The following is a 72,089-nucleotide window of genomic DNA, read 5'->3' as shown; positions in this document are numbered from 1 at the left end:
TAAATTCTAGCTCTCCAGTTGATCTGACCACCACAAGAGAACAGCAAGGACTTGCTGATGGTGACTTTTTGCCTGATGAGGACATTAAACCAGAAAAGCAAACTGAAGATCTGTCTGATGAGACAGATGCTTCTCAGGAAAGCGAGAGGAGTCAAAATTTAAGCCCTGTATTACCTCGCAGATCTCAGAGCAGTAATAAAGGCGTTCCTCCATCACGTTTTCAGGCTGAAACAGTAAAGGCTTTTCACATATTCACAGAACCTGAGTCTTTAGAACAAGTGAATGCTTTACCACCTGAGATTGCACAAAATTGGCATCCTTGAAAGAAAATAAAACATGGAAACTGGTAAATCTACCTCCCAATGAACGCTGTCTGGGTTGTAGGTGGGTTTTCAAACTGAAAAGGGATGCTGATGGCAAAATCCAAAAATATAAAGCAAGGTTGGTTGCAAAAGGGTTCATTCAAAGGAAAGATTTAGACTTTGACAAGACTTTTGCACCAGTTACTAAAGGTGAATCAATTAGATTACTGTTAAAAATTGCTGCACTCAAAGGAATGTCAGTTCACCACTATGACATTCAAACTGCATTTCTCTATGGTGATTTAGACCACAGATTATACATGCAGCAACCCCCTGGCTATGAAAAAGGGGAGAATCTAGTCTGTGAACTGCAGAAGTCAATCTATGGGTTAAAACAAGCTGCTAGATCCTGGAACCAAAAAGTAGATGAAAAACTGCAGAATTTTGGTTTTGAAAAAGGAAAAGCAGATCCCTGTGTATATATGAAGAAGGACAAACAAGGCTGTATGTATCTGTGCATTTATGTTGATGTTTTGCTGCTGTTCACATCAACAGAAAAACAAAGGCTTGATTTTGAAGCCTGCATGAAAAGCCATTTCACATTAAAAAGCCTTGGAATTATAACAAATAACCTAGGTTTGGAAAAACACAGGGAGGAGGATGGTAGCTTTCTGTCAAACCAAAAGGGAGATAATGTTAAAATAATGTGAATGGAAAGACATACAGAGTTGTCAAAGAAGATTGGTTGGCATCTTAATCTGTAGTATAAAAAGAGGAGTGTTAATGTTTCCTACTGCAGATTAAGGTTGCTATAGTAACTAATCATTTTGGCCGGGTGAAGAGGTTGAATTTGATTGTCTCCTTTTCACGTGTTAAATGGTTGCATCACACCTGGGGGGGAGGAACTCGCCTGAACTTCTTGTTAGTTCCTCTTTCCTTTTGAGCAGGCATGTAGTAAGCCAGGCTGCTCTCATTGAGAGCCAAGTCCTTTAAATATGTTTTGCTTTCGTTTTGCTTTCTGTAAATAAATTATTTTTATAGAAATGCCTGGTGTGTGACTTTTCTGATCTCTCCTGGGCCAAAGGCTTTCCCAGCAATCTGCCAACAAAGATTACTGCAGATGCTGACTGCAGTCAGGAAATCAGAAGATGTTTACTCCTTGGGAGAAGAGCAATGACAAATCTCGATAAAATAGTTAAGAGCAGAGACATGACACTGACAACAAAGGTCCACATTGTTAAAGCAATCGTTTTCCCAGTAGTAACATATGGCTGTGAGAGCTGGACCATAAGAAAGGCTGAGAGAAGGAAGATCGATGCTTGTGAACTGTGGTGTTGGAGGAAAATTCTGAGAGTGCCTTGGACTGCAAGAAGATCAAACCAGTCCATCCTCCAGGAAATCAAGCCAGACTGCTCCCTTGAGGGAATGATATTAAAGGCAAAACTGAAATACTCTGGCCACATAATGAGAAGACAGGACACCCTGGAGAAGATGCTGATGCTAGGGAGAGTGGAGGGCAAAAGGAAGAGGGGCCGACCAAGGGCAAGGTGGATGGATGATATTCTAGAGGTGACGGACTCGTCCCTGGGGGAGCTGGGGGTGTTGACGCCCAACAGGAAGCTCTGGAGTGGGCTGGTCCATGAAGTCACGAAGAGTCGGAAGCGACTAAACGAATAAACAACTATATATATATATATACACACACATACACACACACACACACACAGACACATACATATATACATGAGAAGTGAGATTCTTGTAGCCTAGCTTAGGAAGTTTCAGTTCTTCCTCTGGAGACAAGAGATGACAACATTCAACAAGTAGGGGATGAAAACAGTTAACTTAGCATAGCCACCTACTGAGATGTTGCAAAGTTTGAGCAAAAAAGACTTTGTGGGCAAAGAGTAGGAAATAAAATATTTGGGGAGAATCAGGTAATACATGGGGAAGAATGCTTTTAGGGAAGAGGAAGAGAGAAGCTGCAGAAGGGCATGAAGAGAGATTGAATACAGAAGAAAAAAGAGAGAAACTAGAAAGCAAGAATTGAAAAGAGGTAAGAGAGATAACAAGGGAAAGCAGCTGGAGAAAAACAAGGAGAGGTGAAAAAGAGAATGTGAGAGAAAGGTATGAGATGACACACAGAGAGGAGAATCTGAAATAAATCAAGAAGGTAGAAACTTCTGAGATGATGGACTTGAGAGCAAGCTGAGCCAGAGGAGAGTGGAAAAAAAGCTGTGGAAAGAGTGACAGGAGAGGAGATGAGAGGGCAAGGTGGGATGGCAAGAGAAGACAATGAGAGGAGTATAGCAAGAGTTGGTCAGAGGAGAAGTTCAAATGAGACAGACAGGAGGCAGCAAGAGATCAACCAGAGCTGTCAAAGGGGGGAAAGCAGTTCCTGTGGCCAAGCTGAAAGAGTGAATTAGAACAGTCCAGGAGAAGACTTAGCAGTGTAGAAGCATGGAAGTTTAGTTGGTGAGGTGAAGAACCATACTGGTATTCAAATATGAGAGGCCTGGAAACCAGACTCAATGTTTAACACACATGCTCTTCCCTTGGTAAGGGATCCTCTACCCTAATTCCTCAAACAGCTGAAAAAGGTTTACAACAGGGCAAATCTATTGTAAGAAGAGTTTGTTGAGGCCATCATAAAGTTCCATTACTTAAAAATTTGATTTTTGTAAAGTAACTAGAAAAAAATATTAGCAGCAAACCAGTTTTTGTTCGCAACCAACTGGTAGCTTTCTTGCATTGTGTTTGAGTTTCCCAAGGAGGGATTAGCAGGGATTGACCATTCCTTTGCCAAGTCCTGATCCTGACCGAGGCAGTCATGACACCAATTTTATTTAAAGAAATTGATAGGAGTTGGAAAAGGCTCAATGGAAGCCTTGGGGTAGACCAGTTCTTAAACCCAGGAGACCCCAGGAACCCAGCAGGGCTATAGATATTCCATAGCTTCCATCTGAATAACCTGCTGATTGTTTTTAGCAACAACAAAAGACACTGGAAATATGTCCTTGCATCTCTGATACCTTAGCCCAGTGACAGCAGGGCATGGTCTCTCACTGTGTGGGATAGGACCAGAGTCTTAACTATAGGATGCAGTTACAAATGCACACTCTTTCTCTCTCATACACTCACATACTGTACATACTACTGTGTATATATGTAGTTACATAGAGTTTTAATAATACTATGGAAAATAACAAGCAATTTGAGCCTGCATGTATGTACAATGCTTCTTGAGATCTCTTATTTAAGACATGGAAAAATAAAAGCAAATTTACTGCTAGGCAGTCTGGTGTTCCACATATGCTTGGATTAAAATGTTCTGATCAGAAACGCAAAGAACATTTTAACAATAAAAAGATAACTAACCTTTCAAGTTGTTCTCAGAAATGGCTGCTCTGTGTTCTCAATTACTCAGGTTAACAATGCAGGTGAAGAAGGACCCCTGGCTGGGAAGTAATTGGAATGAAATTGAGGTCAATGACAATCAGAAGAAGCATCTTTGGATATGTGGAAATTCTGCATATGGGTAAAAGAAGGAAAAATCCACAAAGATCAACAAGCATGCTAGAACAGAAATGATGTTTCCATAGTCTCACCTAAGGGTGTGTGAATCTGCCATTCTCATGTTTCCAACCTTAAGTTTGTTCTTTCCCAACCCCACAACACTTTGGTTTTCTCTTTTAAGAAATGTGCTGTTTGTGCACCCTTATGTGCACTCCATCCATTTGAACAAACTTCTCCCAATATACACATTTTACAAACAATTTTCTGTTTCCAGTTCATTTCTGTTGCACACATTTCCTTTCATGAAAGCATCTTTACACACTTCTTAAAATTGGGAATGGGATCACTACATTCAGAAATGTTCAGATGTTACATGACTGTGTCCTGGTTCTCATAAAGGTTAGAAAAGTTTGAACTGAGTTAATAAGCTACTGATTGTATATCATTACATTATTAAAATGTGAACCAAATGATTTTCTCCTTCCCATGATATCTTTTATCTTCCATATCAGTAAACAAAAACGGATGGATATGAAATTTTTTCTCCTCTTTTTTCTTCTCTGAGCTCTGGAAGTTTTGGAATGATTACTGAAGCCAGCAAAGTAAATTGAAGAAGCAGAAAATGTTGCTGGTTGTTTGTTTGTTTGCCCCATGCACTTGTGACCCTCCTCCCTGATAAACCAGTCTGTTCTTTGGTTCCTTCTGATTCTTTTTTCACATTAAATCGATTGAGTTTCATGTTCTTGTCAAAGATCTTTCCTTTTAATGCTATTATTTCAAATGGCTTACAGAGAAACAATTTGAAAACAGAGGAGGGGGAAGCAATTGGGGAGAAAATAAGATATTCTTCATGTTCATTTGGCTGCTTTTTAAATTAGAAAGGGGTCCCAATAGGCAAAGAAGAAATATGTTTGTGTAATTGAGGCAGAAGGCTCAGCATGTCCAAGCAGACACTCAGCAGGCGTCTAGACATTAAAAAAAAGTTTTTGACATGGGAGCCCTCTAAAGAATGTATTGCAGGAAAATGTTAGGATCAAGACCTGCTTTAGATTTCATACACACTTTCAGAAGGGCCTTAGTTTAGTTTTTTTGGGGAAGGTTCCCTACTGATTTCTAATCTACCTTCCCTACAAGGACTACAAGTTGTTTTTACATGCTGTCTCCATTTTGTCTTTCAAAGGATCTTATGCAGGATAGGTCAAGAAATAGTGGCTAGTACCAAGTCATGCTAAGATGGCCTTCATAATACTCCATGGAAGGAGAACAGTGATAAGGAGGGATTTTTTTTTTTTTTTGAATGACTTAATGCACCTGCAGCTAAAATTGTACAAACCCAATTACAATAAAGGATGTTAGATTCAGCAGTGCCTTTGGGGAGGGGTTTTTAAAAAAAGTCAAGACTGAACCCTCCACTCTTTTGCATCTGCATTGAAGTTATATCCATCTACAAAGGGCTTTGATCATCTGCTGCAACCACCATCCTGACTTTTTCACACACACACACACCCCACTCCCCATGGATACTGCAGGTTAGATCTGTACTCACCAAACCATTACAGTTTCTCCCCACTCGCTCTCTCTGGCACATACATTTTTACCCTCACATATATATGACTTAATTTCTCTCCCATTTTTATCTTACTCATCCACACATGCAGATGGGATTGTTTTTTTAAAAAAAATTGGGAGATGACAGCAGTAGGAGCTATCCTGGTAGTAAACTTTTTAAAGTTGCCTGGCAACTACCAAGAGAAAGACAATTTTGCCTAAATTGTTCTGCTTTACCACCACAAAGGTTCCTTGGAGGCCAGCCAAATCAATCTTGTGCCTCTAAGCCTCAAAGTCTTCACCAGTAAGATGTCAGGAAAGGAGGTCTACCTTATTTGGACTGCAAAAAACCTTGCAACCACTAAGTGGCAGGAAATACAGAAATCTTTAACTCTTTGTTGCCATCTTGTGGCTGTCCAAAGTTTTGCACAGCAGATCTGGTAATCCTACAGAAGTGCAAAGTGAACAAAAAAGGGGGACAAAAGATGAATCTGCCAAGGGGTGGAAGTGGACTGAGGGCAAACTTTAGAACATCTGGACTGGCCAGCATAATGGAACCCAAATGTTTCTAGTCCTAGCTAGGGCACCATTCTAATAACTCTACTGTGTCAGTAGAATTAGTCAATAAGTGGCATATATGCATCAAAACACTCTAGAAGCAACATCCAGTATGGATAGTATCAAAGACAAATGCAGGTCTCCCTGCCTTGAACCATTCAGGAATACCAGCAGCTAGGATTTGTTAATCAGTAACCTGTAATTTATCACCATCAGAAAGAATACAAACAACCTTGAAAGAAAGTGCTGTGAAATCAGCTGATGGACATTTTACATCTTTGTATTCAGTGTATTTCGGTGCATGGTCAATACAAGAAGAATGGGTCAGTGGAGTTGTCTTCTGGGTGGGAAAGCGGCTGGAATTCTCAGGGCCGCAACTAGGGGGGCAAGCTGGGCATGTGCTCCAGGCCCTGCGCTGGGGGGGGGGCACCAAAATGGGTGCATAATCCATGTTTGCCCCCGGTGACACAGACCCTAGTTGCAGCCCTGGGAATTCTAGCCTGGATAAAGGGGGGCATTAGAACTGTGTGGATGTATATCAGGGGTGCATAGTATATAGCAGGTGCACATGCAGCCCCCAAAGCTGGGTGCCTTCTCAGAGTTCTTCCAAAAGTTGTCACCAAGCTGTAATATTTAATGTGATAGAAAAGGAGAAGAAGAAAAAAAACACACATTGGGCAAAATAATCATTTCACTTATTTAATTTTCTTTCATTTTAATTAGGTGTTAATGTAAATTCGGGGATGTAGTAATGACTTTTCCATCATACCTCTGGTCAGGTTGAATTATTATGTCTGGCAGGACTTGCTCAGGGATGAAGAGCAGCATTCAAATGCTGTAGGGCTAAGATAGGTTTTCCAGGATTCACAAATCCTGTCCTTTGCTTCACAGCTCTGAAATGTGCAGGGGTTACCATCTTGTTAAAAACATCTCCATCAATTGCTTTGGCTCAGTTTTGCCCAGATAGGACAGAGAGAGGATGACATACCTCAAGTATCTAGAAAATCTCAGTCAGGCTTTATTATTATTTTTTTAACTTGCTATTCAGTCTAACTGAAGGGTGAATGTTATGGCAGAGCTGCAAGAGGCCTGGACTTCCAAAATCATTCTTCGTCATAAATCTGCTTTAGATAATTAAATGTAAACCCCATGACCTGTTTAGCTGAACCCATGGAAGAGCAGAGTCACCATTCAAAGCAAAGATTGAAGGAAAAAAATACTACTGTTCTGCTGGGAAGCTTATTATTAGAGAGTGGTATAACAATTATGACTCTTACCACCTTGAGGAGGGCAAATTGAAGTGATAGATGTGCATGGAGAATTTGTAAGGGAGTGGGGAATCAATTTCTCTGTATCCCTGGTGTGAGTTTTATTTGCATTGTGAATTGAAGGGCAATGACTTCAGGCTGCAAATACTAACTTACCAATTGCTATTATTGTCCTGTTGCCCGGAACTGAGTTGCCTGCCGAGGAGTAATTGAAGCATTCAGCCTCTTGAGAGACCAGAACAGCATTTGCATTGGCTGACTATAAAGTTGAAAGCAAAAGCTGCATACAGTATCTTTCTTTTGGTAAAGACAGACTTTGAATTTGCACTGTTTGGGTTAATTTAGGCTTGTGTGTTTAACTCTGTGGTTTGTTGAATTATTTACATACCATGATCCTTTTCTGAAGCTAAATCTGTACAAGTTTCATTCCAATCTAGTTCCACGGGAACCACATGGGCAGAGGTTACATAAGCCAATTCTTACTTAGCACATCATTACCTACACAATGTTCCATAAACCATGTAACAGAAACAACACTTCCTTCTGATAGGGAAACTCCAAGTAAATGTTCCCAGAAGGCTACCAGAGAGCTGAAGAAAACATCTCTTTCATCCTTCCCTCCAGACAGAGGTAAGGCTAAGTTACTTTGAGTAGAAACCAGAAAAGTGTTTTTTGCATTGGAAGACAAATTGGGAGAGGTATGAAGAGAGGCCAGACACGTCTGCATAATCCAACAAGTTCATCAATATGTTGGAAGCTGCATTGCACCATTGTGTTACAAGCTCTGCCCCTTTCAGACATGCATGTGATGTCATAATGCATGTACAAAAGGGCTGGAGCTTGTAGTGTGATGGTATGATACAGCATTCATCATTTCCCCCCTTAATATTCTCCCTACAGATTTCTCTAAGAAAGGCATTCAGGAAAATCAGTCTGTAAAATAACTGCATGCGGAGTTCTGGTGTCTCAGTCTGGACATCTGACTTAAAAATCTCCAACATTGTGAGATCTGTCAATTTTTTCCTACACTAACCTGCTTTCTCCTGTTTTTCTGATTCAGAAAAGGGGTTCTTTTCATTTCCTATGTCTGCTAAATTTATTCTAAAGTCCTTGATTAAAAAACAAACAAACCCAGAAACATATTACAAATCCAAAGATATGGAGGCTAATGAATACCTCCTAGTTACAGACGTTTTGGACTGTTAAATCACTCAAAATTTTTGGTGAAGAAGGATCTATGCTTACTTTTCTTAGGAAGACTTGATCTTCTATATGCTAAATAATTATTTTATTATACTTTCCAGATTGACTCTTTAGGGCAGGGAAGGCAGGGGAAGGTAAGAAGTAATACCTATTAGTCTATCTGCTGCATGATATCATCACCTATGACAGAGGATAAGGTCAAAAACTCTACTCACTGTTGACACTGCGGAAGACACTGATGAACAAGGTTATTGTGTTCTACTAATTCATCTGGGATATTTATCAGGATCCATTTGATATAAAATAAGTTTTTGCTTTCAGAACTGTTCAAAGAACTGCCCTGAAACCAGAATAATCAGGCCATAATTGACTGCCAAGTTTACTGTGCAGTCTGTGGCCCCATACCACTGGCTAATTTCAATACATCCTTACCAAAATATTTCCTATTCAGAAATATTTTCTTTTGAATAGATATATAAGAGAAACAGGAGGCTAAAACATAAACCGGAAGATGTGATTCTTTTTTTAATTTTTATACAATGCTACAGAAAAAACAACAACAATGGGCCATATGTTAAATCTGATTTTCATGACAGTTTATAAGACTGTCAGTTTTAAGAGGATCTGGGGAACATGCTTTATTTTGCTGATGTGATCGCTTATGTTGGTTTTTTATTGTCAATACCGATTTGTTCTGTGGCATTGCAAGGGACTGGACTCTTTCTCTTATTTTCATAGCAGAACTAATGCCAAACCCTGCAGTGAGCCAAATCCCCTTTTTCCTTGGGAGTACTAGATAGGATTATCTAAATACAAGCTTTACTTTGGATGAAAATGAGAGAGCAAAGAACTGTCTCTTTTGAACACATACCTTGGAAGACAGGACCCACTACAGTGAACCAATGAATACTAAAACTTTCCTTAGAAATATCGATGTGGATATTCTTGTACAAGATTTTTTTTCTTTACATTTTATATCAATGCCAAGCTGAGAAATTTTCCTGCACTTTTGGAATTTCTCATTTGAGTTGTAGGAAATAATTTGTTTTAGAAATTCTCCCAAAGAAGATGAAAATTTAGGGAAAATTCTTTTGACTGGAGTTAGATGTTCTTTCATTTATTTACTTATAAAATAACTTGCTTTTTGTGGCACAATTACTTCTCCAGTGATTTGAAATGCCCCTGATTGTTCATGCTTTAGTTAAATCACAAGATATGATGTGAAAATGGAACTTTTTCCTCCCCTTGGGAAATTGCTGGAGAATTTCTCCATCCTCTGAAAAAATCGAGAGAAATTATCCATCAAATCACCTTTTTGCTGTCTTTCTGCTGATTTATAGGTCAAATCTAGTACCAGTTACATTTTAAGATAGGCACACTGTCGTTTTAGTAAAGACATTACTATTGACAGCAGAGATAGTTAATTACAGAATGATAGAGCAAGTAGGCCATAAGGCAACTTGCTGTATTCCTTCCTCTTTTGAAGGCAGAAACTGGAGAGGCAATCTGAGAGAACTGTAGTTATTTTTGTATGCTTTAGCTGAATTCCACTTGCGTAATTATCTGACTGAAAAAGTAAACTTTTCAAAATAGCTGAAGTTTTCCTACCCTTGTTACCTTAAGAATAAATGAAAAGGTAAATGACGTTCTAATAAAGTCCTCGAGTGCTGTGTTTTATCTGATCAGTCCTGAGAACTCACAATTATGAAAGATGGGTTTTTTTTTCATTAAAAATATTTTTGGCAAAATATTATATTCAAATCCAGATTGGTTAAAAATTCTTCCACTAGCTATCCCAAACAATCCTTACAGCTGTGAAGGAGAGCTAAGATTAGCCTGTCATGGGTAGAAAGACAGAATTTTCTGCTAGGTATTACAACATTCGTAATTCTCTGGATTTCCATATAGCAGGGGAATCTTACCATTTAAGGAAATCTCTGTTTTAATGGCAATTTGGACATTTCCAGTGAACACATCTTTTCAGCTTAAAGATTTTATACAGGTTAGGGAACATCAGTGAACTCTTTCTTAGAGGCATGTATCTATCTAGGCTTCCCTAACGCAACACCCTTCCAATACATTAGACTAAAACAACCAGGTTTTCTCCCAGACCATGCTGGTATATCTGTTGATCATCAGATTGGAGAAAGTCCAGTCTAACTTGCTTCATCCAGATGTTTGTTTATAATGAAGAACTCACCAAAAGAACCACAGGCTTCTATGAGAAGATCTGAACATTTTTGGTATGTCTTCTGTTTCTTCTAGCTTTGGTGATGGATTTGTCCTGGGGGAGCTGGGGGTGTTGATGACCGACAGGAAGCTCTGGCGTGGGCTGGTCCATGAAGTCACAAAGAGTCAGAAGCGACTAAATGAATAAACAACAAAATCTTGAAGACATTCTAGAGTTCTGGAAGAAGTAGTTCTTTCCATTTCCTAATCTGTTAAGTCACTCTCAACAGTCACTCTCCAACAAATGTACTGACTCAGGAGTAACAGCATAAAAGTTAATGTACTGTAGTGCATTCAGCTCCTTTAAACAATTGCTATTTCGGTTCCACTGAAACAACAGAAAAGATCAAAAGGTTATTTCATCCAGACTGTCTGTGTACTTGTTTCAATGCTATAGGCAATTTTTTTTAAAGCTTTTCTAGGGCTGAATACAGTGGAGAAGCTGTACAAACATATTAAGAATGCTGCTGAATTAGATAATCTCCATTCCCCAAGTGGCCAGCTAGATGCCAGTGGGAAGCCTTAACAAGTGACAAGCTGGATTTAGTCACGTAACTACTCACATTTGCAACAGTTGATACATTTTTGTACACATCATTTTGCCCATGAAATAATCTCATTTGTAGCAGGTAGAGAGATAGTTTATCATTATTTCCTCCTTCCATGGTGTCTCTCTGTGTCCCTCAGGAAAAGAATGTTTTTGATGTCTTCCAGAAAAAAACCGCTGTGTTCTAATCACAGAATCCTCTGGAACGGTGTGCCAGAAGAAACTAGGTCTTCCAAAGGAAAAAGGTAATCCGTAACAACTGCCCTTTTGCTCCCCTGCCCAATGTTTATTTTATTCTTGTTTCAGTTTATTTTATTTATTTAATTTGTCCCCGCCCATTTCCTCCCATCAGGGGACTCTGGGAGGTTTACAATAATTGATTAAAACAACCACCATACAATAAAAATAGAATATATAATAGAAAAATAGAAAAATAGAATATACAAATGGAAAACAGAAAAATAGAATATACAAATAGAATAATAATAAAAAAAATAATAAATAATAAAAAATGTAGTTTATTTCTGCTCTTCATTCAGAGAGATCAGGATGACACAAGTAGGGGAGTCCCTGTATCTTAATATATGTTATTCTTATTCAACATCTTTGAAATTCAGTGAGATTCAAGTTGTGGCTGCTTTGTTTTGCGTTTTTGATGATGCAAACAAAGACAACCTGATTTCTCAGGAGAAAGAAATATCTGATAAAAAATAATATTCCCTGAGGAAATTTGGTCTGGCAGAGAAGCAAGAGGTGATGCTTAACACTTATTTGAACACTTATTTAACTCTGCTCCCTAAAATCTATGTACAGGAATATGCTTATCCAAGATATATTAATGTAAGCTATAGTTATGATTTGGTGGGGAGTGTACCTTCAAGTCAGTGTTGAGTCCTAGTGACTGCCTGGACTGGTCCCTGCAGTTTTCTTGGCAAGATTTTCAGAAGTGGTTTGCCGTTGCCTGCTTCCTAGGGCTGAGAGAAAGTGTCTGGCCCAAGGTCACCCAGCTGGCTTTGTGCCTAAGGCAGGACTAGAACTCATGGTCTCTGGCTGTCTATGTAATATTACCCATCTTAATTTTGTAATATTATCCCCCTCTATGGATAGGGATGAGAGAGCATGTAGTTGAATTTTCGGTTTTTTGTTTTTTTTTTGTAAGACCATACCAGTTTTTCATTTTGTGTATCAATACATAATTTGTAACATATTATCTTCTGATATTCTGCATCAGAATGTTGCAATTTACTTCTTTGAACAAAAAAATGACACAAAACATAAGTATTAGGAAATACGCATGCAAAATGCATACTGTATTTTATTGGGACAAACACAAAACAACTATTTTAAAAAAATAAGATAAAATTATGTAGAAAAATGCAAAATGAGCAACACACATGTACATCTCTCTCTCTCTCTCTCTCTCTGTGTGTGTGTGTGTGTGTGTGTACACAAGGCAGGATTAGTTACATTTTTGAAAAAGCATATCACCTCATACTTCGAAATGAAATCTCTCCCAAAAATGTCCATCTCAACAAGTTGAACATTTTAAATAATATTCCAGTATTTTACTTGGTTTCTCATCTGGCCTTTTCCAATTAGTACAGTGCTTATCAAGAAAATTTCATTTATTTTTGCATTCAGTATATTGCTGCTATTAAAACATGTTCATATGTCAGGACACTGGCTTTAAAACATAATCTTTGGGCAATGGTTGCTTGTATGTATCTACTCAGAAAATAATCTCAGTAGATTCAATGAGGCATATGCCCAAACGGGCAAAAGGCTTTCCATGTTGACTTCTGTGCATCCAATATAATTTCCTTCCTGTGATTGCTATTAAGCAGTGGAATTATTATGCAGGAAGCCTGCATCCTGAACTCATGGGCTCTCCATCACTGAAGCTTTTCAAGAAAAGATTGGACAGCTATTTGTCTGGGATAGTATGAGGATTCCTGCTCTGGGCAAGGTTGTGGATTAAGAAACCTCCAAGGTCCCTTTCAATTTGATGATTCTGTGATTCTGTGAATCTTTTGGATATGGAGTTTTATGTGTGTGGCGGGGGCAGGGGGTCTAAGAAGCACATTGTTTTACTGGCCTGTGATAAATGATCAAACTAGCACTTAAAATTGGACACTGAAGCGAATTGGCATCTAATGTAATTACTTAAAATGGGCCAGATTTAGAAAATATAGAAAGAAAAAAAATATTCTGATTTTTTTTAAGAGAGGAAGAGGAGGGGTGATCACTAAGGATCAGATGGGGATGCTGCTTGCCCACCCATACCAACATCTAAATTACAATGCCATGTCTCTACTATTGCAGCAGTACCCACGTCTGTGGAACACCTAATAACAGATGTTCTGGATCACAAACTCTTATCTGAGAATCTAGAAGTGAAGGAGCTTTAGAAGTGCCTGTTTAAAGCAGGCATACAATTCCATTTAATCCCCCGTATTTATTATTTGGCTTGATTTTTTTTTTCTTTTTCACCCTTGTAAGCTTTCTAAGGAATCCCAGGTTGTCTTGGAACATAATTCGTAAAACATTTAACTAGGTAATAATGAAGACATTTAAAGAATCCCCGTTGTGCTAGAAAAAAGAAGAGAGTCAACCTAAGTAGACTGCTTTGAGTGGAAGAAGAAAATCAGCCTAAGCAGTCAGTTTTTAATGGATTGACAAAGATTGTGCTTAAAAACAATCTTTCCTAGGGACTGATCTGAGCTGGCCATAATACCAGCAGTTTGAGGCTGATATAAAATTATTTGAAATACGCAATACAAGCAAATTATAGAACAATTCTGGGGTGCGTCTTGGAAAAGACGAGCTGGTCATACTTCCATGCAATCTAAGTTCTAAACGAACTATTATTTCTTAGAGAAAGAAATTCCACCCTAACCAAATGGAACCTTTAAGGTAGATATTTTACCAGTTTCCAGCATCTGTTGTTGCAATTAAGTTTTACTCTTTACAATAATAAATGTCCCAAAGTGACATTGGGACTGTGAGTACTGATATAGAAAGCATTTGAGTAACATCTTTATTACTCAACTCAACTCAACTCAACTGCTCACCAGCAGGGCTCCAGCTTTCCTAAATTGTGGGAAAAAAATAAGATGTCCTGAAACATACTTTGGGTTGGCAGAGAAGCACGGGATGTCTTCATTTGTCCAGAGTCATGCAATGTTGTGTTTGGACACATATGCACAAATGTATCATGTGCTCACAGCAAGGTCAGAGGGGAATGAAATACAAAACAGATCTACTGAACTTTGGCTTCATCCCAGGTGCTTAACTGTCACTAGAATTTGATTGACATTATTGACTCTAGATTCTGGCTAGAGTGTTTTTATGCCCTAATGTTACATTTGTATTATTTGCATTATTATCTTTGACCATAATATATGAATCAGAGGGATTAAAAAAAAGACCAAGAATCATTGTGAAGAGCTATTTATTACTGTTTCAATCAAGAAAAATAAAGTTATATTTCCGTGACTCCCATAAAGTTGTATTAGCTTCCATAGTAAAGAAAAAAATAGATTATTGAAGCTCTTGGGGTGGGGGTTGAAATGGAAGCCTTCTCATGCAGATGAAGCAAAGCCACAAAATGCAGATTAAAAAACAATTAGTATCCTTGCCAGATTAATCTAGAATCCAAGTATCAAACTGTGAATCCAAAAGCTGAATTCCAATTTGGCAGGTTGAAGTCATTCAGCTACCAATTCCAGGCTGTTTACTTGCATTTGTGTTTCTGATATTTGGACTTACTCCAGATCTTACACATAGAGAGGCTTCATGTGAGAAGAACATTCTTTGCCCATGCACAGAAATATCCCAGCTTGAAATTGGTAAGTGCTGGTCACAAATTGTATTATTGATTGATTAACATGTTATAATTTAGTTAAAAAGAATCCTTCCAATGGAGCTATATGAATGTTTTCCTCTTTTTATTGTTGAAATTATCTTCTTTTTTTCCTCCTGCCACTGGGTGCCACTGTAATATTGTAACTGATGGCAGAGAATAAGGCTTAATTGATGGACAAAGAGTGGGTCCTAGAAAGTATTCCTTCCTTCCTATGATATCTATGGTTAAACAGAATCAGACTTCTTATTTTCATGGGAAGAGACTGCATTTCTTATCACCTACACTCTTACCTACTTACCAGTGAGGTGACCCTGTTCGGTTGCTGTAAGTATGCAAATAACAGATCTTCACATATTGGATAAATGTGGCTCTCTTCTATCACATTGTTTCCAAACCACAGGAGTGTTGGTATACAATATGCAGGAATATTTGTGGGAGCCACCATTTTGCACTTCCATAGATGTCAAGTGCCCCACCACGCCACCTCCTGTGCTGAGGTGGATCTGAGGACTAATTTCATATATTCATGCATGTATGCTAGAGACAGAGAGAGAGAGAGAGCGCAAAATGACTACAAATACAACTGTAATATGTGTGAGAGGAAAAACATTACAGTGCTAGGCATATTCATGCCACATGCATTTTAAAAACAAAAGAATATGTATCTGGATTCATCAATATATCTCATACGTAACCAGAAATTAGATTTCATGTGCAAAAAGATTAAAGGAATCTCTATCTGACTTGGATTGTATTAAAAAAAAAAAAAAGATGTCCCAGCCAATAGGGAATTACTATTGGTCTGCATATTATTATAATTAATCAATTAATTAAATAAATTTGTACACTGCCTGACTCGCAACAACTCTGGGTAGTTCACAAGTAAACAACATTAAAAGAAATAAAAAAATAAAAAATATATAAACAAGAACAAGGAATAAAAGATAACAATCTGATGTTCCTTGATGCGGGCACCAAAATGTTTTTATGGCCCCAAATGTCCTGAGATGGCCACATATGTAAAGTGTTTGACATTGTTCCATGAAATCTTGCCAGATTTTGGCACTGTGGGAGATTTAGTGATCTCATGAGATTTCAGATTTTTAAAATATAATAATAATAATAATAATAATAATAATAATAATAATAATAATAATAATAGTTTAATTTTAAGGCCCCACCTACGCCACCTGAAGGGAATAAAATATGTCACAGTGCTCATAGGCACTGCACTGTTGACCCCTGTATAATATGGTCTTCTATAGCTTTCAGTAAGAAAGTGGTCCTCATAAAGGAAAAGGCTGAGGCTCACTGGTATAAACCATGCTCCTAGGTTATTTTTTATTTTTATTATTATTTATTAAATTTATATCACCGCCCATCTCCCCCAATGGGGGACTCTGGGCAGTTTACAATAAAATAACACTAAAAACATAGCCACCTAAAATTACCATTAAATATAAATTAAAAAAACAAATGTAAAATCCAAGTGGAGATGGAACACAACCACTAAGAGGTGCTATGGGGCCAACCATCCCCAGTTGGAGCTGTCACTCTCCCGCTCCCAAGCAAGGTGGCAGAACCAGGTCTTCAGTTTCTTCTGGAAGTCCGAGAGCGAGGAGACCCGTCTCAGCTCCAGGGGAAAGATGTTCCAAAGGGCGGGCGCCACTGCAGAGAAGGCTTGCCTCCTGGACCCCGCTAGATGAAATTCCTTTACTGATGGGGACCGTAGCATGCCCTCCCTGCCTGACCGGGTGGGATGGGTTGATGTTATGGGGAAGAGGTGGTCCCTCAGGTACCCTGGTCCCATGCCATGTAGGGCTTTAAAGGTAATAACCAATACCTTGAATTGGACCCGGAAGCAAACTGGTACCCAATGCAGCTCGCGTAACAGTAATGTCACTTGGGCTGATTTTACAGCCCTGATAACTGTCTGCGCAGCCGCATTCTGGACCATCTGAAGCTTCTGGATGCTCTTCAAGGGTAGCCCCATGTAGAGCTCATTGCAGTAGTCTATATGGGAGATGACAAGGGCATGAGTAACTGTTCGGAGGGCATCTCAGTCCAGGAATGGGCATAGCTGGTGCACCACCCAAAGATGTGCAAAGGCCCTCCTGGCTGCGACTGCCACCTGCTCTGCCACCTATTCCACAAGACATAAAAAGTTAGCTTTTATGTCTTGTGCAATACGAATAGGAGTAGGAGGAGGGAACCTGTGCTCTTCTGCAAATTAATGAACTACAACTCCCAGCAATCCTACACAATTTTGTTGTTGTTTATTCGTTTAGTCGCTTCCGACTCTTCGTGACTTCATGGACCAGCCCACGCCAGAGCTTCCTGTCGGTCGTCAACACCCCCAGCTCCCTCAGGGACGATTCCGTCACCTCTAGAATATCATCCATCCACCTTGCCCTTGGTCGGCGCCTCCTCCTTTTGCCTTCCACTCTCCCTAGCATCAGCATCTTCTCCAGGGTGTCCTGTCTTCTCATTATGTGGCCAAAGTATTTCAGTTTGGCCTTTAATATCATTCCCTCAAGTGAGCAGTCTGGCTTTATTTCCTGGAGGATGGACTGGTTGGATCTTCTTGCAGTCCAAGGCACTCTCAGAATTTTCCTCCAACACCACAGTTCAAAAGCATCGATCTTCCTTCGCTCAGCCTTCCTTATGGTCCAGCTCTCGCAGCCATATGTTACTATGGGGAACACCATTGCTTGAACTATGCGGACCTTTGTTGTCAGTGTGACGTCTCTGCTCTTAACTATTTTTCGAGATTTGTCATTGCTCGTCTTCCAAGGATTAAGCGTCTTCTGATTTCCTGACTGCAGTCAGCATCTGCAGTAATCTTCGCACCTAGGAATACAAAGTCTTTCACTGCTTCTACATTTTCTCCCTCTATTTGCCAGTTATCCATCAAGCTGGTTGCCATAATCTTGGTTTTTTTGAGGTTTAGCTGCAAACCAGCTTTTGCACTTTCTTCTTTCACCTTCATCATAAGGCTCCTCAGTTCCTCTTCGCTTTCAGCCATCAAAGTGGTATCATCTGCATATCTGAGATTGTTAATGTTTCTTCCAGAGATTTTAACTCCAGCCTTGGATTCCTCAAGGCCAGCTTGTCGCATGATGTGTTCTGCATACAAGTTGAATAGGTAGGGTGAGAGGATACAGCCCTGCCGTACTCCTTTCCCAATCTTAAACCAGTCTGTTGTTCCGTGGTCTGTTCTTACTGTTGCTACTTGGTCGTTATACAGATTCTTCAGGAGGCATACAAGATGACTTGGTATCCCCATACCACTAAGAACTTGCCACAATTTGTTATGGTCCACACAGTCAAAGGCTTTAGAATAGTCAATAAAACAGAAATAGATGTTTTTCTGAAACTCCCTGGCTTTTTCCATTATCCAGCGGATATTGGCAATTTGGTCTCTAGTTCCTCTGCCTTTTCTAAACCCAGCTTGTACATCTGGCAATTCTCGCTCCATGAACTGCTGAAGTCTACCTTGCAGGATCTTGAGTATTACCTTACTGGCATGTGAAATGAGTGCCACTGTTCGATAGTTTGAACATTCTTTAGTGTTTCCCTTTTTTGGTATGGGGATATAAGTTGATTTTTTCCAGTCTGATGGCCATTCTTGTGTTTTCCAAATTTGCTGGCATATAGCATGCATTACCTTGACAGCATCATCTTGCAAGATTTTGAACAGTTCAGCTGGGATGCCGTCGTCTCCTGTTGCCTTGTTATTAGCAATGCTTCTTAAGGCCCATTCAACCTCACTCTTCAGGATGTCTGGCTCTAGCTCACTGACCACACCGTCAAAGCTATCCCCGATATTGTTATCCTTCCTATACAGGTCTTCTGTATATTCTTGCCACCTTTTCTTGATCTCTTCTTCTTCTGTTAGGTCCTTGCCATCTTTGTTTTTGATCATACCCATTTTTGCCTGGAATTTACCTCCGATGTTTCTAATTTTCTGGAAGAGGTCTCTTGTCCTTCCTATTCTATTGTCTTCTTCCACTTCCGCGCATTGCTTGTTTAAAAATAATTCCTTATCTCTTCTGGCTAACCTCTGGAATTTTGCATTTAATTGGGCATATCTCCCCCTATCACTGTTGCCTTTTGCTTTCCTTCTTTCTTGGGCTACTTCTAGTGTCTCAGCAGACAGCCATTTTGCCTTCTTGGTTTTCTCTTTCTTTGGGATGTATTTTGTTGCTGCCTCCTGAACAATGCTGCCAACTTCTGTCCAGAGTTCTTCCGGGACCCTATCTACTAAGTCCAGTCCCTTAAATCTATTCTTCACCTCCACTGCATATTCCTTAGGAATATTAGTGAGCTCATATCTAGCTGATCTGTGGGTCTTCCCTAATCTCTTTAGTCTGATCCTAAATTGTGCAAGAAGAAGTTCGTGATCTGAACTACAGTCAGCTCCAGGCCTTGTTTTTACCGACTGTACAGATGTCCGCCACCTTTGGCTGCAAAGGATGTAATCAATCTGATTTCGGTGTTGTCCATCTGGTGAAGTCCATGTATAAAGCCGTCTCTTAGGTTGTTGGAAGAGAGTGTTTGTTATGCAGAGTGAATTGTCTTGGCAAAATTCTATCAGCCTATGTCCTGCTTCATTTTGTTCTCCCAGGCCATACTTACCTGTAATTCGAGGTGTCATTTGACTGCCCACCTTAGCATTCCAGTCTCCTGTGATGAAAATAACATCTCTTTTAGGTGTGTTGTCCAGTAGGTGCTGCAGATCCTCATAGAACTGCTCTACTTCAGCTTCTTCAGCATTTGTGGTTGGGGCGTATATTTGGATCACTGTGATGTTAGATGGCTTGCCCTGAATTCGAATTGAGATCATTCTGTCGTTTTTTGGGTTGTATCCAAGCACTGCTTTAGCAACTTTACTATTAATTATGAAGGCTACTCCATTTCTTCTGTGGTCCTCTTGTCCACAGTAGTAGATCTGGTGGTCATTTGATGTGAAGTGGCCCATTCCAGTCCATTTCAGTTCACTGACGCCCAGAATGTCTATCTTTAATCTTGACATCTCACCAATAACCACATCCAATTTGCCCTGGCTCATAGATCTTACATTCCAGGTTCCAATGGTGTGTTGATCCTTAGAACATCGGATTCGCCGTTCACCACCAGCACCATCGGCCGCTAGCCGTCCTTTCGGCTTTGAGCTAGCTGCGTCATCACGTCTGGGGCTAGTTGAGCTCATCCTCTGTTCCTCCCCAGTAGCATTTTGACCATCTTCCGACCTGGGGGTCTCACCTTCCGATGGTATACCGACATATCTCTGGTTGTACTGATCCATTTAGTTTTCACGGCAAGAATACTGGGGTGGGTTGCCATTACCTTCCCCAGGGATCGCATTTAGTCTGACCTCTCTGTCATGACCTTCCCGTCTTGGGTGGCCCTTCACGGTTTAGCTCATGGCATCATTGAAGTGCTCAAGCTCCAGCACCACGACAAGGTAACGATCCTTTGCTGAAGCCTACACAATTAGTCATGCTGAATAAGTTGCAATTCATCAACATGAGTATCTGGAGAACTACAGGTTCCACACTCCTGCTTCAGAGGGTTAATGTGCATAGCCTGCCCTCCCCACTGCATGTTCAATTCATCACATTCAAGAGTACATGCAAGATTTCCAGAAGATGCCAGTTATGTACCTGTTAGAAGAACCCAGAGTCTGCAATGACCCTGCAGTCATTATTCTGGCAATACAAGTCCAACAAGGTGATCTAGTTTTTAAAGGATCAGATACAGTGCATGAGATCTGTTAATATGTTTTCTACTACAGATTAAGGTTACTATGGTAACTAATCATTTTGGCCGGGTGAAGAGGCTGAATTTAATTGTCCTCTCTTCGGATGTTAATTTTTGCCCCTGGGGAGAAGAACTTGCCTGGACTTTTTGTTTGTTTGTTTGTTTCAGTTTCCCTTCTGTGTAGGCATGTAGAGAGTTAAGCAGCTCTCACTGAGAGCCTGTAAGAATGCAGAAGCTTTTAAATATGTTTGCTTTCTGTAAATGAAATTATTTTTTATAGAAATGCCTGGTGCGTGACTTTTCTGATCTCTCCTGGGCCAAAGGCTTTCCTAGCAATCTGCTAACAAGATCTTGTGGGTCTCTGGTGGATCTTTCTTGAAGTGATTTTCAAGATCATCACAAACTTTGCAGTAGTGATCCCTCTCCCTGACTCAAATACAGGATCATCAAAATTGAAGGCAGTCGTGCCAAACCAAACGACAAAAATAATTTGAATTGGATTTCTTCTAATACAGACTAACACAATGTATCCTATAAACTCACAGATAAGCTGAGAATTTTAGGTGCCAAAAATACACCCCAAAATTGTGTTTGGCTTATCCACAGATGGACTTATCTGTGAATGTATACTTTTTAAAAGTACCTGTATAACCCATATATACTCACGGATATGACCATCCATGTATAAGCCAACCCTCAAATTTTTAACCAAAATACCATGAAAAATGTGCCACCTGCAGATAGGCCAATTGTGAGAATTAAAACATGTGATATATTGAAGATCAGCTTATTCATGGATGGGCTTCTTGTTGTTGTTTATTCGTTTAGTAGCTTCCAACTCTTCGTGACTTCATGGACCAGCCCATGCCAGTGCTTCCTGTCGGTCAACACCCCAGCTCCCCCAGGGACGAATCCATCACCTCTAGAATATCATCCATCCATCTTGCCTTGGTTGGCCCCTCTTCCTTTCGCCTTCCACTCTCCCTAGCATCAGCATCTTCTCCAGAGTGTCCTGTCTTCTCATTATGTGGCCAAACTATTTCAGTTTTGCCTTTAATATCATTCCCTCAAGTGAGCAGTCTGGCTTTATTTCCTGGAGGATGGACTGGTTTGATCTTCTTGCAGTCCAAGACACTCTCAGAATTTTCCTCCAGCACCACAGTTCAAAAGCATCGATCTTCCTTCTCTCAGCCTTCCTTATGGTCCAGCTCTCGCAGCCATATGTTACTACGGGGAACACCATTGCTTTAACTATGCGGACCTTTGTTGTCAGTGTGATGTCTCTGCTCTTAACTATTTTATCGAGATTTGTCATTGCTCTTCTCCCAAGGATTAAGCGTCTTCTGATTTCCTGGCTGCAGTCAGCATCTGCAGTAATCTTTGCACCTAGGAATACAAAGTCTTTCACTGCTTCTACATTTTCTCCCTCTATTTGCCAGTTATCAATCAAGCTGGTTGCCATAATCTTGGTTTTTTTGAGGTTTAGCTGCAAACCAGCTTTTGCACTTTCTTCTTTCACCTTCATCATAAGGCTCCTCAGTTCCTCTTCACTTTCAGCCATCAAAGTGGTATCATCTGCATATCTGAGATTGTTAATGTTTCTTCCAGAGATTTTAACTCCAGCCTTGGATTCCTCAAGGCCAGCTTGTCGCATGATGTGTTCTGCATACAAGTTGAATAGGTAGGGTGAGAGTATACAGCCCTGCTGTACTCCTTTCCCAATCTTAAACCAGTCTGTTGTTCCATGGTCTGTTCTTACTGTTGCTACTTGGTCGTTATACAGATTCTTCAGGAGGCATACAAGATGACTTGGTATCCCCATACCACTAAGAACTTGCCACAATTTGTTATGGTCCACACAGTCAAAGGCTTTAGAATAGTCAATAAAACAGAAATAGATGTTTTTCTGAAACTCCCTGGCTTTTTCCATTATCCAGCGGATATTGGCAATTTGGTCTCTAGTTCCTCTGCCTTTTCTAAACCCAGCTCGTACATCTGGCAATTCTCGCTCCATGAATTGCTGAAGTCTACCTTGCAGGATCTTGAGCATTACCTTACTGGCATGTGAAATGAGTGCCACTGTTCGATAGTTTGAACATTCTTTAGTGTTTCCCTTTTTTGGTATGGGGATATAAGTTGATTTTTTCCAGTCTGATGGCCATTCTTGTGTTTTCCAAATTTGCTGGCATATAGCATGCATTACCTTGACAGCATCATCTTGCAAGATTTTGAACAGTTCAGCTGGGATGCCGTCGTCTCCTGTTGCCTTGTTATTAGCAATGCTTCTTAAGGCCCACTCAACCTCACTCTTCAGGATGTCTGGCTCTAGCTCACCGACCACACCGTCAAAGCTATCCCCGATATTGTTATCCTTCCTATACAGGTTTTCTGTATATTCTTGCCACCTTTTCTTGATCTCTTGTTCTTCTGTTAGGTCCTTGCCATCTTTGTTTTTGATCATACCCATTTTTGCCTGGAATTTACCTCCAATGTTTCTAATTTTCTGGAAGAGGTCTCTTGTCCTTCCTATTCTATTGTCTTCTTCCACTTCCGTGCATTGCTTGTTTAAAAATAATTCCTTATCTCTTCTGGCTAACCTCTGGAATTTTGCATTTAATTGGGCATATCTCCCCCTATCACTGTTGCCTTTTGCTTTCCTTCTTTCTTGGGCTACTTCTAGTGTCTCAGCAGACAGCCATTTTGCCTTCTTGGTTTTCTCTTTCTTTGGGATGTATTTTGTTGCCGCCTCCTGAACAATGCTGCCAACTTCTGTCCAGAGTTCTTCCGGGACCCTATCTACTAAGTCCAGTCCCTTAAATCAATTCTTCACCTCCACTGCATATTCCTTAGGAATATTAGTGAGCTCATATCTAGCTGATCTGTGGGTCTTCCCTAATCTCTTTAGTCTGATCCTAAATTGTGCAAGAAGAAGTGAATCATCTGAACTACAGTCAGCTCCAGGTCTTGTTTTTACTGACTGTATAGATGTCCGCCACCTTTGGCTGCAAAGGATGTAGTCAATCTGATTTCGGTGTTGTCCATCTGGTGAAGTCCATGTATAAAGCAGTCTCTTAGGTGCTGGAAGAGAGTGTTATGCAGAGTGAGTTGTCTTGGCAAAATTCTATCAGCCTATGTCCTGCTTTGTTTTGTTCTCCCAGGCCATGCTTACCTGTAATTCCAGGTGTCATTTGACTGCCCACCTTAGCATTCCAGTCTCCCGTGATGAAAATAACATCTCTTTTAGGCGTGTTGTCCAGTAGGTGCTGCAGATCCTCATAGAACTGCTCTACTTCAGCTTCTTCAGCATTTGTGGTTGGGGTGTATATTTGGATCACTATGATGTTAGATGGCTTGCCCTGAATTCGAATTGAGATCATTCTGTCGTTTTTTGGGTTGTATCCAAGCACTGCTTTAGCCACTTTACTATTAATTATGAAGGCTACTCCGTTTCTTCTGTGGTCCTCTTGTCCACAGTAGTAGATCTGGTGGTCATTTGATGTGAAGTGGCCCATTCCAGTCCATTTCAGTTCACTGATGCCCAAAACGTCTATCTTTAATCTTGACATCTCACCAATAACCACATCCAATTTGCCTTGGCTCATCGATCTTACATTCCAGGTTCCAATGGTGTGTTGATACTTAGAACATCAGATTCGCCGTTCACCACCAGCACCGTCGGCCGCTAGCCATCCTTTCGGCTTTGAGCTAGCTGCGTCATCACGTCTGGGGCTAGTTGAACTCATCCTCTGTTCCTCCCCAGTAGCATATTGACCATCTTCCGAGCTGGCGGTCTCATCTTCCAATGGTATACCAACATATCCCTGGTTGTACTGATCCATTTAGTTTCACAGCAAGAATACTGGGGTGGGTTGCCATTACCTTCTCCAGGGATCGCATTTAGTCTGACCTCTCTGTCATGACCTTCCCATCTTGGGTGGCCCTTCACGGTTTAGCTCATGGCATCATTGAGGTGGTCAAGCTCCAGCACCACGACAAGGTAACAATCCTTTGCTGAAGATGGATGGGCTTATACATGGGCATATTTGGTAACATAGTTAATCAGTAAGTCTATCTAGCTACAGTACATACAATACTTCAGGCTACTATCTATCACCTAAATTGCTTAATCAATCAGTTGAATTAAGCCTCATATTTTCTTTGTGTGTGTGTGTGTTGCTATCAATAAGGGAAAAAATATATGGGATGCAATAATTGGGATATGGATTATCTTGTTGCCCTTCCAGACACTTGAAGGATTCTTGAGAGGCTGCAGTCATAAACGTTGGTGTTCATGCTTGTACTGACAACTGGAAAGAGCAACAGGTTGAGGAATGAGAACAGATGCAAGGATTGGGTAATTCAAGCTACAACTTTTTAAGATTTTAACTTCCAGAAATATTTGACAATTCAGTGGCACATCACAGCAAAATATTATTCTCTCCATTTGCTGGGACCATCTTGGAAGAGCAGAAGGACTGTAAATGAATGATCCATGATCTGCAAGCCTCTTAAGCTTCCCCTAAGGATGGGACTCTAAGACTCCTTCACTTATCTGTTGCAAATTGATGGTCCTTGCCTAATGCTCATCACCCATGTAACCTGTGTATTTAATTTATGATTATCAAATAACTTTAACATGTTTTATCAATCTCCAAAGTCCAAAGGAGTAGCAAAGAGAGATGGAAAAGGAAACCAGATTTTTTTTCGGTAATATGTCCCAACATTTGCATGTGTCCCCCGCCCCCCGCCTTGGAAAGCTTTATATGAGAACTGGGGGCTGCCTTTTCACAGCTTGAGGGATATCTGGTGATGTACGCACAGAGCTTTACTTGTTACTGAATGCTGTTCCTGACAATGACCAAAGCGCCCTTTACATGAAATTTTGGGAGCACAATGGAGCCCTTATAACTGGACATGCATAATGGAACTATGGATCCAGCTGTACTATCTAATCTTTGCAAGATGCAGGAAGAGGACCAAGGGGGGCTTACTTTCAATGTGGCTTCTTTTATTGCCCTCAATGAGCACTGAAAGAGGAAGAGGAACATGAGCAATTGGCATAGTGAATAAAATTAATGATTTCACTGCTAATCTCTTGCTAAAAGCCAAGAGATTTAGCAATAGTTATCAATTTATTACCTAATTAGATAATTATATTTTCTAATTGAGTTACAAGGAGAAGTAGGAACTTGAAAGAGAGAGGCAGTGGTATCCTTCATATTACGTTCGTTCAGTCCATAATATGTACACATTCACTAAGCATACTCTGATTTTCTGTTACTTAAAAAGTATTGTGTGTAGACCTTGATTAACCAACGCTGTGATGGGTCATTATTCATGGCCCACCTAGGAACAGCCATAGTGCAGGAAACACTGTGACTTGGAATGTGGATGATAAACATCCTTATAAAACAGAAATGGCTGCAAAAAATGGGGTTGAGGGAACTACTGTATATAATGAATATAGAGAGAAAAAGAAAGTTGGAATGAACGTAGTCAAAGAAGAGCAAAAAAATAGAGCAGAGAGAAAGGAGAAGAGAAGGTCAATAAGACCGTTCATCAGATTAGAAGCTAAATTGTGCGAGAGAGCTGAAATGAATGAGCATGTTTTGCCTTGAGAAGAAAAGAATGGGCAGAGGGAGATAACTCTCACTGAGTGACTGAAAGGTATACAAAACGGATCCCTTATCATACTTGAATACAGGACAAGGAATACCAGATTTGAGTTAAAGGAAGGGATATGCCAGATGAATGTTCTGAAAAGCTTTTGAACACTAAGAGTAGTTTGGTTCTAGAGTGGTGGTGGGTTCCCATTCACTGAATATGTTCAATCAGACGCGGGACAAAAATCTACTGGAGATGCTTTAGATTCTTACAATTAGTGGGGGGGGGGGGTAGACTCAATAGCCTGACTCTATGGTTTAGTGAAACTCATTCCAAAAATGCTCATTAACAGGACAAAGAAGCAGTTTATTTATTTAAACTGATTTATATGGCCACATCTCACAAAGGTGAGTATTGGCAGTTCACAAGGATTAAAAAATACAAATACACACACACACACACTCCACACACTCCCAGCCAATGAACACAATGTGGTTCTCAGAAACACTATTCACCAGCAGCATGGTACTCTTCTGGCCCCAGGGCAGGGGAAACAACCAGGTCTTCAAGGCTTTTTGAAAGGTGTCCAGAGCCATGCAAATACACACCCAAGATGAATGAATTTAGAAGCCTTTGCATTTCAAAATACATTCTGAAAGCCTTTGTGTTTACAGTCTCAACAGCATTATCAACATACATGTGAAGGACAATAGTACACAGACACAGCTTTGCACATGCCTGCTCCCTTTTATTCACATTTCCCTGCTTCTCTTGGCAGGCAAGTCACATGCTACCTATGACCCACCTATGAACTCTAACTTCCCCATAGCAAAAAAGTAAGAAAACAAAACAAGACAGTAGCTCACTGGCCAAGTTGGCAGACAGGTACATGAACACAGTCTTCTTCTGTCTGGCCATAAGCTTACCTACTGCTTTCGTCTCAATACTCTACTCCCATGTTTTTCAACCTTGGCAACTTTAAGACATCTGGACTTCAAATCCCAGAATTCTCCAGCTAGCATGCTGGCTGGGGAATTCTGGAATTTGAAGTCCAGACATCATTCTATCCCATTTAAATCAGCACGAGCAGGGACATGGCTGATCTCTGCAGCTGAATTACGTTGACTGGAAAAAGGTTGGATTTTTTTTCCTCAATCCAAGCACAAGAACAGTGCTTAGAACATTGTATCACCCAAGGCTCTGCTTGAAATGACCATCTTTTCTTCAAACCAAGCTTTTTGAACAACATGTACTTTGTTGTGAAATTGAAGCAGTCCAAATGATAACCCTAACCCTAATCCTACCTTCACAATATTCTCCTTTCCCAACCTTCCTCCTTGTTTTCACATCCTATTTCCATCTTCTTTCATTTAAATTTTGCACTAATCTTTAATCCTCTTTCTTTCATTGACCTTCTCCAGAATATTTTATTTTATTGTGCAATATAATGAACAGCACAGCTGTATATGAATGTATTTTTCTTGTCTTTTGGCTTTGTAAGCAATATCCCCGATCCAAGTTGGCCATACTGCTGTGTGAGTGCAGAGACTGAGAGCACAGTCAAATTGGGAACATTGTGAATACAACAGAAACGGTTGGAGCACACTGTTACTATCTTCAAAAGATAATGTGACCTGAAAATACCTGCATTTATTTCTATGAAATTTGGTGTGCCTCATCCCCTCATAATGGCTTAGCTTTCCTGAAATTCTATCCCATTCTGGTGAGAAGCCAAGGAGCCGTAGGCATTTAGGAGCCAGATTTCAAGACTGTTACTATAAAACTCCTGCACAGATTCATATTGTTTATTCCTTTATATCAAGCTGACTTTCCTGCAAAGTTTGTCCCATTTTGACAAAAGCATATCGGCTATAGGTGCAATCAGTTGTTTATGTTTCTTTCCATGAGATTTATTTATTTCATACAGTTCTGAGGCTATCCTACTCCAAATGACTCTAGGTGGCTTGCAATAAAAAAGAGAAGGGAAGGGAAGGGAAGGGAAGAGATCATAAACATCCAGAAGGCAAACTCTCCATAACAACAAAACTTCCTAAAGGGCTCAACTATCACTCTGCCCCAAGCCCTGGGAGAACAGCCAAGTTTTCAGTGACTTCCTGAATATCCTCAGGGTGGGAACCATACAGACCTCAGTGGGGGATCTTATCTCAGAGGGCAAGTGCTGTGACAGAAAAGGCACACTTTCTGGGTCCCAATAAATTTTACTCTTTTATTGAAGGGACCCAAAGTGCATCCACTCTACAAACTCTGCTAATTTTAATTTGGAAAACAAACCAGAAGATGTCCACATCACTGTATTCAAACTTTGACTGGAATTATTCACCATCAAGAGTGCCATTTTCAGAACCAGTCTACTGTTGTCTTATGAGGTCTTCTGGTCCTTTAAATTAAACTACACGTCTTTGGAGGCTCTGCCTGTTCCTACAGATCAAATACAGAAATGAGTGAGCAGTTTCCCATCTAACTAATTGAGGATGTCAGATTCTGTTCCAGATGCACAGGAAGTCTTTGATAAAAATACACAATAACACACAGGAACAGAAACTGACATGACAATTCACAGAGTTGATGTAAGAGGAAGTTATTCTGGTTTTCTTTATCAAGAGGAAGTAATATCCCTAAGACCCCATTTCTTTTACATCTAACAAGATTCTGGAAAGAATGTAGAAGTACGCAGGAAAGCAACAGGTGAACCACAGATCACACGACTGCAGGACAACATAGCATAAGAATGGACACTAGATGATTCACCATGCACCCAAGCATCTTTGATGTTAGCCCCTTGTCTTTCTCCAAATTCATATATTTATAGTTTCCTTGTGAATTTGCTTGGTGATGGTTTTATTTGGCAGGCAAAATCTGGCATGTTTCATAAAGTAATGTTTCCAGCACCACCTATAAGCCTATTATAAATTGATTTTATAATACCCTATAATCAGCTTTAGTAGCACTTGTTCATTCTATATCCTACTTCCCTTTTATGAATTACAGTTTTTTTTTTCTAATTAGAACATTCTAAAAATGCCTAATTTAGGTATTTATTTAATATAGGCATTTTTAAATACCTATTTAAGGTATTTTTAGAACTATAGGGTATCATTCCACAGAGGTTTGACATGTGCAAAATGTCCTTCCATTTGATCTCCTGTCCAGTGCTGTACCAGAAAGTCCTTTGTCCCTGAAGCAGATGTGGGGATATGCAACGGGTAAGTGAAACGGGTGAAAACTAGTGTTCTTCCTTGCACAAATGGGAAGTTCTTTGTGCGATTCTTTGATGCAAACTGTTACTTTTTAAATTCTCCCAATAGTTTGAAATCAGCACACAGTTGAAAATCAGATGACATTTTCCCTTAAATCAGAGCATTTTGCCCCAACACAATATTCATTTAACTAGTAAGACTTACAGTAATGTTTGGGAAGGAATAGCCTTAATCTCAATAAATGTTCTGAATATCAAAGGCATGCTGAACCCCCAAATTCCCCTGTTCTTGAAATGTCTACACAGAATCTGGACACAGCTATATACTTAAAACAAAACTATATGCTTAAAGCAATACTATATACTTTTAAAAAGGTCTAAGATACAAGTGACTCTAAATGCACAAGAGGTTTTCATTCATTCATTCATAAGTAAAGGGAGCTCTAATTTTTATCAGGACTGCAGTACATCCAGTATGAAAGCTTTCCTGTTCCTTCTCTATCTGTGATCTCTCTGAGTATCATTCTGCTCTCTGCACTGCTGTTAGTAATAGGATAAAAGGACCCAGTGGCACCACAGACTTTTTTGTTCTGTTGCTGATTGCAGTATGGGAAAGTCACAGTTGACAAAGGAAAGATGAAATCTGTCCAAATACAAAATGTTCCTGATAAAAATCTATTTCCCATAATTACTGTTGTATAAGCAACAATATCTGATGTTATAAACATGTGTATCTAATATACAAATAGCATTGTAGAGGAAACAGTTGTGTATAAAAGGTGAATAGGCAGTAGATGTATTTATTATTATGCACAACATTAATACACCATTATGATACCACTTCCCTCTTTTTCTTTGGTGATACATATTTCTCAGGGAAGGTTCTTTTCTCTTCTGATCACCCTGAGGAAAATCATTGTGATCTTGACTTTCCTTTTCACCAATAAGCTTATGAAAGCTTATGCCTTTTAATTAAACGTGTTCGTCGGAAAAGATGCCACCAGATTCCTGATTTTTTGCCATCAATGACTAACACAGCTATTCTCCTACAAAAATCTTTTCACTGCATTATTCTATCCCTTCCAACCTTCCTATCCAAACAATCCAACATCCTATCCAACAAGGAGGAGAAGGAGGAATTCAGAGAGTTTCAGCTGGCAGTCACACCAGCAAAAAGACAGATTTGGGGAACTAAAATCCAGTGCAAAGCTGTTGATATGGAACCAGCTACCATATAATTATGAATGAAATAGGAATTTCAATTAACTGCAAGAAAAGTTGGCTATTCTGGGTACTGCCAAGAAAGAATGGTACACAGATGTAAATAAAAGAAGTGGAATTATATAAAGCTATTTCAGTATTGGGGTCATACTGAACATTAGTAGCAGTACTATTCAGAGATTTGTTTGAATGTGCACAAGGGAAGCACTTACGGACACTTATTCTACTTTCACATGGCACAGGCATTTGGTATAATCTCTGTGTATGGTTGCAAACACTGCTCACATGAACACTTTGGTTGTGCTCTTGGAAAAACTTGAATAGTCTCAGCCTGCAATCAAATTAAATGTGCACACTTGTTTACATGCCCAGGCTGTTTTTGATATTCTGCCAAAACCATGTCCCAGATGGATGGGTGAGTTTCTAATACAGGACTGTTTTTTTAAATATCTAGGTAGTCAAATACCCTACTGAACAGGGTGAATTGAGTTTTCATTTCATCTGCAACAACTGCATAAAGGTAAATGGGAAAAATGGTGTGTGAATGTGTGTTGCAGTGGGAGGGATTCAATCTTTGCTCCAAGCACAGTGATCCCAATCTGAAACACCTACCCCCTGCAGACATAAACTACGCTACAGCATTAAAAAAAGAAAAAGAAAGATTCTCTGATGTGTTGGATTTCTTCTTAGATCCTATTTACAACGCATATACATAATTCATTATAAAACTAACAATGTGGTAAAGGTGAACAATGCATTTCGCTTTAATCTGTCCCCTTCTCAGATGTGTCTGGATTGAGTCCTGGCATTTAAAGGTAGAAGAAATTAAGTTCTCAGGACCAATGAATGGTCAGCACTCCTACTGTCAAACTATGTTTTACATTCAGATGCATATCTTTTTCATTGAGGCTGTTTGTTTAAAGTGCAAAACAACTCTGGGAGATTGTGAGGGGGGCAGTGTAAATTCTTTGCCATCTTAGAGAATTTATAAAAAAATCAGCCCTTGCTTGGAGCCCATTATCCAAGTTCTCTAAGCCATTTTTGAAAACCCTACAGTGCCTCTGGATTAGTACTACTCATGACCATTATGGAAATGTCAGCACCATTCCCCAAAGAGGACAGACCAATCTGAGCACAGCCTAGATTGACTACAGGAAAGCCTATGACTCAATGCCACATACATGGAACTGTGAATGCCTGGCACTATACAAACTCAACAGGACACTCAGGACCTTCCTCAAGAACTCAGTGGGACTGTGGAAGACAACACTGGAAGTCAACTCAAGACAGCTTACACAAGTGGCCATCAAGTGCAGCATATACCAAGATGATGTACTGTCCCCACTGCTGTTCTGCATGGGCTTGGACCCCCTCAGCTAGATTATCACAAGAACTGGTAATAGATACAAGTTCAAGAGTGGAACTATCATCAGCCACCTCCTCTACATGAATGACATTAAGCTGTATGCTAAGAGTGAACAAGACATCAACTCACTGATCCACCTGACACAGATCTACAGTGAAGACACTGGGATGTCATTCAACTGGAGAAGTGTGGCCAGATGGTAGTAAAGGGAGGGAAGGTGGTTAAGACTGATGGGGTGGAACTACCAGCGGGCCACATAGCAGACATACAGACCAGCTACAAGTACCTTGGTATCCCACAGACACATGGGAACCATGATGAGAAGGCAAGGAAGAGCAACAACCAAGTACCACCAAAGGATAAGACAGGTCCTGAAGAGCCAGCTCAATGGCAAGAACAAGATCCATGCCATCAACACGTACACCCTGCCAGTCATCAGATACCCTGCCAGTATAGTGAACTGGCCAAAGGAGGACATGGAGGCTGCCGATGTGAAGACCCAGAAGCTCCTCACAATGTACGGAGGCTTCCACCCCAAGTCCAACACCCAGAGACTGTACACCAGCTGGAAAGAGGGTGGGTGGGGTCTGGTGATGGTCAGAGCATCCAGGAGTACATCAGTAAGATGGCACCTAAAGATGAGCTGTTGAGAGAATGCCTGAGGCAGCAGCAGACATGGAAGGAAGATCAAGCAGAGCAAATGCCATGGCAAGACAAGACCCTGCATGGCAGATGGCTGAGGTGGCTGACTTTGGGAAATCCTACCAATGGCTGGAAAGGGCTCGACTAAAAGACAGCACTGAGGCACTGATCATAGCAGCACAAGAACAGGCACTAAGCACCAGATCCATAGAAGCAGGGGTCTACCACACTAGACAGGACCCGAGGTGCAGACTGTGCAGAGAGGCCTCAGAGACAGTCCAACACAGAGTGGCAGGGTGTAAGATGCAGGCTGGAACAGCATACACTGAACAGCACAACCAAGTAGCTGGCATTGTGTACAGGAACATCTGCACAGTGTATGAGCTAGACCCTCCCAAGTCCAGATGGGAGAATCCACAGAAGGTTGTAGAGAATGACAGGGCTAAGATCCTGTGGGACTTCCAGATCCAGACAGATAGGCAGGTACTGGCCAATCAACCGGACATCGTGGTAATAAACAAGGGCCAGAAGACAGTGGTGGTGATAGATGTAGCAGTATCAAGTGACAACAACTGTTGGCAGATTGCTGGGAAAGCCTTTAGCCCAGGAGAGATCAGAAAAGTCACACACCAGGCATTTCTATAAAAATAATTTATTTACAGAAAGCAAACCAAAAGCAAAACATATTTAAAGGATGTGGCTCTCATTGAGAGCAACCTAGCTTGCTACATGCCGGCACAGAAGAGAAAGAGGAACTGAAACAAGTCAGGGCAGGTTCCTCCCCCCAGGTGCAATAATTAACATTCAAAAAGGGGGCAGTTGAATTCAACATCTGCACCCAGCCAAAATGATTAGATACAATAGCACCTTAATCTGTTAGTAGGAAAACCATTAACACTCCCCCTTTTATACTATAGATTAAGATGCAAAACAATCTTCTCTGACAACTTTGTATGTCTTTCCATTCACATTATTTTACCATTATCTCCCCTTTGGTTTAACAGAAAGCTACCATCCTTCTTCCTGTGTTTTTCCAAACCTAGGTTGTTATAATTCCAAGGCTTTTTAATGTGAAATGGCTTTTCATGCAGGGTTCAAAATCAAGCCTTTGTTTTTCTGTTGATGTGAACAGCAGCAAATCATCAACATAAATGCACAGATACATACAGCCTTGTTTGTCCTTCTTCATATATACACAGGGATCTGCTTTTCCTTTTTTCAAAACCAAAACTCTGCAGTTTTTTTTTTTTCCATCTACTTTTTGGTTCCAGGATCTAGCAGCTTGTTTTAACCCATAGATTGACTTCTGCAGTTCACAGACTAGATTCTCCCCTTTTTCATAGCCAGGGGGTTGCTGCATGTATAATCTGTGGTCTAAATCACCATAGAGAAATGCAGTTTGAATGTCATAGTGGTTAACTGACATTCCTTTCAGTGCAGCAACTTTTAACAGTAATCTAATTGATTCACCTTTAGTAACTGGTGCAAAAGTCTTGTCAAAGTCTAAATCTTTCCTTTGAGTGAACCCTTTTGCAACCAACCTTGCTTTATATTTTTGGATTTTGCCATCAGCATCCCTTTTCAGTTTGAAAACCCACCTACAACCCAGACAGCATTCATTGGGAGGTAGATTTACCAGTTTCCATGTTTTATTTTCTTTCAAGGATGCTAATTCCTGTTGCATGGCAGAATGCCAATTTTGTGCAATCTCAGGTGGTAAAGCATTCACTTGTTCTAAAGACTCAGGTTCTGTGAATATCTGAAAAGCCTTTACTGTTTCAGCCTGGAAATGTGATGGAGGAACGCCTTTATTACTGCTCTGAGATCTGCGAGGTAATACAGGGCTTAAATTTTGACTCCTCTCACTTTCCTGAGAAGCATCTGTCTCATCAGACAGATCTTCAGTTTGCTTTTCTGGTTTAATGTCCTCATCAGGCAAAAGATCACCATAAGCAAGTCCTTGCTGTTCTCTTGTGGTGGTCAGATCAACTGGAGAGCTAGAATTTAATCTTCCCCAGTTTTGTTCAGCAAAAGAAGCGCTTTTGCTAATTATTAATTTCTCTCCCATTATGAACCTGTAGCTCCTTTGGCTTTCTCCATAGCCAACAAAGATGGCTTTCTTTGTTGTGGGGCCTCCTTTCCTTCTCTGCTGTTTTGGAATGTGAACCCATGCAGTGCTACCAAACACTCTAAGACGGTTTACCTTTGGTTTCATACCATAAAACAAATGGAATGGAGTGTCCTGAATCACAGAGTTTTACAATCTGTTTTGTACATAACAAGCAGTAGATATGGCCTCTTCCCAATACTTAAACAATAAATAGGAATCTTTTAGCATGCATTCCATCGCATTTTGCAAGGTTCTGCCCTTTCTTTCAGCAACACCATTTTGCTGAGGGGTGTAAGGGTTAGAAAGAATTGGTTCTATCCCCTTTTCCACTAGAAACCTTCTGAATTTGTGAGAAAGGTATTCTCCTCCTCTATCACACTGGAGTGCAGATACAGGCCTAGGGAATTTTCCATTTGCCCATGTCACAAAACTTTTAAATTTCTCAAATGCCTCATCTTTATGTTTTAAGATGTAGATAAATGTGTATCTTGAGAAATCATCAATGATGGTCATTGCATACCTTGCTTGTCCAAGACTTGGAGCAAAAGGACCAATAATGTCAGAGTGTACAATTTCCAAAGGTCTAGTTGTAACTCTGTCACTGTGCTTACTCACAGGAGCTTTTAGTGTTTTGCATTCTTTGCAAACTAGACAATCTAAGTATTTGTCACAGGGTTTTATCTTTAGGTCAGCACACAGCTGTGGCATTTGTGCTATATACTTGAAATTAGCATGACCAAATCTCCTGTGCATCAGGTGTACACATTGGTCATGATATGGAGTGTTGCCAACTGCAGCCTTGCAGCTTGGCTTCCTTGCATTTTGCACAACGTACAAGGAGTCTTTTAACATACCAGTAGCACACAATTTCCCATTTTTACGTATCTCACAACCATTTTTCTTAAATGTTATGATATACCCTGTTGCAGCCAATTGTGCCACAGATAAGAGGTTTGATTGTAAATTTGGCACATACAACACACCTTTTACAGTTTCTCCTAAGCAGGATAAATACAAGTCACCTTGTCCCATAATTTTGGTCACAGACCCATCAGCCAAAGATACACTTTGTCTTTCAGTTTTAGACAGTGACACAAAAGAGCTTTTACAATTACATAAATGACAATTGGCCCCAGAATCTAACACCCATACATCAGAATTACCCTTCTCAGCAACCTGTGCAATTTGGGTTGTCTGAAGAGCCTTCTTCTGTGTTGCCCTTGTGTTCTTCTTCTCTGTCTTTCTACTCTTGGGTCTCATGGCACAGTCTCTTTGCAAATGTCCAGCTGAACCACAGGTGAAGCATCGCTGGCTGGCTAGCGCTGTGGCCTCAGGTTCCTTTCCCTTCTTTTCCCTCATTTTCTGGTATTGCAGCTTTCCAGAAGAGATGGGGGGGGGGATCTTTCCTCTCTCTTCTCCCATTCAGCGAGTAAGCACTGTGTAACATACGATGGGGTGAGGTCTGCTTCAGGCATAGCCTCCAGGGTACAAATCAGCGTGTCCCACCTTTCATTTAGTGAGGACAGGAGGATATATGATTTTGTGAGAGGTGTAAATTCCATTCCTCTCTCCTGCAACTCAACAAACAGCTGCTGAATATAATGCAGGTGCTCAGGAAGGCTATCTCCTTCTGCAAGGTAGGCTCTGTACAGCTTTTTTGTCAGGGTAACTTTACTCCCTGCTGTTGCCTTTACATATAAGTCTCTCAAAGCGTCCCAAAGTTGCTTTGCAGACTGCATGCCTCGCACGTGGACTAGCTGATTGTCCTCAACTCCCAAGATAATGGTGGCTCTAGCCCGCTCATCCTGTCTCAGCCATTCAGCACTGGGATTTTGGGGGGTTTGCTCACCAATTGGCAGCCAAAGATTCTCTCTGAGAAGATACATCTCCATCTTCAGGGCCCAATTCAAATAGTTCATCTCTGATACGTGCTCCAGAGGCATCGCTGAGGGCTGGGAGGTAGCCATGGCTTCTTCCTTCTTTTGCAAGTCACCTCAGCTGGCTTCTTTGTCCTGTAGACTGGCAGTTGCTGGAAAATCTCCAGGAGGCTCCAACGAAAATCTTCACAGGTCTTTGCTACCTGCCTTTAAATTGTGCATGAGGTGTGGAGCTGATCTCTCTTTTCTCTCTGGGTTTTACTGGGCTTACTGGGCTGTTTACTGGGCACATAACCTGTTGGCAGATTGCTGGGAAAGCCTTTAGCCCAGGAGAGATCAGAAAAGTCACACACCAGGCATTTCTATAAAAATAATTTATTTACAGAAAGCAAACCAAAAGCAAAACATATTTAAAGGATGTGGCTCTCATTGAGAGCAACCTAGCTTGCTACATGCCGGCACAGAAGAGAAAGAGGAACTGAAACAAGTCCGGGCAGGTTCCTCCCCCCAGGTGCAATAATTAACATTCGAAAAGGGGGCATTTGAATTCAACCTCTGCACCCGGCCAAAATGATTAGATACAATAGCACCTTAATCTGTTAGCAGGAAAACCATTAACAACAACATCAGGAAGAAGGAGTATGAGAAGCTGGAGAAGTACCAGGGCCTGAAGGAGGAACTAGAGAGGATGTGAAAAGTGAAGGCCAAAGTGGTCCCAGTGGTGGTAAGGGCACTTGGGGCTGTGACCCCCAAGGTGGGAAAGTGGCTCCAACAGATCCTAGGAACAACATCAGAGCTCTCTGTCCAGAAGAGTGCAGTGCTAGGAACAGGTAAGATACTGTGCAGAACCCTTAAACTCCCAGGCCTCTGGTAGAGGACCAGAGGTTGAGGAAGACACATACCACCCATGGGGGTGAGAAGGATTTTTTTTTTTTAATATGAGAGAGGATGTGGAAAATGAAGGCCAAAGTGGTCCCAGTGGTGGTAGGAGCACTCTGACCTGACTCCTAAGCTGGACGAATAGCTCCAACAGATCCCAGAAGCAACATTAGAGCTCTCTGACCAGAAGAGTTCAGTGCTAGGAACAGCTAAGATACTGTGCAGAACCTTCAAACTCCCAGGCCTCTGGTAGAGGACCTGAGATTGAAGAAGACACATACCACCCATAGGGGTGAGAAGGGAATATATATCTCTATCTATCTATCTATCTATCTATCTATCTATCTATCTATCTATCTATCTATCATTTCTTTCCAATGGTCCAGCTTTCACAGACATGTATTATTATGTGAAGACAATATGTACCTTTGTAGACAGTGTGAAGTCTCTGCAATTTAATATGTTGCCTAGATCTGTCATACCGTGTCTCCCAAGAAGCAGATATCTCTTTATTTCATGGCTTGAGTCACACTCCAGTAGAATTTTGAACCCAAGAACATGTAGTCTATTAATACTTCCATTAATTCTTCATGTACTTGCATTGGGTTGTCACTTGCAATTGACATAATAATGAGCATCAGACCAGTTTTTGCACTCTCATCTTTCACCTTCAACAAGGGATTTCTTAAGTCTTTCTCACTTCCAGCCAGCAAAGTTGTATCATCAATATATCTGAGGCTCTGCTTTCATCAGATTTAATTCCAGTTTCTTTATCTTCCAATCCAGCATTTTTCATAATATGTTTTGCATGGAACTCTCTTGCTTTTGCATTATCCATTGGGAGTTTGCAGTGCAATCCTGGGGGCTTCTGCCTTTTCAGAAACAACCTGTATCTGATGATTTTCACTGCATGCATTGTTGAGGTCTGGATTGCAGAATCAAGAGCACAATCTGACGATAAGTGCAATTGTTCAGTAGTTTGAGCATTCTTTAGCACTGTGGTTTTTTAGTATTGGAATATAGATTTATCTTTTCCAGTGCACTGGCCAGTTCTCTGTTTTCCATATCTGTTTACCCAACTGTGCATGGCACTTTAATTGCCTCATTTTTCAAGGCCTTAACCAGTTCAGCATGTATTTCATTAACTCTGTTAGCTTTGTTGTAATATTTTGTGCGGCCCATTTAAGTCTACTTTCAGAAAATTTGGCTCTTGTTTGCTGAACAAACCTAGGAACATCTCAATGATTTTACAATACTTTTTCTATAATTCTTATGCATATTCACACCATCTCTTCTTCTTTTCATTAGATGTTTGTCTTCTTTATATTTTATCATGAGTTCTCTATTTTTAAAAAAAAAATGTATTTGCATTTCTTATTTAGAATCCTAAAGGCTCATTGGTTAACGTCAGCAAAAACATTGAAAACCCTAATATAAAATTAAGACAGAGAAACTTAATAACTTCAGAAGGTCCCAACCCATCATCTACCAAATGCTCTCTGGAAGATTTATTTTTACCAACTTCCAGGTTATCAGGGTCAGTACTAACCTGGCCTCAAGAGCAAAGCTATTCCATAAAACAAATGCACTGAAGGCCTCAGGTTCCCAAAGTCCTCAAGATGCAGAACCACTGATAAGGCTTTATAAGATAAAATTAGCACTTGGAACCTATTGGCAGCCAATCTGGTGAATTTCATTCACCAGTAAGCAGGCCACTACATTCTGCATTAACTGCAGTTTCCAAGTGGTCTTCAAGGAGAGGCCCATAGAAAGCACACTGCAGCACATTGTGTCTCTTGTTGCTCATTTGTGGCGTTTAGAGGGAATATTTTCCTCTGTTGCTTCTTTTTTTAACTTGTTCAGCTATTTTCAATGTATCAGTAAACAGCTATCCCTTCTTTTGGTTTTTACGATGCAGAATATTTTTAATTGCTTCATCTTCAATAATATCACAATTTTTCATCTAGAGCTCTTTAGCTACCCTATTGAATCTAGTCCATTAAGTCTGTTCTTCACTTTTACAATATATTCATATGGAATATTGCTGAGATTGTATTTTGTTCATTTGATTCTTTTGTTTGGTTCTTTAGTTTAAGTTGGAATTTCTCAAGAAGAAGGTCATAATCTGAGCCACAAGCAGTACCAGATTTTATTTTGGTTGATTGAATTGAATTTCTTGATCTTTGCTTGCCAGGTATATAGTCAGTCTGATTCTGATGTTCTATGTCCAGTGATGTCAATATTTTGAGATGTATTTTCAGTGCATCTTCCTGATATATTTTTCTCCAAGTCACCTTCATCTACGTTCCATTCTTATGGGAAGTAAAGAACAGGTACAATTTTAAGTGAGGAAAAAAAAAATCCTACTGAGGAATCTGCCTGCCATGGTCCATTACTCCTAGTTGTAACTCAGGCTCTTAAAACTATTTGTAAAGAAATCTAGAGAATCTAACTTGGGTCTTCATGTAACACCACATTCGGTCTTTACCCCTGTGTACTATCATGTCATGACAGTAAAGCATCATTATGACTTCACACAAGGATTTTCCATGTATCTGTTCGGGTGTTTCAAAGGCTGCTGCCTAAACAATCATATGTCAGAGTGAATAAACTATAATGGTCATCTTCCTGTTCATCTAATCAGTTTCTATGCTGAAAATTAGAGTGCTTAAAGAGGCTAAAAGCCACAATTACAAGGCTATTTAATAAGTTTAGATGAATATATCCATCATTAGCTGTCAGTAAAACATGCTCATTAGGGCTGAATCATGTTAGAACATCATGTCATGCTGCTTGAACTTGCTGCCCACATTTCTGCTTTGGTTTGCTGTCTCTCCATACAAACATTGATACCTTTTCTCTCTTTCAGGCAAATTTGCATCTCCCTGTTTTACCAAGTGTTTAGAAAGAAGAGCATCCTTGCAAAGACTGAGGAATAAGAAACAATCAAATGAAAGCTTCTGTTTGAAAACTTTAGCTCAGTATCATACTCACTGAACAAATGTTTTAAAAAATCAAATAGTTTCTGCATGTGTCAGAACATTACATGTACTTTTTTATTTTAATTTTTATCTTGCCTTTATGTTTATGTTTATATATATATACAAATATAAATAACTCAAGGCTGCAAACTGTGATGGTTGCCTTATCCTAAATAAAACTCTCAGACTCAAAATGACAATTCAGGTTCTGGATTTATTTAGAAAAGAGTGCAAACAGGTAAAAAGCTGAGAATGAGAAAAGCGTGCCTAAACTCAAACTAAATAGTGTCTTTGCAAATAACACCCCACCCCCTCCCTCACATACAGTTCTCCCCACATTCCCAGGTGCTCCTAACGAGCTCTGCTGATCAACGGGCAAAAAGACCTTGACATTTCAGAGATAACCTAAACACATTCCACCAGGCACAGAACAGCACATCTCCTGTACAAGGTTCTCAGCAGCACCCTCCCAGCCCGGACACGTATCAGCACCTTGGCAAGCGAACCGTTATGATGTAGACAAACACCGGAATGGTGAACATGACACAAACATACCTAATACTCCTTCCTTCTCCTATTTTCCCCACAACAGCAACCCTGTGAGGTGAGTTGGGCTGAGAGAGAGTGACTGGCCCAAGGCAACTTTCATGCCTAAGGTGGGACTACAACTCATAGTGTCCTGGTTTCTAGCCCAGCACTTTAACCACTAGACCACTAGGCTCTTTTCTTTTCCTTTCCTTTCCTTTCCTTTCCTTTCCTTTCCTTTCCTTTCCTTTCCTTTCCTTTCCTTTGTACTTCCTAGTTAGTGAGATGCAGGCAATAATATATTAGTTTGCAAGATCAGTTCTAGAACTTAGCTTGAAGATAATAGTGTGAGCAAGCTTATAGTAAAATTGGGCTTTGATTTTGCTTGTGGCATACTGGCCAAGATGTGCCAAAACTGACCAGTGAATGATGCATGTCATACAGATATAAACCTAGTCTATACATTCTATATAGTATTAAAAAGTATTATAAAGAAATCCTTGTTGAATCCAAAGCCATGATGGGCAGTGGAGGTCAAAATCTATGGTCCATCTGATGAGACCAAATGCAATTATATTTCCTCTTCTTTTTCTTATTCTTTTATATTGATTGATTGATTGATTGATTGATTGATTGATTGATTCTTGCATAACACTGCTTGCCCCAGAAGGGAATAGGTATGTGTGCAGCAAAGAAGTAAACAAGAAGAAAAAGAAAGCCCTTGTCCCCTCTCAGTTACATATTGTTGTCCTCTTTTCTTTCCTTTTTGCTGTTCTTCCTAGCAGTGGTGCTTGATCTTCATGTAATACTCTGGTTTCTCTTTAGATCATATAAATCATCATGTAGCATCACTTTACATTACATAAGTGGAGGAAAATAGTGGTTGCCAACCATTAGCCACCACAAAGACCTTCGCTAAACTGGGAAGCTTCTTTTATTTAGGCTTTGCCTGAATTTAACATGCATCCCAAAAACTTATCAAAATGCTATCCCTTAACCAATAGGATAAAAAAATAGAGGGTGGGAGGAGGAGACCATTTCAGTTTGGCCCCATCTGATAATGTTGGAATGTTGGTCTGGAAGTACAGACCTTCTAAACTGTTTATCCTAAGTGCAGTCAATAGATCCCTCCATTCTTCTTTTTCTTTTTCTGCTCTGCTTTTCTCTGACTGACTGAAATAAATTACTGGCTTTCTTCCCCTGAAGAAGAAAACAGAAAGCGTAATGGCTTCTCTTGGACCCCTTAATTTGTCCTTTGGGTCTTAAGCATCTATCTATAGATACTCTTAATGGTCTTTGTTATGGTCACATGCATCTGCCCTGGTAAATACAAATCTCTGTGAATGAACTGGAAAATTCCATTTAGGGCTACCTCAGTTGTCTCTCCAGGAAAGCAATGGCCAGGGGATGAGAGAACTGCCCATATAAATTAAATGTGAGGGAAAGTAAAGAATTTTTAGCACAGTGTCAGCCATCCCAGCCAGACCAGGCAGGAAACATGAATCAGATGAGCTAATTCTACTGGTTCTAATTTCTAATGTAAGGCTACATTAACAGAATCTTGTAAGTCTGAAAGTACAAATCTCCTGCTGTCTCCTTTACAGCCTGAGAAGTTATAGAGGGTCCCTTCTGAGTCTCTTTCTCTGCCCATTATGAAGCTGTGGGCTATGCCACCTCTTACCTGATCATTCCCTAGACAGCATTTCTTCCTCCCATTTTTCAAGGTCTTTCTCATATACCATTACACATAGTGATAGGGCAGAGATCTCAGTAATCACACATTAGAAAGACCTGAATTGGGGCTGTGGTCCTTTACCAAATGCATGGATTCTTCAATGTCATACACATTCAGTAAGCCAACAGAACTAGTAGCTAAACTGATGAAAAGGCAACAGGAATGTTTGCCTGCTAGAGAGTGATTTAATTTGTGTTCATTTAGGGAATAAGAGAAATGCAGAAGGGGTGTGGGAAATGGTGAAAAGCCTATGAGAAAAGATTTCTAAGACTCTTGTTATAATACCCTGTAACAACATACTGTAAGAAGGAGTACGCTTATGTATCTATATTATTTTATTTATTATTTTATTTATTAATCAAATTTATCACCACCCATCTCCCAAAAGGGATGCTGGGCGGTTATTAAGAAGATGCTAGAGATATCCAGCTAGAAATGTAAGGGGTGCTCTAACATTAATCCAGTTAAGGTTGCTTCTGGTAAACAGTCTCCCAGAATGTTCTGAAATTGTTGTGAGTGCAATGAAAATAAGGGAAGATGCTAACTTGCAATTTATTATAAACTGTTTAGAAGTTTTTAATATGCATATATGTGCTGGGAAGAAATTTGAAGGAATGGAACAGTGACATACAACACCAAGCAGATGTATAGAAGGTACTGCCATCAGATATTAATGTAAGACGCAGTTGAAAGGATATGCAAATTAAGTGCACCAAGTGAGAAACCAGTCAAGCCATATTTCAGAGACAATGACTCATCAGGGGATAATAGAAGCAAAGCTGATAAGCAGAAATTTTATCTGAGTTTAAAATGAAATTTATTACGTTTGAAAAGAAAGATAAAAGCTATGAAAAAACAAAAAAACTACAAAAAAAGAGAAGAAAAACTAAAAAGGTGTGAAAGCACATTTTTTTTTTTTTCAACATGACACAAAGATGTGACTTCTGACTTTTAACAGCAAGGATATACAAAAATTTTCCATAATCAATCTCTTAGTCTATATTACTCTCTTACTCTATATTAATTTTATTGTAAACCGCCCAGAGTACCCCATGAGGGGGAGATGGGCAGTGAATAAATTTATAAATAAATAAATACATTTATAAATAAATAAAATTAAACAAAAATCACATTATTTCTAGAAATCATTCCCTTTAGCACATTATAAAAATCACTAAGTACAGTTACCCCCTCCCCTTATATTAAAATAAAGGAAAAAAATTCATATAAACTTCCTAAACAACTCCCCCACCAAAAAATCACACTTATTTAATTATTCCCTTCCTACTACTATTCTATACATTTCTGTCTACTATAATAAGAATCAAACTAAAAAGCACATCAATTATCTACCATTATACTAAGTAATACAACAGTTTTAATAATCTTAATCTTAATAAACCCAAAAAAGAAAAGCAATTTGAAACAATGGCCTTAAATCAAATTCTTAAAACCATCCAAATAAACATTTTTATACCCTAATAATCTTAATCCATATCCTTAAAAACTAATAATATCAGTCAAGCCCTAAAAGCAATCCAGATAAGCATTCTTTAACCCTTATCCCACTTCAGAATAAACCAAAGCATTTACAGTGATAGAAATTTGAATAATAAATAAATAAATAAGTAAGTAAGTAAGTGCTTGGTAATAGGGTCGAGATGGTTGTAGGATTATTAATTATAAAAGTAGACAATTTATATGTTTTTATAATATGATTTTTACTATACTGACAGAAATACATAGGATAGTGTTAGGAAAGAAATAATTGAATAAAGGTTGTGTTTAGGGGAGGGAAGCTGGTTTAGACATTTATACATTTTTTTTTCTTTAATATAAGGGGAAGGAGCAAGTACTTAGTGATTTTTATGTATGCTGATGGATTGATTTATAGAAATATGATCTTGGTTTGATCTAGAGTAAGGGATAGATTATGGAAATATATGGAAATATATTCTTGTTGTTGAAAGTCAGAAGTCACTTCTTATGTAATCCTAATTATTTTTTCTTCTTATGTTTCTCACTTTTTTAGTTTTTTTTTTCTTTTTGTAGTTTTTATCGTTGCTTTAAACTTAATAAAATTCTTATAATTGAAGTATGTTTACACAAAGTGAAAGTGAGATAAGCAGACAGTTCCCAAGGGAAAGTAGAAACAGAAAGCTGAAGGTATAAATCAGCCAATTTAGTGTATAGGGAAATGCTAATATCTTCAAATTTAATATCAAAATAATAACAGGAAGACAATTGTTTACTCTCAATCCTCCTTTATATTTGGAAGGAAAACAAATTTCAAAACTTAAAAAAGAATTTTTTGAAAAGTAATCCCCAAAATAATGATAAGCACCAAAAGAGACAGCTTCTCCTTGCTGTAGAAAGCCTCTCTTAGGATATGCATACTTAAATATTTATATTTATATACAGTATGTATGTATGTGTATGTGTATGTGTATGTATGTGTGTGTGTGTGTTTGTGTGTGTTTGTGTGTGTGTGTGTGTGTGTATTTGGTGATTTAGAAATGGGGTGGCTGGTCTTAGTGTCCCTTTAAGGCTACAGCACAGCTTGGAAAATGATGGTGTCCCAGCCTCCCAGCTAGCTCTTTGTCCTATTCAGACTATGCAACCTGGCAGTGAAATATCAAAAACAATCTTTATTAAATAACTATTTACAATAAATGTCCTTGGTATATGAACAGCTAGGTTCAACAAGTCCAACTGGGCCACAACAAGGCAGCAGAACAGGACTTCTAACTGGAACTGGGAGGCCGGAAGAGACTGGAGTGCTAGGTGCTGCTACAGCTGAAGACGCAGGTCTCAAATTGGAAGCTGGAAACTGGAATCTCGAAGCATGACTATGAACTGGAAACTGGGCTTGACTAGGAACTCTGGACCAGGCTGGAGACTTGGAGCAAGACTGGAGACTCAGAGCAAGGCTAGACTCAGCTGGAAGCCCTGGACTGGGCTGGATCTGAACTGGAGACTTGAAGCAAGGCTGGGAAATGAGTTCACAACAAGATAGGTGTGAAACTCTGGAGCAAGGCTGAGCACCCATAGCATGGCAGAGCTGCACTGAAGGCATGCCATGGAACTGAGAATCAAAGGCACAAGGATGCTGCATGGAAGACTGTGGAGTTCCAAGGCTGGATGCAAGGCTGCGATCACCGGGCACAGCGAACACAGAATCCTCAATGGCAGCAGAAGCAGGATTCAAGCCCTCTTCAGAGCAGAGCAAGGGTGCTGGTTCCTCTTTGATAACAGACACTGTCTCTGATGCAGGTAGGGACTCTTCCGCTGAAGCTGCAGGCTTGGAAGATCAGTTGTTTCTGGCAGCTCGCTCTTCATGCATCTGCCTTTTATCCCGATCCTTCGCGCGCCTGGACCCTTCTGCAGCCAATTGGGCTGCCTTCTCTTTCATGTGCTTTTCTGCCCGTTGTTGGCATGCGCTGATCGGAGGATTTGAATTCTCCCCTGAATCCTGGCCAATCAGCGCCTTGGACTCTCTTCCTATGCTGCTGGCTCCTCTTTGAGTTTTGTTTTCCCAGTTTCAGCCCAGTAAGTTTCTATTTCCTCCCCTGACTCAAAAGGGGTTTCGCTTTCTGAGTCAGAGGCAGGCTTGACTCTGACACTCTTACCAGTCAAATGTGAAACACTGTTTGCAATCTTCTGGCTGCAAGCAGCCATCCAGAGGACAGATTCCAGGTGTTTTCCTTTATCTGGAGAAAACTCCTGGGCTTCAGGGAAACCTGCCTGAGCCCAAAGAAAATTGCTGCATTGTCAGTTATGCTCAGTCACAGGCACAGCTGCTCAGTCCACCGTGTCCCCACCGGAAGTCCGATAAGCAGAAAATGTATTGGCACAGAGTTTTTGGAATTAACTCTGAAAAGCATTATGAAGAGTTGCATCAAGTCTGGTGCAGACTTTAATTTAATTAAAGAAAAGGAGAGTCACTGAATTTGGCATGGATTGCCAAAATGCCATGCACTGGTAAATGCATAGGTATCTAAGGAAAATGGAGAAGGGAGGGCAAGTGATAAAATGGGCATCATGACCCAGATGCAAGGACATAAGGGTCATGATGTCACTTTGCACATGTCATCATTTTGATATAATCTGGATTTGCTGCAGATGCTTAGGAACAGTTGCCTAAGAACAGGAAGACAGATCTTTGATGAAGGTAGAGGAAATGCAAGACTGCATTAAACTGAAAAAAGGAGAAAGAAGCAGTTGAACTGATTATTCAAAATGTCATATGTGTTCCAGTGCTAAATGCTAATTTGATATTGGGGAAATATACCATTGAAGTGAATATGAAGTAAATTTTTATGTAGGTCACCATTTTGTCATGGTTGGAGATGGACTTTTAAACGGTGCTCTTCAGGAGACTGGCCTTCATGAAATAGATTGAATGAATGAAAAGATCAAAGTTGCAAAACAATGCTGCCATAAAAAACTGTTCAGACTGTGCCATAGATTCCAACTTAATGGAATGCAATATCACAACAGAAGGGAGATATAGCAAGAAGCCTGAATGTAGACATTTGCAATATGGAATCTAAATGTATATGCCTTGTAAAGGCAAAAGGAATCAAGCTTACTTTCCTTAAGCATGAGAGAAGAGACACACCACCTCACAGAAACGATATCAAGCAAGTTTTGAGGAGAAACAGTCATTATTGACATCTAGCTGCAAAATGTTACCAGATAAGGCCACAACAATAACATCATATAAATTATGGCATAGGAATAAATCAATATGTCTCATATCAGTGATATAATCTATTGTATACAGTATATGTACATCCTATAAAGAGCTAAAATAAACCCTGGAAAGGAAGAAGTATTGCTTGTTGAATATGTGCAAGGCTGTAAAAGATAAAATGCTAGTTGTAGTCACAGAAATTATCAAGGATGCAGTCTGGCACGCTTTGATGAGAAGGAGAAGCCAAAATTGGACCACACATCCAAATAGTCATTCTAGCAACAGTCAAGAATGGAACTCATTGGAAACTTTCAGCCAGTTGGTGAATCTGAATGAAACGGAAAGGTAAAAACTGAATTTGTGGTGAGGTGCTCCTCATGGCTGAACAAGGGAATTCCACCCAAAAGATTATCCTACATGAACAAAGTGAGGATGTTGTCAGATGTTGAGGGAATGCTGGCTAGTGAACCTTGCAGTGGAGAGATAATTCAAAGGAAGAGATTGAATACTACATGAGAACTCTATATGGATACTCACAGTATTCACAAAGAAAGGCTGAAGGATGGAAGTGGATCTTTGAAAAACAGGCATGATGAGAAAGGGGACATCCAGCACCACAAGGCCAAACTAGTAGCAAATGGCTATTCCCCAAAATATCGATGACTGTTATGATGAGATATTTGCTCCATAAAGATGTATCTCAATATCAGAGCAGCAAGAAGCATATAGATGTGAAGACTGTCTGTATGCAGCACATTTGAATGTCAGACTACCCCCCATTGGGGGAGAGGGGTGGTAATACAAATCTAATAAATAAATAAATAAATAAAAATAAGAAGCAGTCATCACACACTGATGGTATAGGTACTGTATATATGGAAATTGTACTGAAGAAAAAGCACAGCATAAGTGGGCATCTATTATTCTGTGGAGGTGGGAACCAGCAGCTGGGCTAGCCAAAAGCAGCCAACTGTTATAATTTTATTCACAGAAGCACAGCACAGGTAGTCCTTGACTTACAACCATAATTGGGACTGGAATTTGTAAGTCATTGTGGTCATAAGTCAAGTCACCACATGACTGGACCCAATTTTACGACCATTTTACAGGGTCATTATGGAAATCCAGCTTCCATAATGGACCTTTTTTGCTGGAAAATGGCAAAAGATATTGCAAAACAAAATTGTGTGACTGCAGGATGTTGCAGCCAGTTGTAAATGCAAGTCAGTTGCCAAGTACCCAAACTGCAATCATGTGACTGGGGGAGGGGTGCAATGTTTTGCAATGCTTGGAAGTGCTTTACAGCCTGTAAAACACCCATTCTGAGGCCGTCATAACTTTGGACCATCGTTAAACGAACAGTCATATGTCGAGGACTATCTTTATGTATCAGTAGTACAGACAAACTTGTTATGGAGATTGCTGGTAAAGAAGAGGGGGTCCTCTTCTTCACCAGCAATCTCCGTAACAATACTAGTAAATTGCTTATCTAAACTTGAAACTGGTGAGCCAAAGCCAACTGAGACAAAGATGTATTCAACTCTCCCAGATTAGGATTATAATTCGTATGAAACACATTGTACAAACACCATTGTGTATGAGGTGTCCAAGAGAAGTGGCTTCTTGAGGTGAAGAACTCTCAACAGAAGAGATGGAGGTATATGGCTTGGCCAAGCTGATATCAGAGTTTGTTACTGTATTATCATTATGAGATACGATGGGCCTGGGATTGGGACTGGGATTGGTGCATGGACTGGTAAAATGTAGTGCATTCAGAATCATGGACGTTACACATTTTGCTCAACTGACCATTAGGAATAGAGATACCAATCAAGGGAATCCCTCTTTGTTTCTGCTCTGCATTCCTGATTGGAAAACTTGTAGGTTCTTCCATTTGGCCTGTTTCCTCCCTTCTTCCCTTTTTCCTCACCATGAAAACAGAAAGATCATATAAGTTGTATTTTTATCACTGCAACTAATGTTTGGACATACAGACATACTCTTAATGAAGTGGTTCTGCTAAATATAGACCATGGTGAATCAACTGAATGATTCCAGTCAACACTACTTCAAACTTTTTCTTACAAAGACCATGACTACTCCCATGGTTGAGTCCTAAAATAGATTAAGCTCCCATATCTTATCATGCTGTCCCTGACTTCTGTTTGTGGCAGCCTCAGTAGGAATGATGAAACTTCTAATACTAACAGCATAGAGAACTCCAATATTAAGCCAATAAGTCAAGGTGTTTACCAGGTAATAGATTTGGTGGTACAATGACCAAGAGTATCTCTTTACTATTCAGCCAGATCTTAGAAATTTCAGTAGAAAGGAGGAAAGTAGTCAAGAAGAGGTCATGATGACATGTGATCACTTACTGACACACCCTGGTATTTTAGCTCAAAAGTGAAAAAAAGGGATTTTGATGGTGTTATTCATAATACTTACATCTAGAACTCCATTTTGTTTTTTCTTTTGCAAAATTTACCGAAAGCGAAACCTACAGCTTTACCAAGTCCTACTTTTTTGGCATGAGATTTTGAATGTTGGAATATCACATGATGTTTATGGGTATGTCCTGTCTTATCAGTCATTCGTCTTGTTGAATTCACCAACAAGTACAGTACCTTATATTAGGGAAACTTGTTTCTGTAGAAGTTAGGCTGATAGGGAAAAACTCTCACACCACGCCAAGTAAAAATGAATTCAAAACATGTCATGTGGCATCCAGTTTAACTTCCTTTGTCCCCCCCCCAAAGTTATTTAAATAGGATTTTTCACAATATGTTTTGAACTATTGCAACGTAATTTGGCATTGTTGCCTGCCAGAAACTTCTTCAGCTTTGGCCACGATGCTGGAAGATACATCTCTAAGTGCAAAGGAAGCGACATGTTGAGAGATTAGGCTAGAGAGGAATCAATCAATTGGCATGGCACTTAGATTTCAGAATAGATTTAACCCTCCTGGATTTATAACTGCAAAGAAGCTTGTGAATTACATGGAAAAAGCCATCAAATATGCAGCTGGCACTCAGAACTCAAATGCTCCCAGTCTCAACTTTTACATATTAATTTTTAAGGTAATGCGAGGCAGCTTTGGCTGCCATCCCACGACATAATTCAAGACCTAGTGAGGAGTCTGTTGTATGACAAGGAAGTTGGAAGGCTTACCATTCATAACTTAGCTATTTTGGTAGGTAAGGCAATAGATAAAAACGCTGGGCAAATGAGAACCAGGATAGTCACTGAGCCTAGTAATTTTATGGGTGTTTGTTCAGGAAGTATAGATTCCATTTTTCCAATATGATTTTTTCCCTTCCATTTTCCTCCTTGTTGATATCCAACTCAGCCTCCTCTGCTACTGAAAACTCAAGACTAGCTTTCAGATTTCTTGCAGAAAACAAACATGCACTCTTGTGCTTGCTTCTGTGTATCTTTAAGTACACTTTGTTTTGAAATAAGTGGATTTGCCCCAGTGATCAATGGTCAGGTTATATTTGTCTGTATCTGAAAAGAAATACACACACACATACCTATGGCCATTCTCAGGATGCACTGAGAATGGGTGAAATGAGAAAAACCAATGACTGGAAATAAGTTTCATACATTTAAAGGTTGATAAGTATTGCAGATAGTAACACCTTGTTGATCTTTGCTAAACTTGAGAATCTATGTAGGGTCACAGTTGATTAGTGACTGGGTAGGAGAACATCAGGAAAACCAAGGAGAATAGGCTAGACAGAGAAATTGAAAAACAACACTAGCGAATGATGTCTTTGTATTTCCCAAAATAACCTACATGAACATGTCCAAGTAGTCATCAGGAGTTGAGTTCTACTTGAGAGAGTCTACCTTTTCCTTAGAGTATAGAGGATATGGAAAGACAGTGCATGGTTAATTTATGCCAAAAGGTCAAAGACAGTCACATGGCTTTGAATAGGCACATTCAGGGAGGATTTTAAAAAATGACCAGTTCCAATAGGTATGTTAGACACTAGACAAGGTAGCACATAATATCTGCCAGTAATAGGCTCTGTGGTGGGGGAAGGCAGTGTGCAAATCACACATTCAGCCCAAAGCCAGAAATGTTAGATGAGCTAGCACCTACCTCCAGCATTCAAGAAATAGAAAGGAAGCTAGTCAAAGACTGTAAGGGGCATGTGGATCAAAAATACATTCACTGTTTTTCCTGTCTTTCTAATAATACCAGCTCCATTCTTCAATGGCCTGTTTGCCTCCCTTGAGATGGGCTGGATAGCAGAATGTGTGGATCAAAAGGCTGTAAAGCTGCAATAAAAGATTCAGAGGATGAAGAACAAGGAGATTAATAAACAGCAGTTCTAAAGACTTGCATAGTCAGCAGCAGGATGTGATGCTTATGATAATTAAGAGAAGTGAGCAAATTCTAGAAAGGTTCCTAAACTTGCTAGCAGTAGGAATAATTTAACAGTAATTCACTAACCAAAGGAGGTGGGTTCCCTTCACTAGAGGCTAAACAACTATCTGTTAGGGATAGTTTAAAGTAAATACTTGCACTAAGGGGATAGACCTAAATGGCCACTTCCAACTCTAACCAAACTCTGTTGGACCCTTGAATCTCAGTTTATGTCACAAGTCTTTTTTTTTTTCCTCAGATAGATGGAAGTGAGTGGAAATTCATTAATTCCATTAATCTAATCTGTAGTAGAAATAATAAAAACGCTCTTCCTCTGCTTTTCATATAAAAGGTTTTGCTTTCTACCGAGTCAGGTTTCTATATTTTGTGCATTCTGGACTGTATACTGTATACTGGATTCTGGATTGTATCATAACATAAGCACCAACATGTTGGTCATTAAAATGGCACTAAGTGCCAGTGGAACAATGGAACAAAATCCTCTCCAGGTTCTAATAATAAAAAAACAAAATGGAGACACAAAACAGTTTCAATATACCAGATAAATTTCCTGGAATGGATGAAAACAACTCTGTACTCATAAGTACAGCAATATTCCTCCCACTTCTGTTCTGCTCCATTTTAGTAGAACAGTTGAGTAACTAGAGACCATGTTCAGCCTATCATTCTGAGAATGAATCTGTTAACCATACAATGCAGGATCACCTTCACAAGATAGACGGAACCTTCTAGAAAGGAATATTCACAGAAATACTCTCCCATATTCTATGTCAATTAATTTAAAATATCCGTTATTGATGTTTTTCTAACCAGGGAGTTGAGCTACACATTCATAATAGAGCTATGATCCAGCCCTAGCAAACTCTACTCGCTCAGCATGTGGAGGAGAGTTTGCACACTAAAGGCTAAAAACCAAACCAACAAAAAGCCAAAACAAAACCTCTTTCCATTGTACAGTATACTATGTTGGGAAGAAAACTTGCTTTCATGGTTCTGTGACATGTGGAAACTTTCAGGGTCATGCAGCCTTCTCTATGATTCAAGGAGAGGTTTAACATATGATAAAGGGGACAGAAGATAAAGGGCTTTAAAGATGTCCTTGAATCAAACTGGACTCGTGGTGACCATGTAGCTTTATTAGCAGAGATACAGAAGTGGTTGGCCATTGCCTTCTTCCAAGGTGTTTGACAACTCTGGAATTGCCTGGTGGTTCCCCATCCAAGCACTACCCAGAGCTGTCAAGGCTAGCCTGTTGCGGGCAAGCCCCTTTCCTTCCATTTTGGCTTGGGCTGCAGGACAGACCAGGTGCGTGGCTGCCACAAAGGCACAGGTCCATATAATGCCTGACTGATGCTTTTTAAAGCACTGGTCATGTCTTTGGAGGCTCCTTACAAGTGCAGATTCAGCATTCTTTTGAAAGAGCACTAGAGCTGTTTTTAATCCTAGGTTTAGCACTGTCTGAAGACAGCACTATTCTGTGTGGTTATAGGGTGATGTAAGTTATAAAAAAGAACTGGGTCATCTGTCTTTTGCTGCTTCTGCCATCATGAGGTTCCTCACAGTTTTTTTACTGCTTCTGCCAATGAGGAGCTTTGCATGACATATTGTTTAGTAGGTTTTATTGCTTTGGTGAGGAGCTGGTGCGACCTTCCCTACTTCATTTCATTTCCATGGCCATCCATGGTCTACTTTCTGGTGCTGCCAGCCTCAAGGACAGGCGTGGATTCATTGCCAGTATTATCATTCTTTTGCAGATCTCATTTCTTATTGATTACTCTTCTCCTTCTCCATGCTGCACCTGTCCTCCTATCTTGCAGTCTTCAGGCTGGTGAAACACACCAGTCCAAACACCTTCCTACACTTTCCTGACTCCATCTTATGGTGAAACTTATTTGGAGGAAAAAGAAAACAGGAAGAATCAACCAAACACTTTTCTTAACTTTAAGGAAACAGGAAGGACAGCAAGAGTTGCCAGCCTTGTTTCTAGCTAGTCTCTGGTGGATTGGTACAATGCACTTTGGCACACTGCACAACCATCTGGCTGTATGTCAGCCTTCCCATGTAGATCAGACAGGAAACACAACCAGATGAGCTAATTCTATTTTATTGTAAGGCTACATTAATAGAACGTTACAAATCTGATAGTACAAATTTCCAGCCATCTCTTTTACAGCCTGAGAAGTTAGGGAGGTTCCTTTCTGAGTTTCTTTCTCTGCCCATTATACAGCTGTGGGCTATGTCCTCTCTTCTCTGATTGTTCCCTAGGCAGCATCTCTTTCCCCCATTTCCCAGGGTCATTCCCACATACCATTACATTGTGTCTTTCCTATGGTGGTGGTTGTGGTGGTGGTGGTGGTGACTTTATTTTCACTCTCATTGCAAGCAGGAGCACATCACCAGTTCTGGGAAGTAGTGAAAGGCCAGAGGTCACTGGAAACAATAGATCCACAGCTGTTACCACTCAGCCCCATGCCCAATTTTCACCATGCTCCATTTCATCTTTCAAATGCTGAAGTTTCAAAAAATCAGGACCAGCTCATTTGCAATAAGTGATCAGCATAAACAGATCCCTGAGGGCCATCTGGGATTTAGCAGTTTTTGGTATGTGATGATAACTGTCTGAATAGTAACAGATTATTTTTTAAGTTGTAGCAACAACTTATGTTGGAGCAATGGAGATTTGGGATGGCAGAGGGATTTCATGCATGTCTTCAAAATGGAATACATCTTTAAATTAAATTTGAGTTTAAAGAAAATCAAAAATTCCCAATCTCCTCATTTTTCTAGCTTGCTGTATTTCGTTGACCCAGCAGCTAAGCAATAGCAAATAATACATCCTACTCCTAAAGAGTATATTTTCACATTGTCTTCACATTTAGAAAGTAGGAAACAGCACATTTCCTAGACTGGGAGTTAAAGATCATAAAACTGAGAGAATATATGGGCTAGCTTTTACTCTCCTCCAAATATGTCAGTCCTGTAGTGTTTTTTTTAAAATTTATTTTATTTATCACATTTATATAGCCACCCATCTCATGTAGTGACTTTCTAATTGTAGAGAAACTATCAGCTGTGATAAACTGGAATTCTTTTAGGGTATTCAACTGCCAAGCAAGTTCAGCCACATCTCATCTTCACTCTGAATGAGATTTGAAAATGAGTCTGCTACATTATATCTGCTGCCAAAGCAAAGCTCCCTTGACAGGGATGGGGAGCATTTGAAGGAGGACATTCAATACATGCCTAGCTCCACAAAACATTTTTCATTCTGTGCTGTGGAGAGCATGGAAGGAAGTACGGTTTGGATGCTGGAGAAACATATTTTTTAAGATTTTGTTTATCCCACCATTATTATTTGTATAAATAACTCAAGGTGGTGAACCTACCAAATACTCCTTCCTCCTCCTGTTTTCCCCACAACAACAACCCTGTGAGGTGGGTTGGGCTGAGAGAGAGAGAGAGAGTGACTGGCCCAAGGTCACCCAGCCGACTTTCATGCCTAAGGTGGGACTAGAACTCTCGGTCTCCTGGATTCTAGCCTGGTGCCTTAACCACTAGACCAAACTGGCTTTTGGGCCTCCAGTAATGCACTTTAGGAAAAGGGATAAGGAAAACTGTCCATTGCATTTTTAAAAATCACTAGTATCTCCCCCTGCCAAAGCCCCCCCCCCCTTACAGTAGTTTTAAAAGTTTGGAGATAGATTTATTTGTTTGTTTGTTTATTTTTAAAATGTATATCACCACCCATCTCTCCCAAAAAGGGGGACTCTGGGCGGTTTACAGTAAAATCAACAGTTAAAAACCATAAAAATATAAATTACAGTATTAACAAACCAATAAATTAGAATAAAATAGATACAAAATCCAAGGGGCGAAGAACTTATTAATCGGGGAGTGCTAGCCACCCCCAAGAAGAACTGTTGCCCTTCCCACCCCAGGTGAGGCAGCAGAACCAGGTTTTCAAGTTCTTCTGGAAGGCTGGGAGCAAGGGAGCCTGCCTCACCTCTGGGAGCAGAATGTTCCAGGGGCAGGTGCCACTGCAGAGAAGGCCCGCCTCCTGGACCCTGCCAGGTGGAATTCCCTCACTGGCATGCCCTCTCTGCATGCCCTCTCTGCATGACTGGGTGGGACGGGTCAATGTTATGGGGATGAGAGGGTCCCCATAATGTCGACCCGTATAGATACGCTCTCTCTCTCTCTCTCTCTCTCTCTCTCTCTCTCATACTGTATATCCAAACTGCATATATAATTTTTCTGCATAGTTTTGATTTCCTATACATTTTGGGTAAGCAATTTGTCTAATACATTTTGGAGCCAGATTTTCCAAAAATATCTCAGATTGTACCCATTTTTTTAAAAAATAGCATTTTATGTGCATCTTTTTTACTGTATGGGAAACTGCATCCTAGCCTCAGCTCTGGGTGAATTGGTGTGATCTGGTGTGATGGCTTAGGCATTCCCTCCACTGAATGTTAAAAATATGGCTCAAATCCCACAATGTTCCAGAAAACCTGTATGCAATTTCACAACACCTCGCAGAAAATTTTCAGAGTCTCAGCAGTGATCTCACATAATCTCATTAAAATCCCAAAAGAGTCTGGCAGTCTCATGAGATTTGGGATTTTTGGGGAAAAATACATTTGGGGTCTGAGAGTTGTGAGGACAACATATGCCCTAACTACAGACAGGTGATAGATGACAGAGACAGAGACAGATGATATGGTATAATTAGGTAGGATGTTATCTACCTGTACATGAAAATATAATTTTATTTCATTGGTTGCAGGGGGTGGGGGTGGGAGGGATAATTCCCTTTCAGCCCATGCTGTAGTGGAATATGTTGGCTAGTAAGTTTTATTTGGATATTTTGACTAAGAATGTTTTTAGGCTAGAAGACAACCCTAACTGTAGTTAACTGTGTTTTAATTTAAAGTATGCTGGTTTGGGTACTCTTCTAAATTAAAAGGCAAAAATAAATTAAAAAACTAAAACAAAGTAGAAAAGGAAAGGAACATGTGTGCTTTGTCATTAGATCTGGAGGCACGGAAAATACAGAATGCATTGGGGCATCAGTTATAAACAATCTACAGTATGCTACCATAAGCATTAATTTCATCTCCCTCCCACTCCCAGGGTTTGAACAGGCAATCAATAACAAATAATTCATACATACATACATACATACATATACAGATGCATATACATACACATACATACATATATATGAAAGAAATTGACTCAAAACAGCATTACATAACAAGTATGATTTTTCAGAGGAGAGTCACTTTTGTGTAATGGTTAAGGCACCACACCAGTAACCAGGAGACCGAGAGTTCTAGTCTCACCTTAGGCACAACACCAGCTGGGTGGCCTTGGGCCAGTCACTCTCTCTCAACCTTAGGAAGGAGGCAATGGTAAACAACTTCTGAAAAACCTTGCTAAGAAAACTGCAGGGACTTGTCCACATAGTTGCCAGATATCAAGATTGACTCAAAGGCATTTAAAAAAAAAAATGTCCCCCCCATCCCCATAGTAAGAAGAGCTGAATCAGTCTTCAGTATTCTTCATAGGGGAAAATGTCATACAAGTTGACCTATGAGTTTTAAAAAGGAGGAAATAAATAATTGACTCAAGGACAGTATTAGAAACAATTTCTAATTCTAAAGTTTATAAACATGTTAATGTAATCATCAGTTGGGTACAATGGGAGTAGTTTCCCAATATTGTTTTTTACTTATTTTTTCTCTCTTTTCCCATTTTTCCCATTTTTTTTTTCTTTCTACATGATTACATGCACCTATCTTTGGAATAGTGACAAATAGTAATGATATCAATATTAATATCATTAAAGTTTTATAGAGTTTTCAAATTATTTCTTAAGATAATACATTTAATGAATGAAATGAAAATAATGAAATAGTGTATTTTAAATTTTATAACTGTAAATTCTTTGTTTATTTACTGATATTTTATTCTTTATCCCTTATGTCTCTTTCTGTGTTATTGCATTCTTTCAGATAGCTATTTATTCTGTTCTTTTAAATGTTTTAATAAACATGAAAAGGAAGGAAGGAAGGAAGGAAGGAAGGAAGGAATTTTTGTGTTAATTCTGGAACTGTAATTTGATTTAAACATCTTTTAGTCAACAACTATGTACATTTCTTGGTTAATAAAATGCTCATGAAGTAAGATTTGAATAAGCTAAAGAGAAAAGGAAATAAAAAGCATAAAATGGGGAAAATATGTATGCCTAGTTATATATTCAATATCTGTCCAAATACCTATGTGTCATTGAATAAATAATGGGGCATAGGCTCACTGTTTTAGTTATCCCCAGTATCTACCCCTTAGTTTTCACTTACAGAATTCCCTGCCTGTTGCCCTCATGCCTCTTGTCCTGTTGCACACAGAATAGAAGAGAGGAGTGGAGGGAACTGCAGCCCAAATTTTACTGCATTAAGTATGTTATAAATTCTACAGTCTAAAATCTGTCTGGAATCAGAACGGATGCCTTTAAACTCTGTCAGTATGAACCATACACTCCTCAAAGCAATGAAAGTTATATGATTTATTGCCCTTGAAAAAGTATGGTTCATCTGTAATGTTGAAGAATTGATCTTAAACTGAAGAATTCCTGCAGCAGTGAAGTTGTACTGCCAAATTTGAAACATGAGCATTAATCCCATAGCCATGCACAATTTAGATTCATGACAGGATTATGAAGGGCCTCTGGATATAGATGTTTACTCAAGTGTAACCCTAATCTTGCATACGGAACCTGAATTTGAAATCCATACAGTTGATATATTGGTACCATCTGTTCATACAATATAGTAACTTGTATGTATTCATATGTACCGGCAAGTGCTAGAATAAGCAATGATTCCACAGATATGTAGAACACATATAGTAGATTATGAAATAGGAACAATTACTTCAAAGAAAGTAATTCCTTAACAAGGACCAATAATTAGTTTATTTAAAGTCACATATGTATTTCACAACAGTACAGAACAGAAAAAAAAAGCTTTGCTTGGTTTAAGCATCCCCTAACATATTACCTGCATACTATTCTGAAAGATGGAGGAGGGGAAAATAGCATTTGCTAAACTATCAGCATTATTTATTGGATTTATAGCCCACCAAAGAAAAATGGCATACTAGGCGATATAAAGGCCAAAGAGTTCAGAAAGTTGGGTTGCCACCTGATCACCAAAAGCTGAAACATTGATTGAAATATTGAACCACAGCATTAAATTGATTGATTTACAATGAAAAAGAAGAATGAAAAAGGTGTAGCTATGTTTTAAAAAGAAAAGATTAGAAAAAGGGAACACTGAAAGGCTTTACTTACTTATCCATTATGGAGAGTTGGAAACATAGCTCAAATATATGCTCTATCCCCTAGTCCAAAAGATTCCTATTCTTTTAGACCAGTGGACACATTTTAAATAATGTGACTTCTAAATAGTGGTTTCCATGGGGAAGGAAAGGAATATTCATTCACAAAATGGCTCCTCAATGCAAATCAATCACAATATTCTGAACTGGAGAAGCCAGAACAGAAGCAACTTGTCTAAAACCATGACTAGTGGTGGAGTTGAGAACTGAACCCACAAACACAATGTCATTCTTGAGCACAGTTCTTGTTTAATTCAGAAATATTTCCAACACTGGAACAACCACAGTCAAATGTGTGCTTGTCCTTCCCATCAGATTGTCCTGCCAGCTCCCTACTCCCCCTTCACATTCTCCTCATCAAGTTCCCCTGTCTTCTTTTCTAAGCCCCCTCCTGTCTTCTGGCTTTAGCAAATCCATTAATAACTGAGGTCAAAATGCATCAAGACCCTCACAGTAGAATCAACAAACAAAGCCTTGGTCTGAATCCAGTTCAAGGTTTGAGATGAATGAAGTTCCTTACCAGTGGCTAAGGACCAGAAGGCAGGACAACTTGTACTATTCAGGCAAAGAATTGAGAACAAACCCAGCAGATATCATCTCAGAAACTGAAAGTTTGTAGGCAGGGTTTATAGACTGGAGGTCCCTCCCTCCACACAGCTGGTACTGGCATTCTTATACTGTTTCATTGTCAGTATATCAAGTAATTTTTAGTATTACTTATGTTTCAGTGCACACACAGACACACACACACACACACACACACACACTAATTTGTAGTTAATACAATGAGTAAATTACCTCCCACCTGAAATTTGTACTATAAATTGAATTTATGTTTGGCCAATATCCAAGGCTTTAAATAATAATAATAATTTCCTTTTAAATATATACATGGCTATTTAATAGAAACACCAGAATAATTATAATGATGAATTTTAGTCCTGAAGCAAAGAGTTTATTGAACACTCCATCTCTTGCTAAAAAAGTCACATAAAATGTGACTGTTTGGGCACTTCAGTGGATGAAGAGGAAAGCCGAAGTGTTGAAATTCAGCATTGGTCTCAGCCTGGCTCAGTATTTGATTCCTCATCTCTAAAATGGGGATACTGGCATCTCTGTTATGGAGGCTGACATGTTAGACTGGAGCAGTAAAATCAGAATCCCATGGCAGCCTGAAATCTAAATTTATTTTCATAAGAGTGTTCTTAAATCAAGCCGATTTCTTTTTTACAGCCTTGTAGTGAGAATGGAGGAAATGGCACTAAAGAAGTTTGCATAATTAGGCTGTTTATTAAAGTTGCAATCTTATGCACACTTAACTGGGAATAAGTACCACTGAATTCAATTAACTTTATTTCTGAACCAAAAGGCATAGGACAACCATAATAATTGATCTTGTGGACAGAACAATGGGTTTAATTTTTACATTTCAGTGCTGGGATGGGGGAAGAGTCCATACTGTTTCACACTCTGCTGAAACTTGCAGAGTTTTGTAGATTAATCATATCAGAAGAACCAGAAGAAGAAACACCTAGGCATTTCCAACTTTCTGAAGAATTCAGGCAGCTTGCAACCTTCTTTCACCACTGGTCACAGGGAAGGAGAAGACTGCCATAAAGTGATATGTAATGCTTACTATCCAAACACATTTTTAATCTTGTGCTAATCTGGTGACTCACAATAGTGCTGAGTGAGCAAAAGCAGAGTAGTTCAACATGTTCCCTCTTCTTTCTGTTTGCAGCTTGCATTCCCTGTTATCAGGGAACTGAATAGACCTTTCTCTGAAATCCTTTTTGAATCAGGCCCTAGGTGGCCTGGATAATGGATACTCACAATCCAGCCATTGTGTTCCTATAATACCTGGAATCCTTCCTTTCCTTTCTACAATGTACAGAATTTAGTGAACAGAGACTAAAAAGGAAAAAAAAAATGTATTTCTCTCTGTAGGAACCCAACAGCAAAAACCGAATCTTTGAGCAGCATCATGAATGCTCCAGACTCTATTCAGCAACATGAACAATGGGAACCACAATTCCCATGGACCACAGAATCAATGATAGATGATATATGTTCCATTGCTAGAAGTATGGCAGGGTCCAGGCTCTGCCATACCTCTAGTGTTGAATATTCCTGAAGGGAAGAAAGCTGTACCTGCTATTTCTGCTGGCTGTTAGTAAGATGTACCAACTAGAATGAGTGATAAAGATGATCCCTTTTTCAGTTTTATAGGAACTGAGATCCAGTAGTTAAAGTGTTGATCGGTGACCAAAGAAACAATGACTCAAGTCCAATTAAACCTGGGAATTTACTGGGTAAGTTTGAACCTGTCACTTTCTTTTAGCCCAACCAACTGCCAAGAGCTGTTGTTGTGCAGTTAAAATGAAAGGTGACTCCATGTAGTCCCTATGAGAAGAAAGTCATAACAGATTACTTAAATTATAAAAATAATATAATAAATAACAATATATTGTCTTGTGTTCCTCAGAAGAAAAGCAGGGAGTAAACCTAATGAATGAACTAAGAAATAAAGAATGGAGCCCTAGACATCCATGTGCAGCCATGACATGGTACAGCAGAGCCGAAGTCTGTTCTCCTTCAAACTGAGCCTGGATCAATGTCAGAAGTGCCCAGAGGATCCATCATGAGATGCAGGGGAAGTGGGGAAAGTGATGGGCAAGTGTGCAGCCTGGCCAAAAGCTGTGTGAAAGTTGCAAGCCAAGCCTTGGGCCCAGTTGCTTAATGAGAAAGGCCTTAAGTGTTGACTTGTTCCCAGCTGATAGACAGTGCACTGTACAAACACAGCAAAATAGAATCCTAATGTAACAATTTGTCACAGCAGGCAAGCCTAAATTATATGGAACTAATGAACTGCGAAGTCTCCTTATTCAGTTTAGAACTAAAGCTGTTTGTTGATTGTTAACATTTCAAAACTATGGGTAATGAGCCAACACAATATTTGTTTTTTGTTCCCCCTCCTTTCCTGTCAGAGCCATGATACCAACTTAGTTTCCAGGTTTTTAGAAATAATGTACTGTAGTCTTATTGTATTGAAGGTATGCCAGGGTGGTTTCAGATATTAGCAATTAGTAACTCTCTTCTCTTTCAAATTGCATGCTTTAACTTCAAAATAATACAGAGACTAGTGATAAACAGCAGTAGAAGCAAAAGGCATTTGATTCAACTTTGGGTGGCCTATTTTGCACACTGCAGGGAACAATGGTTTGCTTAATTATGGTTCAATTCATAAGCCATAGTTGACCAGGTTATTTTTTTTTCTTTATTTAATTATTTGTCACATTGGCCAGGTGGGCAAACAGCAGCACTGGGACCACATGTGGCACAATCTCCTTTTTGTGGCCCTCAAACCTCCTTTAGAACATGACTTCTGAAAATCTATACCACAATTTCCCACCATTCTGCAGGAGTAAATAGATGGAAACTGTAGAGTTAGCCCTGTAATAGGTATCCTAGTTAACAACAACAAGCAACAATAATAAAACATCATAAAATTCTTGCTCCAAACCCAGTCCCAACCATATGTGATATGCGTGTGTGGGTGTGTGTGCGCGCGTGTGAGCGTGTATGAATATGAATCTGTTTTTGTACCTGTCAATAAAAGAAAAATAAATGAACAAAACAAATCTAGCAATTTTGAAATACTGAAAAATAAAATCAAAGACACAAAAGAGAATTTAAAAAAAATTAAAAGAAACAAGAAAAAAACTATTGATTTTCTGACTTTCCTCCTTTTATACATCTGCTAATTTGCAATATTTATAAGCATTTAGGGCCCCTTAAAAACCAAACTGTAGATGATTATTTTTGCCGTTCTGCATAATATATTGTATGTATGGGAACCATTCTTGCTTAAATTTAGTTAAACTTCTGTTGTGTATATACAGTATACTGTTAGTTTTGCCATTGTTTCATATTCTCCAAGTTTGAATTCCCAGTCATGTACGGTCTGAATTGTATATTTCTTCCAATGTTGAGCAAATTTTATTCTCACTGCTGTAACTAGATATCTCATTAAATTATTGTTTCTTATTTATTTTTTTCTGAGATTATTCCTAATTTAAAAAAAAGTTATGGTTTTATTTCAAATGTAAATTCCAAAATTGTCTGCATTATACTATGTATGTCTTTCCAGTATTTCTGTGGGTTTTTTACACAATAACCATGTGAGATAAAAAGGTTTTCCTATTTCCTGGCATTTCCACCTATTCTATGATCCTCAGCATCTCCCAATGTTAGGTTGCTCATCTTTGCCCTAAGTCAGAAAATATGTTGGTTGAAGAGTAATGGCTGCATTCATACATCACACTGAACCAAAGCCAAACATGCCATATTATAGCTTACAACAGGACGAAAATCACACTAGTATCTTAGGTTGAACAGAAACAGAAGAGAGATATGCAGCAGTCTACAGCTATTTGTGAAAGGCAATTTGGGACATTTCTAGAATCATATCTGACTTCTACTTTTCATTTATTTCATTGGACTTGTGACCTATCGATAGGTGTTAGGGATGTGTAGTGTTTTGGATTTGAAGGAAAATAAGAAAACAAAAGAGTCCTTTGGAACAGGCAACAGCATGAAAATAGCGCCTTCTGCAGCTTCTTAAACCAACGGCATCTTTTCCTGGGATTGCAAGCTCCATAGATGCTTATTGTTTTGGATCCAAACCACTGCCAAGCTACACTACTTCAGTGGTAGATGAGCTGCCATAGCTCCTTGTGGTCATAGCCATAATAAGTCAACAAAGGGAAAAGAATCTCTAGGAGGTGCCACAGACTTCCTTTGAACCAAAGATGGGAAGGTCAAGGGGGAAAAAAATCAGAAAAGATGAAATGTGGTATCATATTATGCTTGTCCTAAATTACAGGATAAATATCAAGAATACAGTATCTCATCTGATACCCTGGCTCTCCATCCTTTTTGCATTTAAGGTGGTGAAAATGAAACAATTAAAATTAAAACAAATTAAAGAGTCGAGTAATATTAAACAACTGGCAGAAGAGGATGAAGAGACTGAAAGCAGGGAGGCCAAGCACAACAAGCAAAAGAATCAGCACCAGAGAAATTTGCAGAATAACAGCTCTCTAAAAGTGTGAATCTCCATGGCACAGCTTCCCTGGCTGATCTTAAGTTTCCTGACAGGTTTATATCAAGATTAGTAACTGTGCAGTCCTTGGTGCTCTCTGAGCCTTGTTGTTTTCCGGCAGACATTTCATTGCCAGCCTAGGCAACATCTTCAGTGCAACTGAAGATGTTGCCTAGCCTAGCATTGAAATGCTGCATGAAAACAACAAGGCTCAGAGAGCACCAAGAACTCCACAGTTCAGCCCTGAGCTACAAATTTTCGCTTAGATTAGTAACTCATTGGATAGGTAGGCTGGAAAGTTTCTTAAAGGTTAAATTCAATACCTTGAATTTTGCTCAGAAAACAACTGGTAAGCAGTGGACATCTTTCAACATTGGTATAATATGACTGCATTTTTGTGCTCTGTTTAGCAGCCTGTTGTGTTTAGTACCAGTTGAAGATTTGGACATTCCTCGTGAGTAGCCTTACATAGCACACATTACAGAAGTCCATCCATGATGCTTGCAAAAGATGAATAACTGTGGGAACATCTGGCCAATTCAAGAATAGTTGCTGATAGCAGTATAGATGTAGCTTGCAGTCGCATTTTCTGCTCCCCCTGAAGAAGCTGGTCTGTGATTTGGGGGTGCTGCTAGACTCACATCTTCTGCTAGGTGGAGGCTACCACCAGGAGGACTTTTCCCCGGCTTTGGCTGACACTCCAGTTATAGCTCTATCCAACCCTGGAAGATTTGGCAACAATAACTCACACCTACTTTTCTGGACTGTAGTCAAAGCATTGGTTACCAATAGGCTTCTGGGCCCACTTTAAGGTGCTGGTTGCCACCTCTAAAGCCCTACATGGCACAACTCTGGATTATATCAGGGGCTGTTTTATCTAGCATGATTCTGAGCATTCTGTACAGGCTGAGGATACCACCCCCATGAGAAGTAAGAAGTATGTGGAAGTGAAGCCAGACTTCTACGTGGTGGCCCCCATCTTATGGAACATGATACCCCCAGGAGTGTGTCTGGCCTTTATATTTCCTGCATTTCAGAAGATAATGAAAACTGCCTCTTAAACCTGTTTTTGTGGATACTTTAAAACATAATGCCCTACATGACATGGGTCCAGGTTACCTGAGGGATCGTCTCACCCCCATCATATTGACCTGTCCCACCTGGTCATGCAGAGAGGGCATGTTATGGACGCTGTCCATGAGAGAATGTCGATTGGTGGGGTTCAGGAAGCAGGCCTTCTCTGCAGTGGTCCCCGCCCTTAGAATACTCTTCCCCCAGAGGTGAGGCAAGCCCCCCTCTCCTGGCCTTCTGGAAAAAGCTTGGGGCGGGAAGGGGAGTAGTCATTCTTGGGGGTGGCTGGCGCCTTAAAGTGGTCCTCTTGTGTACATGAATTGAATTATAACTTTTAACTTTTAACTGCCATCTGGATTCTATTTTATACTCATATCTTGTATTTATATTTTATGTATTATTATGGTTTTATGGTATTGTGATTTTTTAGCTTTGTCATAAACCGTTCAGAGTCCCTCTCTTGGGGGGAGATGGGCAGTGGCAAAATAAATAAATCTGATAAATAAATAAATAATCAAGAAGAAAAATAGGAAAGTAAGAAAAACAACAGAAAGAGATTTACAAGTGTTCTAAGATGGAATACAAATTTCCAAGAAACATTAGATTAGTATTGCATATTAAGATATCTTATATCGATCAAGAATGTAAGAACATTATTAAAATCAAATAAGTATGCAATAATTGACTAACACAACCAGTATTATAAGAACCATAGGTCAAGATGAAGAATTACAAAGATTTCTGTCTGATCTAAGAAATCTATCATTATTTAGCAAACCAAACAAAATCTTGGACATTATGTTAAGAGAAACCAAAACTTTGGATCTGGTAAAAGCCCATATGTAGAATTATAATCCCTGAATGATTTCCAAGCTGAATTCTGCATGAAAGCTATACTTTTTAAACAGGCATTTATTGCCTAGCAATTCTCTCTGTGTGACCTTTAGCAATATATTTTATGAGTCATGGATTTTATGCTGTTTAATGCTGAAAAATTTATGGTTGTATTTATCATTATATATTGCTTTGTACACTGCCCTGTGTCTTGTGAGGGAGTGATATAAAAATGACATATATAATCTAAAATTAATATTTGCAAACATTCAACTATTTCTTGAAATGTCCAGTTCTGCAAATCAAATGTTTGAATGAAAGATTTTTAAGCAAGACCGAAACCCATATCCTGAATGTGAAATTTTTAACTCTACCTTCAAAATATAAACTCTTAGAGTTCACAATTTTCAAATTTGAAAATGATGTCAATTCTAAAGATAAATTAATTATTTTATATTAATTAGCATTATAAAATATTTTCTGATGTTAAATATCATTTGATATTGCCATCAGATGCTATAAGATAAATAAAATATTGGGTAGACACCATACTTTTATCCTACTGTTAGAACAGAATCCACCAACAAAATTGATTCTTCTTCCTTCCTCCACCTTTCCCACATATTCCCAGTTTGTTCTCAGTGATAGGGACTATACAAATCGTATCTGTGGATTTCATAGGTGGAGTGGATAGAACAAAGTTCTATTACATGAGTAAAATGAATGTATGTCCTGTTGGTTGTATTAAATGTTTTTATATGCATTGCAAATAATTAACAATTGGCAGTGATATACAGTGATATAATGATATGCTGATATAGTGATGACTACCCACCTAGTTAGATCTCACAGGAGAGGCATGGTCTGGGTCTCATCTGCGAGAAAGTGTCATCTGTCAGGACTCAGAAGAATAATCTTTTCTGCCATGGTGCCCACCCTCTGGAACATCATCCCTCCAGAAATTAGACTTGTCCCTACCCTGCTAGCTTTTTGCAGGGCACTAAAAACCTGGCTTTGTCACTGAGCCTAGGAACCTGATAGCATGGGTGGGCCCATGCCATGTTTACTTTGAGTGGGAGAACAAAACGAAGCAGGACACAGGCTGATAGAATTTTGCCAAGACAATTCACTCTGCATAACAAACACTCTCTTCCAACAACCTAAGAGACGGCTTTATACATGGACTTCACCAGATGGACAACACCGAAATCAGATTGATTACATCCTTTGCAGCCAAAGGTGGCGGACATCTGTACAGTCAGTAAAAACAAGGCCTGGAGCTGACTGTAGTTCAGATCACGAACTTCTTCTTGCACAATTTAGGATCAGACTAAAGAGATTAGGGAAGACCCACAGATCAGCTAGATATGAGCTCACTAATATTCCTAAGGAATATGCAGTGGAGGTGAAGAATAGATTTAAGGGACTGGACTTAGTAGATAGGGTCCCGGAAGAACTCTGGACAGAAGTTGGCAGCATTGTTCAGGAGGTGGCAACAAAATACATCCCAAAGAAAGAGAAAACCAAGAAGGCAAAATGGCTGTCTGCTGAGACACTAGAAGTAGCCCAAGAAAGAAGGAAAGCAAAAGGCAACAGTGATAGGGGGAGATATGCCCAATTAAATGCAAAATTCCAGAGGTTAGCCAGAAGAGATAAGGAATTATTTTTAAACAAGCAATGCGCGGAAGTGGAAGAAGACAATAGAATAGGAAGGACAAGAGACCTCTTCCAGAAAATTAGACACATTGGAGGTAAATTCCAGGCCAAAATGGGTATGATCAAAAACAAAGATGGCAAGGACCTAACAGAAGAAGAAGAGATCAAGAAAAGGTGGCAAGAATATACAGAAAACCTGTATAGGAAGGATAACAATATCGGGGATAGCTTTGACAGTGTGGTCGGTGAGCTAGAGCCAGACATCCTGAAGAGTGAGGTTGAGTGGGCCTTAAGAAGCATTGCTAATAACAAGGCAACAGGAGACGACGGCATCCCAGCTGAACTGTTCAAAATCTTGCAAGATGATGCTGTCAAGGTAATGCATGCTATATGCCAGCAAATTTGGAAAACACAAGAATGGCCATCAGACTGGAAAAAATCAACTTATATCCCCATACCAAAAAAGGGAAACACTAAAGAATGTTCAAACTATCGAACAGTGGCACTCATTTCACATGCCAGTAAGGTAATGCTCAAGATCCTGCAAGGTAGACTTCAGCAGTTCATGGAGCGAGAATTGCCAGACGTACAAGCTGGGTTTAGAAAAGGCAGAGGAACTAGAGACCAAATTGCCAATATCCGCTGGATAATGGAAAAAGCCAGGGAGTTTCAGAAAAACATATATTTCTGTTTTATTGACTATTCTAAAGCCTTTGACTGTGTGGACCATAACAAATTGTGGCAAGTTCTTAGCGGTATGGGGATACCAAGTCATCTTGTATGCCTCCTGAAGAATCTGTATAACGACCAAGTAGCAACAGTAAGAACAGACCACGGAACAACAGACTGGTTTAAGATTGGGAAAGGAGTATGGCAGGGCTGTATACTCTCACCCTACCTATTCAACTTGTATGCAGAACACATCATGCGACAAGCTGGCCTTGAGGAATCCAAGGCTGGAGTTAAAATCTCTGGAAGAAACATTAACAATCTCAGATATGCAGATGATACCACTTTGATGGCTGAAAGTGAAGAGGAACTGAGGAGCCTTATGATGAAGGTGAAAGAAGAAAGTGCAAAAGCTGGTTTGCAGCTAAACCTCAAAAAAACCAAGATTATGGCAACCAGCTTGATTGATAACTGGCAAATAGAGGGAGAAAATGTAGAAGCAGTGAAAGACTTTGTATTCCTAGGTGCAAAGATTACTGCAGATGCTGACTGCAATCAGGAAATCAGAAGACGCTTAATCCTTGGAAGAAGAGCAATGACAAATCTCGATAAAATAGTTAAGAGCAGAGACATCACACTGACAACAAAGGCCCGCATAGTTAAAGCAATGGTGTTCCCTGTAGTAACATATGGCTGCGAGAGCTGGACCATAAGGAAGGCTGAGAGAAGGAAGATCGATGCTTTTGAACTGTGGTGTTGGAGGAAAATTCTGAGAGTGCCTTGGACTGCAAGAAGATCCAACCAGTCCATCCTCCAGGAAATAAAGCCAGACTGCTCACTTGAGGGAATGATATTAAAGGCAAAACTGAAATACTCTGGCCACATCATGAGAAGACAGGACACCCTGGAGAAGATGCTGATGCTAGGGAGAGTGGAAGGCAAAAGGAAGAGGGGCCGACCAAGGGCAAGATGGATGGATGATATTCTAGAGGTGACGGACTCGTCCCTGGGGGAGCTGGGGGTTTAATCTTGGTTTTTTTGAGGTTTAGCTGCAAACCAGCTTTTGCACTTTCTTCTTTCACCTTCATCATAAGGCTCCTCAGTTCCTCTTCACTTTCAGCCATCAAAGTGGTATCATCTGCATATCTGAGATTGTTAATGTTTCTTCCAGAGATTTTAACTCCAGCCTTGGATTCCTCAAGGCCAGCTTGTCGCATGATGTGTTCTGCATACAAGTTGAATAGGTAGGGTGAGAGTATACAGCCCTGCCGTACTCCTTTCCCAATCTTAAACCAGTCTGTTGTTCCGTGGTCTGTTCTTACTGTTGCTACTTGGTCGTTATACAGATTCTTCAGGAGGCATACAAGATGACTTGGTATCCCCATACCGCTAAGAACTTGCCACAATTTGTTATGGTCCACACAGTCAAAGGCTTTAGAATAGTCAATAAAACAGAAATATATGTTTTTCTGAAACTCCCTGGCTTTTTCCATTATCCAGCGGATATTGGCAATTTGGTCTCTAGTTCCTCTGCCTTTTCTAAACCCAGCTTGTACGTCTGGCAATTCTCGCTCCATGAACTGCTGAAGTCTACCTTGCAGGATCTTGAGCATTACCTTACTGGCATGTGAAATGAGTGCCACTGTTCGATAGTTTGAACATTCTTTAGTGTTTCCCTTTTTTGGTATGGGGATATAAGTTGATTTTTTCCAGTCTGATGGCCATTCTTGTGTTTTCCAAATTTGCTGGCATATAGCATGCATTACCTTGACAGCATCATCTTGCAAGATTTTGAACAGTTCAGCTGGGATGCCGTCGTCTCCTGTTGCCTTGTTATTAGCAATGCTTCTTAAGGCCCACTCAACCTCACTCTTCAGGATGTCTGGCTCTAGCTCACCGACCACACTGTCAAAGCTATCCCCGATATTGTTATCCTTCCTATACAGGTTTTCTGTATATTCTTGCCACCTTTTCTTGATCTCTTCTTCTTCTGTTAGGTCCTTGCCATCTTTGTTTTTGATCATACCCATTTTGGCCTGGAATTTACCTCCAATGTGTCTAATTTTCTGGAAGAGGTCTCTTGTCCTTCCTATTCTATTGTCTTCTTCCACTTCCGCGCATTGCTTGTTTAAAAATAATTCCTTATCTCTTCTGGCTAACCTCTGGAATTTTGCATTTAATTGGGCATACAGAGATGTAAGTTTCCAGGTACCACTCTTAGGAACTAAGAATGGTACCTGGAATGCAGAACACAACATACCCAAAATCTTTTGCAAAGCAGACATGTGGGGCTTTACAGATGTTTGGGGTCACAAGGGCTGAAAAATAGATATAGGTAAGTTCTGCAGAACTCAAACTGGGTTAAGAAATTATTCAGGATTGCCTTTAAAAAGTAGAAGAGATTGTATACTTTTTTCAGTTCATGAAGCTGAAGTTGTGTTACACAGAAAAGATGGGTAATGTTGGAAAAATAAATCCAGCAGAGGCTAAAGCTGAGGATGAGAAGGGTGCAGCAATAGAAGAGAAATTAATTTGATCCACACTTTTACTGTAAATTTACCTAATTGCAAGAGATGAACCAAAATATTTCTAAAGAAATATTTTGCTGTTTTATGAGGTAAGAAATATGCTGAAAAATCAGGAAGCATGAACATCATTTTGCATTTTAGTGTGGGATGTGGAAATCAGTTGAATTAGTATCACAATGTGCAAAGATCAGATTTCTCGAGTATTGCTAGTCAGTAGTAGTTATATTTGAAATGTACTTCTGAAATCTTTATCTGTTTGACATTCCCTCAAACATCAGCTCTTACAGCAGCATCATAATTTCATAAGGGCAGCAGCTAAGCTCCCTCAGTTTTTTGGTCTAGGAGGTTAAGTGAGTCCTGTTGGCTGATCCATTTGATTTCAGCCCTTGTACTAGAAATGGAATGTACTTTCACTTCATACATATGTTTATCTTGCTGCTTCTGGTTGTTATTTGTATTCAGTTTTAATCCTTGTTTACCACCTAGAGTCACAGTATTGTGAGATGGCCATCTATATAAATTGTTAAAATAACATATAAAATAAAAGTGTTCTAATCTGTTTTATTTAAAAAAAATATATGTCCCACTTTTCTACTAAATGTTGTTCAGAGAAGTTGGTAGCAAGATCCACATTCTTTCTGGCATATTAATTTTCTAAATTAGAGTTCACCAATTCTACATACAAATAAGAAAGAATCTGTCATGGGATATTGTACTTTTAGAGGTATGATCTTAGATAGCTACACATTTCCATTGTCCATTTGTGTTAACAGGTCTT

Source organism: Candoia aspera, chromosome 1 (genome assembly GCF_035149785.1).
Source record: "Candoia aspera isolate rCanAsp1 chromosome 1, rCanAsp1.hap2, whole genome shotgun sequence".
Classification (NCBI taxonomy): Eukaryota; Metazoa; Chordata; class Lepidosauria; order Squamata; family Boidae; genus Candoia; species Candoia aspera.
This window is presented reverse-complemented; position numbering follows the sequence as displayed.